Source organism: Spodoptera frugiperda, chromosome 23, assembly GCF_023101765.2.
Source record: "Spodoptera frugiperda isolate SF20-4 chromosome 23, AGI-APGP_CSIRO_Sfru_2.0, whole genome shotgun sequence".
NCBI lineage: Eukaryota > Metazoa > Arthropoda > Insecta > Lepidoptera > Noctuidae > Spodoptera > Spodoptera frugiperda.
The window spans coordinates 4,509,930-4,570,877 of record NC_064234.1 but is presented as its reverse complement, the minus strand read 5'-3'; the positions used below and the strand labels follow the sequence as shown (position 1 = coordinate 4,570,877).

At 38.6% G+C, this 60,948-nt stretch overlaps 1 protein-coding gene and 5 long non-coding RNA genes across 8 annotated transcripts in view; 2 read left to right on the top strand and 4 right to left on the bottom strand.

Annotated features, from left to right (window-relative positions):
• The first annotated feature begins 508 nt into the window (after positions 1-508).
• LOC118266633 (uncharacterized) lies at positions 509-18,512 on the top strand. The gene is given in 14 exon segments (XM_035580095.2): positions 509-585; positions 2,198-2,368; positions 8,708-8,804; positions 10,456-10,512; positions 10,739-10,848; positions 12,831-13,052; positions 13,300-13,482; positions 13,682-13,857; positions 14,076-14,279; positions 14,389-14,646; positions 14,894-15,100; positions 15,647-15,927; positions 15,930-17,094; positions 17,998-18,512. Coding segments are annotated over 14 exon segments (3,240 nt in total). The 5' UTR covers positions 509-537; the 3' UTR covers positions 18,059-18,512.
• Positions 18,513-18,903: 391 nt separating this feature from the next.
• On the bottom strand, positions 18,904-30,806 carry LOC118266630 (uncharacterized). Of its 2 annotated transcripts, XR_004782877.2 has the most exons (4): positions 30,619-30,806; positions 28,277-29,788; positions 19,207-20,181; positions 18,904-19,123 (listed from the first exon to the last, which is right to left on the bottom strand). It is a non-coding gene; the product is annotated as an uncharacterized LOC118266630 (long non-coding RNA). The 2 variants fall into 2 exon arrangements; XR_007706810.1 differs by lacking the exon at positions 28,277-29,788 and having other exon boundaries at positions 19,207-21,692; positions 30,619-30,796.
• A 4,168-nt stretch (positions 30,807-34,974) lies between these two features.
• LOC118266642 (uncharacterized) lies at positions 34,975-41,857 on the bottom strand. The gene is made up of 2 exons (XR_004782884.2): positions 40,407-41,857; positions 34,975-35,475 (listed from the first exon to the last, which is right to left on the bottom strand). It is a non-coding gene; the product is annotated as an uncharacterized LOC118266642 (long non-coding RNA).
• On the bottom strand, positions 36,150-37,107 carry LOC126912193 (uncharacterized). The gene is made up of 2 exons (XR_007706812.1): positions 36,924-37,107; positions 36,150-36,774 (listed from the first exon to the last, which is right to left on the bottom strand). It is a non-coding gene; the product is annotated as an uncharacterized LOC126912193 (long non-coding RNA).
• A 7,044-nt stretch (positions 41,858-48,901) lies between the features above and the next one.
• Positions 48,902-59,940, bottom strand: LOC118266645 (uncharacterized). 2 transcript variants are annotated; one of them, XR_007706811.1, is made up of 3 exons: positions 59,874-59,940; positions 55,459-59,034; positions 48,902-53,439 (listed from the first exon to the last, which is right to left on the bottom strand). It is a non-coding gene; the product is annotated as an uncharacterized LOC118266645 (long non-coding RNA). The 2 variants fall into 2 exon arrangements; XR_004782888.2 differs by lacking the exons at positions 55,459-59,034; positions 59,874-59,940 and adding an exon at positions 55,035-55,448.
• Positions 58,706-60,948, top strand: part of LOC126912192 (uncharacterized) — a 24,793-nt gene continuing 22,550 nt past the window's right edge. Inside the window, exon 1 of the long non-coding RNA XR_007706809.1 lies at positions 58,706-58,855. This is a non-coding gene — a long non-coding RNA (uncharacterized LOC126912192). The remainder of the gene's footprint in view (positions 58,856-60,948) is intronic.

Sequence of the window (60,948 nt, the reverse complement as noted above, 5' to 3'; positions counted from 1 at the left end):
GCGTTATCTGTTTTATCAGAAGATATTGTGAGTCAGTCGGCGTCTGTCGGTTGCTAAACAATAGCGAGTTGTCGAACGTTGCGAGTGGAGGCGCACTCAGTCGCCCGTCAGAGATCTATATTTATGTCAATCGTTTAACTCGAGCGTGTATAAACAGGCAGTGCGCATGTTTACAACATGGCCGAGGTGCCGCGGATTTGTGGCCACGTGTGTTTAGATCCGATCAATGAGCTCTATCACAGTGACGCACGATGCGCCATGTATTTATGATCTTGATTGTTGGATGAGGTTAGTGATATTTTTTGTATAGATAATTATAATTCTATGAAACTTACATTACGTTGTTTGTTAACCATTCAATCATTCGATTTCGAGGATTGAATTTTTTCATTCATTGCTGTTTTGAAGTGTCTACAACATTTTAAATTTATTTTAATCGGGGGTTAATGTTCCCATTATCTTTTAATTACAATTTTAAATCATCTGCAATATCTATAATAAACCGATGCCAATATAATTTTTCAGAGCCACATTCAGATGAGTTCGTTAGACGAGTTCGTGAATTCACCGGCATGGCTAGTCAAGGTATACTTACTAATTAGTTGATGTTAAACATTACGTCCGTCCATTAATACACCTGGATTTGATCCCTGTCCATTTGAGTGATAAGCCTTGTGAAAAATATTAATATTAAGTGGCAATTGATTTGAATTAGGTAATATTGCAGATCGATTAAACAAGTTAAATTTTTTTAGTCAATGTGTTGACAGTGACTAAAATAAATGTTAATTATTGACTGATCCGAATCAAATCCAAAATCTCTAGACCGATTTAGGTTTTTGACAGAAACATAAGTTGAATTGAGATCGAATATAGATTATAGCATATAGTAAAATATCTAAACAAACGAAACTCAATTTATTGATCAATAGGCATATTGAATATTTTAAAATCATCATATTTGTATTAGTAAAGAGGAAAACAAATGCTGCCGCAATCGCACAAAATAACAAGGAAACTTGTAGTTTCGCATTAAACAAGCTTACATCAGTCTGTCCGCCGTCGAATGCCTAAATAATAAGCGTTGACTCATTATTAGTTTTATATCTGGCCACTAATGAGGTTGCATACAATTAGAACGTTCAAAGCACGCAAACATTGCTGTGTTCATTAGCCAAGTTTAGCGAGTGTCGTAAACACGCACTTGACCATGGTTTATCATTTTTCCGCGTGTTTGTGCTAGGCACAAATCTAATTTGGTCACATACCGACATGCCCGCCATGTAGGTATATGCCCACTTTTAAATAAACACAGGTTTAATAATAGTAGTGAGGTATGAGCGGTGAAGGATGCAGAAAAACGTGAGCAGAGGAATACGTGGGACACATGTGATGTGAGGGCGACTTACCTGCAGGCACTTCTTTACCATTCAGGTATCAAGACGTGTGGAGCCTACTTTCTGTGTTTAAATAAAGCAGTTGAAAAATTGTTACTTATCTGATAATGTTGTCTGCTACTCATTACTTAGAAATAGTTGCAATAATCTTTAATATCTTAACCACTTTTATGTATATAGTTTGATAATCTTCTTTCTGTTTGGCGCTCGACAATGTTAGTTTATTCACACCAGCTTCACAACAAATGCACCGTAGCTAGTAACACGGATAGAGATAAAGTATACGCTGACATGTAGTAGGTACGAGTGTGACATACTTATTAATCAACCCGATGTAAAATTATGAACACCCTTTAGACTAGCTCTGCTACGTTTAATTCTAACTTGTGACAATAACATCGTAGTTGTAGATTACAGCCTGCCAAGAATATACAAACTACACTCAAGGTTCCAATTAATTGCTTGTAATGCCACTAGTATCATCGTGAATAATCGTGATTAGCATGACAGCGCTGTAGTCTCACAGTATAAGTTTGTAGCTGTGCTTAGTGCCTCGGCTAACGAGCGCACGCACGTAATTAAATGCAAGTGATCGATGCATTTATACATTTAACGGGCTGATCTCATCAAGCTGACGGACACCGGTCGAGCTTGGCGGGCGCGGTGCAGTGCTCGCGGCCGCACGGAGAAAGCTAGTTTCATTTGGCTATGAATGTACGAATTTAGTTGGTCCTGGTAAGAGATGTAGGTTGTCGATCGGTCCGAGTGTAACGAGTAGTGGTGGCCGTTGTGTTGGTCAGGTGTCGGGGGCGCAGCGCGGGCGCGAGCGGCATGCGGCCCCGACGGCAGACGCCCATGGAGGTCGGCTAGCGGCGCGCGCGCAGCCCCCGCGCCCGCTACCCCTGCCCCGCCCCGCCGAAGCCATGGAACTCGCTGACGTGCCTCGACACCGACCCCTCGCCTTCGATAAGGTCAGTATACCACTTTATTTATTTATGTATTGTTTAATTTATAGGAAACAGAATTTGTTTATCAATAACTCCATAATTATTATAAAGAAATTGATAGTAACATTTCTAAACATCTCGTGTTTACTAAAGAGAAACTTTTCATCGATTAGACTACCTACCGTTTCATCAATGATGTCCAAATGATGTCAAATGTCAGCGATTCGATCGTGTACGGATACATTGTGATGTTAAGACACCTGGGCGCACAAAACCGATAAAATTAAAAAATATATTATTTCAATTTGTGCGGCGCGTAAACGATTTAAGAAACCTCACGACCATTGTTGTGGTTCGCCTAAATGTAGTAATGTAACGCGAAACTTGAACAACTCATCCTCAATACAACTTATTAAATAATAACATGGAAAAGTTGATTAAAGGACAGTTAAATCTACATAACGATAGGGTTGCGACGTCCGAGTTAGATAAATTAATTGTCAATTATCAACTTGACATAGTACTTATTTAAGAACAATATCAAAAAGCCCGCTGACGGCACAGAATAGTGCAACTGAGCAGTAGGTGGCGAGCTGGAATTTATTTCACGAGATCACCTAATTTCAATTTACCATCTATATCTCATTTAATGTCACACTGTAGGTACCTTAGCCGAAATTATTCCGGGAAATTTAAAACTTTTCATTTTGAGCTGTTATGTACTTCAGTATTCTGACTCAGTTACTCCTCATATTCATCACCTCCGTCACGTCTTGCGCGTTCCAAAATTATCATCGGTGCCGATTAATGCGTCTTCATCCTTGTGGTATAGCTAATAGTTAGAGCCACTGACATGGAACGGCGTTGTGCTGTCTTTTTTAAGGGGGGAAATCTTCCAATCCCTTCTCCCGCCTTGAGCGAGGCCAGAGGGAGACTCTTACAGACTAAAAACCACTCCGTTTCTAATCCTGCTTTTCAAATAGGAGCTCCGGTAACCCGCTAGGCTCTCCGCAGCACGTTATAGAGCTTCAGAAAAAGCTAAGGGTCATCTGCTATGGAGGGTGGTGCAGAGGTTAACTAGCGAGGGTGCGTGGTCGCCTCTGTATCATGAGTTCAAAGTTGATCTGGCATCCGTACAGAAGAAAATCAAAATAAAATCATTTATATGTAAACATAGGCTGTCAACAGTTGTCTCATTGATTAACATACAGAATAAAAAATTGTTAGACCCCCCCCCCCCTTTTTTGTGATGAAAATCATCAAATTGTTTTCATTCTTATTCACCATGGTGCCAATGTTTAAAAGTGAAGTTGCAACACGAGCAGTATCATATACTTTGCGAGTGTGGTCTCTGGCAATATGTTAGATAATTTAATTGTTTCATTAGGTGAGCATGTTACACGGACCTTGTGAAATCTACAACAAACCTTGCGTTTAGGCATAATTATATTATTGAAAGCAAGTTTAATAGCTCACACATAGGACCCACTTAGTTTTAAGTCAAATTTCCGTTGAGCTTGGCGACTGAGCGTCTCTCAGTCGTGCTGTCTTTTTGTATCTTAAGGCTTAAGGCTGTTTCCTGCATTACATTCACCGTGGGAAGTGGCAATTATCGTTTATCTTCTCTAATAATATCTTCTTAGATTTATTTCGTTGCGGGATCCAAGACAGATTTACAGGAGTTGCAACGGGTTTGGGAGGTAGCTGGTCCCATTAAAAATAAAAAAATATAAGTATATATTTATTTTGCCGAACAACAACACGCTTCTGTCATTATTACAACAAGATGTTCGTCCATGAAACACACAAGCATTACAGTAATAACGGTTCTTACATATTACATATTATATTCGAGGCGAGTTACAACAGTCGCTACATTATGCAGCGTGAGGAGGTAGGCAGTGCTTTACCCCGTTTTATTTTTAACACAATCGTCGTCAGGCGCCGAGCGCCGGGCGCCGAGCCTACTGCTGCTGTCTGAAAATCGATAGGGTTTGCTTCCGACGGAGCTGCTCGCAGTGTACCACTCGCTACAGCGCTATATACTCGGTATATAAAACAAGATAACAGCGCACAGCTCCTGCTCTTCGTAATAACTACAGCTGCGTTAATAATAACTGAAGCATTGAATTATTAAGATTCATCAGAGAATCGGACAAAATGAATTCTTAGTAAGCTTAGTACGTATATATTTCACATTCTAAAATTGAAGAATGTATATTTCGTAGTACCTGCTTCGGGATCTAAAGTTAAAAATAGTACTTCGATTAAATCAACACTGCATAAGCATCAAAGTGTGATTGGGTAATATTTACAAATACTAATGGTTGGAGCACTTTCGGCAGTATACATTACTATACATACAGACGATCAGTTTATATGCTCTAGTGATGGAGAATATAGTATAGGTAAAATATTGAGGAAACTGTAACGTAAATACTGTGCAATTCTAGCATTGAGGACTGAAACTGTGTGATCGACTGTACAATCTATTTCTACGTAGAAAGTGTGAATATTGTTACACTTTGTCATCTATAACATATATAAATATTGTAATTTATATCAACAATAGTAATTACTCGTGCTAATGACTTTGATTTACAAGCTGACTCCATGTATAGGCGATTGTAATAGAACCCTATATACGCCATTAGTCTTTGTCACGACGCGCGGCGCGAGACGCTCTTAACAATAGAGGGTTAAAATACTAAACAACGACGCGACGGTTTGTTTCCAAGAATCTTATTATTCATCGCTTGTATGGATTCACCGAAGTAAAGTGTTAAAGGCTCAAACACTGTTTCACCCCCTAGTAGAAATAAGGGAGGAGTGTGTTAGCCATCTTTTCACTGTTAAATTATTACCTTTTTCTGCTTCTTTTGTTCAAATATTAGCTTCTGCTAGTGGCTTCGCCCGCGTTCTCGTAGGATAAAAAGTAGCCTATGTATTATTCCATACCATAATCTATATCAGTTTCAAATTTCATCCCGATTCATTCCAGTATTTTGACGTGATTGAGTAACAAATATACGAACAAACACATAAACTCGCAAATATTCGCATTTATAATATTAGTAACGTCTCTAGCGCACGCGTGGACCGCGAAAGGTTCAAGCTAATTTCGACCATCGACCCTACAGTTACAGCGTTAGTTCCACTGCGGGTAACCTAACATTTGACAAACATATTATTATTTACGATTGGTACAGTAATCGTGTGTAGGGATCGAACTGCACAATTAGGTTTGTTTTTTAATGTACCCCTATACTTTTCGGGATTACAATTATCCAGTGTGTGGTGCCCAGGACCACGATATTAAAGTATTAAATTATACCAAGTATCACCGTAATTGGACGGGCAGTAAGTAGTTCTTACGTGATAAAATATAATTATCATACTTTCAGGTTCGGTGTCTATCTAGTAACACCTACTATTTATTTTTTGGACACATCCAATGTACAATATTTACACTTCTACAGTTTGATTATACGTATAGATTTATACCAATAAAAAAATAAGAAATGTGTATTTATTGTATTGGAGTAGTTTAAAAACTTAAAAAGAAAACAATATTATGAACTTATCTAGGTATAACAAAAAGTACGAGTATTATGTATGACATCTGAGTTACTACAGCGCATGCGGTACCGCAACATTGATATGTACCTAACCTTTTTAATTCAATGTTTTGTGAAACCCTTCCACTTTTGAGCGCTTATTTTTTACGAATTTTACTTTCTCGGGTGAAAATATTTCATTAATTGAACAAGACTCAGCGAAAATGCAAAAGGCTCGGACTGCCCTCACCGGGTGCCGCCCGCCCTCGCACCGCGCGCCCTGCCGCCCTAACCCATAATGCATTAGAGTAAATATAGTATTTTATTTTTATGTTAATCGTTTCATTTAATCAATAATCAAGTGGATAAAGTCCAAGTATATATTTCAATTAATCCACATACGAACCTTTGAAACATCAATATAGAATTGTGCGTCAGTCAGTTCATCAGTGAAGCTCGGAGCTCATTCCAAAATGTACATTCGTACCGAGAGGAACGAGCAAGAAACTTCACCGTCAAAATTCCAAGACTATGTTTTGTCACAGGCCATGCTATAATTTGTATTTTATTTACAACCATTTAAGTTGCCGTGAGGAATAGTTGTTCAATTAGATTCTTAGGTTTGCATTTGACCTTCCTATTCTTTCTTCTATCCTACGTCTAAGCTGCCCCAATGTATGGTATAGAGAACAGTTTGTAGGTCGTACGTAAAATCGCGACGAAGGTGGCCGAGGTGGTGACGAAGACGTTCGGGTTCGCGAGATGTGACCCCGCCCCCCGCGCTCCGCCACACTCGCCGCACCTCTTCGGCGCCGGGGAATCGATCGCACCCGTGACATCACTCACTTAGCCTTACAGCTCCCATCTTCGAGGACGAACGGTCAAATCAGCGTCCACCCCCCATCGCACAGTGCTCTATAACAAATATTTTGCCAACTGATTGCCAATGTCCTTAGCTTGAGATGATCCAGATCAAACAAACATAATATTCATTACGGCAATCGGGAATCGCGACGGAAAATATCTCTGTTTAGTACGAGTTATGGGACCTACTTAATCATTTAACTATGATTCGGTTTCGCAATCTAGACACGTAATCCTATAGGTATAATATGCATATATTATACATACCTACATAGGTCGTATAATATACATATACAGGGTTACGGGTTAAGGCGACCTATATCTTTTAAGAGATGATAGTTTTCATCATCGATTTGATTTGACTAGAGAACCTCAGATCCTAAACCTAACCCTTACCTATTTTGAATTTCTTTGATAAAAATTACAGATTTTTTGTCAATACCATTACAATTGAATTACCTACAGCAAAAATAGTGCATAAGTCAATCATTGATATTTTGAATGATTCTTGAAACGACAAAAGAAAGTTTTTTCGAATATATAAGTATGCATGTAAATACATGAACACATTTATGCGTGTGGTCCGCTGTATTATTCGTCATATTACACTATTCCCACTTGGCCATATTATTTCTACGGTGGAAATGATACTGTGATAATTCAACACAATCAGAATTTACAGTCTTGTGTAATATGTGTATCCAGTTTTATACAGTGTCACTACCTATTTGTAAGAATATTGAGATGATTAGACCGATACGATAATTAAGTGTCATAAGAACTTTTATTTCTGCTCCACAGGACCTAATGTGTGACACTAGGAATCGAAATTATTTAGATAATTATAGAGATTCGTTTGTTCACGCAATTAGATAAAATTGCGTTGCTTAAAATGTAAAAACAATGTTATTTAAAATGTCAACTACAGAAAATAAAAGCGCACTCGATGTCTTAAATAGAATTTATTTGCTGCATTGGCTTTGTCCCCGTTGGGGGGCGGCCGCGCGGCCCCCAGCCACTTGAGGGCCACTCTCGGCTCCTCTCGGCCGGCATTCACCGCAGGGTCAGCCACTTGCGACGTAGACAGCCCTCAACAACCCTACAGGCCAACTCAAGTGCACGTTGACCTAAAAGGACGCAGATGACGTCATCAGCGATACTTTAAATCTTGTTAAGTTGATACAGATTTAATTTTCCTTGCATAAGCAATTTAAGAAACTCTTCCTACATTATATATATTTATTGTTATTTTTTGGAATCATTGATTTATTTTTTTAATAACAGGAAGTTTCAATCAATTGAAACCGACAGTATAGTCTATACAAAATTTTAAATAAGAAGGCGCTAAGTTCTAATGTGCTTGTTATCTAATAAAATTATTTCGCTTTTAAGTAATGAGGATACTCAGGATTCATACATCCAAATAATCTCAATGAATTGAGATTTCTTTTAAACATTTTCGCTACACCTAAAGTGTTTTCTGTATTATTTAATACTTAATTAACATACAAACATTTTTAATGATAAACGGTATAAATGGGCTTATAGAAAATGTCCCTAAAGTCGATGTCCATGTGGTTTCAACAGTTATCCGAAAAATGTTAATAAAATTCAAAGTCATATAAAAAGTAACTCACGTGTTATTCCAAACCACAATCTATCCCTGTTCTAAATTTCATCCCGATCCTTTCAGCCGTTTTAACGTGATTGATTAACAAACATACACACAAACTTTCGCATTTATAATATTAACCTTCATAAAACCTGAACATAACCTAAACCTAAATTATTATTTTTTCTTTTAAAAAGTTGGCGTAGGATTGATCCCAAAAGGAACAATTCTTTATGTGATTCCTAAATTATTGTTCCTGGTTTGGGTGTGATCTAAGTAAAATTGTTTGTTTATTCCTAGATGTACTAAGCTAAATTTAATATATTTCAGATGGAAAGCTTGATAAAAGAAATGCAAGACCCAGACTCAGGCGTTCCAGTAAGAAGTCAAAAACTGTTTCTCACTCTAATTCCGTCTGCCTTTATGGGTAAGTTATCATTCATATTTTGTATCTGATTTTTAATTCATCCTACTAACAGTGCACTGTATAGTGGAATAGTGACTTTGGCAGATATTTAAGTCTTTGACTGCCAATTGAAAACTGTTGAAGGCAAATCCTCCGCTAACGTCGGTCACCGGTGACCCCCGTGGCGTTTAAAGTGTTAAACGAAAATGTAATTAGGTATATCCTATGTCGCTCAGTAAAGATTTCTTTCTAATATTAAAAGAATTTTGTAGAAGAATAGTCTGGAATATCATAAGGGGTAATTTTTATACCGGAACGTTAACAGCAAGTCAAAATATAATAGGTAAATCGTTCGAATCTTGGCGTGCTTTACGAGGTACATGGAAGCACGCAGATACGCTGCTTCCGTAACTCTCCGGTTATGAGGGATAGCTATATAATCTATCTTATCTATCATCTCATTAAAATGTGCAAATAGAAAGTTTATCGCATTATTTCTACCTTCACCAATACTCATGGTTCAGCAGCAGTGCGCAGTTTTTATATTAATACTAGCGGACCCGACAGACGTTGTCCTGTCTACACGTCTTTAATTAGAAAATTTTAAACTTTTTTAAGCTAAAACATTTTGGACCATTTTGATGAAAATTATTATTCAAATGTTATGACAATATCTAACGTCATTAATATTTGACACTGCGATGGTAGCGCCGTCTGTCCGATCCAATGTAAAACATTCCAAAATCAACAACTACTAATAAATTAAAAATTATTTAAAAAAAACATTGTCCAGCGGACAAAATTGTGAATCTAAACCATTCTCAGATCCTCTTGAACACACACAAAAATTTCATCAAAATCGGTCCAGTCGTTTAAGAGGAGTTCAGTAACACACACACGTACAGAAGAATTATATATATAAAGATATAAATTGAGCTTCCTGCTCAAAAAAGTCTTCTAAACCTACTAGTTAGAGCCATCAAACCACTACAGTTGGAATCTAGTAGGGTAGTGCCCGATCCGGAGCTGCGGACGACCTAAGGAGTTACCAGGGCTCCAGCTCAAAGCAGTAGTAGAAATGGGTTGGTCTTTAGTCAGTAAGCGTCTGACTCCCTCTTGCTACACGGAATGCGAGAGAAGTTATTGAATGATCCCCAAAGAGATCCTGTAGTATAGCCAAGGAAATAAGGTTATGAGATACTGGATAGATTCCTATGTACGGGGAATCAGTGATACAATTGAAGATGGTTATTCCACCATGACTCATGAATGATCAATTTATCTCATTCAATCACGTATTAACATTTAATAGCTATAGACCGCCCATAGAAATATAATCCGTGGTCGTATCCTGATCGTACATTTATATAGAAAAATATATTTCCAGTGATAACTTAATGGGTTTTGAAAGTATTGGTTTAAAAAGCTAAATAGGAAAACTGCAATTTTTAATTGAAACGTATTTGTCCACTCTCACTTTTTTTCGAGAGCAATTAGAAATAAAAATATCTACCATATTTTTAACATGCCTGAAGTATCTCTTTTCCTAATCAATGCGCTCAACAATATTGATTTATTTAACATGAGTTAGTTTTATTTAAAATAAAAACATCCTCTAAGCAATACATTATTGCAAACAAAATAATTGAATTATTTATATTTTCCATTCCAGGTTATGATCTTGTCGAATGGCTGATGGATCGGTTTAATTTTGAAGAACCTACAAATGGTGAGTCCCTGACATACAATCTTCTGTCTACCTGAATCTCCTCTCTCTACCTGTTCAATAGCAATAAGGAACTCGCCGGGTGGTCTGCGGGTTTCATATTGGTGTTGGTGATACAAACCTGCCGCTTTTCTGTCACTTCTCTCTGTTTTCTTATTACTGTTTAGTTTTATTACTAATTGTAATTTTTCGGATATTTGAATGAATATGAATTATTTGCTTCTTTCAGTTGAAGCAATAAACTTAGCCAATCAACTGTGTCAATATGGGTACTTCTTTCCTGTCAACGATTTGAAAAACCTTGTATTGAAGGACGATTCTTCTCTTTATAGATTTCAAGTGAGTAAACATTTACAATTATTAATATTAGTCAGTCAACTTTGTTGGTTTCAAGTAAGAAAATAAATAAAACAAAACACAAATATAGTAACCTAACCAAATAAGGCCTATGCCCCAATAAAGCCTATTTTGAAAATTTCCCTCTTCCCGATGTCAAATGGTCGCCAAAGTTTGTAGAAGTGTGCATGCACATTACTTAACTAATTTGAGCACAGCAAGCAACCCGTGCCGCGATTATGTTAGAACCTACAGTCGAAAACAATCACGACGTGGAGCGCACTTTAGTTTTTATAAAATTCGAGTAGCGTAAACTGTTAGTATTTTTATATTTATCAGTATACGACGTGCCGTGTTTTGTCTATATGACAATTATACATTTAGCCATCTCCTCACATTAGTGAAATAGCTATAATATCGGTGTATTTCATATAATCGTTGTTTTGTTTACCTATGTGCCATGCCCTAATAAAGCCTACAAAAAAAAAACGTGTAGGCCTTATTACGGCATAGTTGTTTTTCAGTAATTTCATAGAAAACGGATCACCAGCTTCTGTCAAAAAGAAAGCCAATGGATTTTGCAAAAGATGGAAAACGCTGTTAAAATGGTAGAAAGGGGTAAACGGGGTGAATAGATACAGAAAAGGGGTGAATGGATATCGGGAAATTCTTCATAGTATCTATTCACCCTTCGAATTTTATGCACCCTGTTTTACCCGGTAGGCTGCTGCAGCCAGATATAACTTCCAAAGAAGTACGCATCATCTAAAGAGTGGTTTCCACTACACGAAAGCTAGGTCGGTCGCTAAATTGGCTACAGAACAAGAAGTTATTCTCATTCGTTTGACTGATGCTGGGGTACCGATGACTACAAAGATGTTACTTGGGTATTACATGATGAGAAACTCGTTTAGCCTGATGTATAATGACCAAAATTAATAAATAAGATCTCATTACATTTATTATAAGCATTGACAAAGTTTTGTTATAATTAAGAAGTTGAATACTTACTAGTTTTTATTGAGGCCTTATTAAGACATAGGGTTCCCAATAAGGCCAAAGTGACACTTTAGTTATTTGTGTTTACAAAATTGTAATTTTTGTTTCTAAAGCCATTTTGATTCCATTATTACAAAGTTTAATAAATAAATATTCTTTCCTGTCAAGATTTTGAAATTATCAGCCCATTGTCATTTTAAATCTACGAGCTAGACGGTAATAAAAATAAGGTAGGCCTTATTTGGTTAGCTTACCTTACATATTGCTCTCCTTAATATCGATTGAGAGGGTCTACAAAATTACTACAGGTTTATTCTAGGAGAAATCCGGTAGTAATTGCTTAATCAAACGCTACACGTACCAACTACGGCACACTACGAGATGCTCTGCGTAGCGTCTATGCTACTACACGCAATTCTTGTGTGAAAGCAATACACCTCTACTACGAAACTCTACTGATATGTGTGTAAAAGTAAGGGTCTACGCGCCTATTACAAGCTCTATGTGACTGCTACGACGATTACGAAACACTATGCGACGTGTAGACGACGGACGGGTCGTCTACACTACTACTACTACGTAGTCTACGCGACTACTATGAGATGTGTAGACGACCTACATGGGATCTACACTACTACTCTGCGATCTACGCGGCTACTACGCGATCTGTAGTAGACCTAATTGGGGTCTACGTGGTAGTAGCCAGTTTATATCAGTGCTGCGACTACTCATTAGCCATTGGTCTTTTAGAAACATGGTGTAACACCCAGTTTCCTTCTAGTAGTATGAATCGGAAATATCTGTTGATCAAGCAAATAATATTTATTTTGTCTGAGAATGGTAGCTTTGATTTATTTCGAAATATCTCCCACCCTCTACCAGCCATGTATAAGTCTAACATGTACCTATGTTTGGAATGGTGAAAAGTGTACAATAAAGATTATTTCTTATTATTATTATTCTAAACGGCGTTTTTTTATCGTCAGAGTCCGTATTACTGGCCATGGCAAGCGCCACGCGTGGCGGGCAGCTCGAGCGCTCCAACATTGGGCCCAGACAATGTGGAGTACGCTATTTACCTGGTGAAGCGGACGTTACGTAACAAGCAGAGACATGGCCTCGAAGAGTACGAACAAGAAGCCCTCGCCAACCTCAAGAAGAATCTTGCTGCGAAATGGGACTTTATTACTATGCAGGCGGAGGAACAGGTGACTTATACTTAATATTTTCGCCTTTGGAAAATACCCATACAAATATACTTATATTTGTATAAAAATCGGTCAGGAACTTTTTTTTAAAAAAATAGCAATAACAACAAAGTTTAACAGTAACTGTAGAAGTTAAATCTGAACATTTTTCACAAACAAATATGTAGTATTTCTAATTATGGTTCAGACTTTATGTACATAAAGTAATTATACGTTGGTATATTTTATAATGTACGGCGTGACATAGGTTCGTCTAGCAAAGGAGAGGAAGAAAGGTGACAAGATAGTGAGTGACAGCCAGGAGCGCGCATACTGGCGCGTGGCGCGGCCGCCGCCGGGCGTGGCCAGCGCGCTGGAGCCCTGTCCCGTGCCCGTGCGCGCGCGGCACCATCGCGTTAAGAAGCGCTCCGTGCATCAAGTCACTCGTGAAGTACGATATTTCAAATAGTCATGTATTTTAAACTGTATTTCCCTACACTTAAATCTGTAGCTCTACTAGAATTCCATATTTCTTTAGACTCCATTGTAGATAATGTAAGTACTCGTAGTGACACTTCTCTAGAACTTGGTATCCACGCTTTCGGTACTTAGATATAACTAAAAATCTTCTATTAACTTTCTACTTCTAGATTGAGCATCTAAAAGCGAGTCTGGACCGTACGAGAGTGAAGACTTCAATTGCCCTTGAGGCCCTCTTGGCCTACTCGGAGACCTTCACTCCCTACGATCCCTGGCTCACCCCGCCGCAGCCCTCCAACCCTTGGGTCAGCGACGACACCCTATTCTGGCAAATTAACAGCCCTCTGTGAGTTCAGTACCACGCCTGTACAAGTAGACACTACCTTACATGCCTGATCACTTGAAACGTTTCTTTATTTGTATAACTGAGATAATTACTCACACGAGTTTCCTCTTATAGCGTTTAGATCTTACCAGAAACATTTGGTCGTTCTTCCTAAACTATAATTCTCTTTCAAGTCCCTGGATGCAAAAGTACCATTAAGGCAACCTTTTTGCGTTTAGTGTGGAGGTGCCGAGTGAGAAGCGGGTCCAGCGCTGGGCGTTGTCTATCGACGAACTGGTGTCGGACCCGACGGGGCTGCAGGAGTTTACCAGTTTCTTGCGCAAGGAGTACTCGCACGAGAACATCAGGTTCTGGCTGGCAGTCATGGATCTGCGACGCAGCAGTACCAAGCAGATACCGAAGAAACTTGAAGAAATCTATGAGTATGCATTTTTTTTTGTAACGTGATTTTTGCAAATTACAAACATTTAAATGTTGAGCTACAACAGTTGCTATGATTTGATTGTAACGAGTTGTCGTTATATTCGGCAGAGAGTTTCTGAAGCCGGGCGCGCCGTGCGAGATCAACATAGACGGCGCCACGGCGGAGCGCGTGACGGAGGGGCTGCGCAGCGGGTCCCGGTACGCGCTGGACCACGCGGCCGAGCACGTCTACGGCCTGCTGCTGAAGAAGGACTGCTACCCGCGCTTCGTCAGATCCGACCACTTCCAGCGCCTGCTCACTGAGGGCAGGAACGTGCACCAGAAGAAGGCTAAGTTAGTTGGACTTGTTACAGACGAGGTTCAAAAGTGAGCAAAAACTTGTAGTTCAATTAATTATTGTAAAAGGATTGTGCCGTCCGTCCGTACTCGTTACCGCTTCGAGCAGATACGTAAATTTTCATATTCCTATTGTCTATTAGTATTTTTATCCTTATCCTTCATTATGGAATGTTTTAACTTTTAATTTGTCAATCTTTTTAAATAAAACTTTTACGTATGCGTTTTTCAATCGATCACATAATGTTGCAGTTACACGATATCATGTTTTGTGTAGGTTTTTCAACTTTGGTGGGCAAGTAAAGAAGAAGCCCGGGTCGACGAGCGGCGGCGGCGCGGCGCTGTCCCGGCGGCGCGGCTCGGACCGCTCGCTGTCGGGCTCGGCGCACGAGCTGGCCGTGTGCGCGGCGCAGGCCCCGCGCCCGCCCGACCAGCCCAGCCACAGCCACTCGCAGTCCAACCTCTGCGATATCACCACTTTCAGGTTATTTCCAACCACTCTCTCCTCCGACCACTAAATTCAGATAAGAAATGTAGTATTGCTGTTCTATTTTCAATTTTTTTATTACAGTAGGTACTTACTACACGTTTAAATGTAACTTAATTCATGATTTAAAAATTCCTATTACGTACTTGATCCAAACAAACAAATTACCTGAGCAAACCGTTTAAAAATAATTTTCCCTTAATTTTGCTTTATCTTCTTTTCTTAGGTACAACTGTTTTTGTTAACAACTTGGATATATTATGTACCGTATAGTACTGACTTGTAGTCCATTCACTTCTGCATTAGAAAAAAGAGATACAGAGAAGTAGGCGTGCACAGCATTTATTTTATTGTAATGAATTCAAAGTAATTTAATTTTCATAAATAATTAATTGCAATATAAAACATTATCTTTACTTAGGTTTTGATAATTATTAGGTAAGACCATAATAAGAAAGTAAGCATAGGACATTTTTATTCGACAGTTCCGCGGGCGTAGCCTCTGGCAGAAGCTAGTTACTAATGAATATTTTTTGTGTACAGAGATCCTCTCGATGACGATACGGCAGACGTACTGCCGTGGGAGTGTTCTTCGCGGGAGGTGGTGTACGGCAGTGCCAGTAGGCGGCGACAAGACTCTGCTGCAGATTCGGGCAGCTCGTCGTCGGACGTGAGCGCCGCCGTGGCCGTGAGCGAGCGCACGCGGCGCCTGCCGCAGCAGAGCACGCTGGACGGCGGGCTGCGCGGCGCGCCGCCGCCGCTGCGCCGCCTGTCGGCCGTGGAGCCGCGCCACCTGGCGCCGCTGGCGTCGCCGCCGCACTCGCCGCGCCCCCGCGCCCGCCGCCCGCGCCCGCGCCCCTCGCGCACGCGCCCCCGCACCCCACGCCCACCATCAGTGTCAGCTCTGCGCCCGACGACGACGAGGCTGGTTCCCCTCCTGGCACCGCTTCGCCCGATGAGCCGCGATCTATCGCGCACTCGGACGAACCTTCGTCGGTATTCGCATCGGCAGACGCGACTCCCACGGAACCGATGCGACCCGTGTTCAAGGTCGGTGAAGAGCGATCGGCGCCCGTCACCGAAGGGCCTACGGCTTCCACGGATCCAGGTTGTGATAGCTCAAAGGAAGAGGCGCCACACGAAACCGTGAGAATTCGGTCTGTGTTGGAGTCAGTGGTGTGCGCGCCCTCGATAGAATCCTATGACGACTCGTCCGCTTCGGGTGCCGTGTCAGACTCCAGGGATTCCGACCGAACGCGATCGTCCGAAGACGACGTAGTGTCGGTGCAACGTGTGCTGTCCCGCGAATCGTCAACGATAAAAGAAACCAGTCCGGCCTCAAGTAAAGATACAAGTAGCAAAATCGGCGATCTTCCAGAGAATACGTCCCAGAGTGACGATACTATGACGAGCTCTGTTCAAGTGGCGGAGTCGACAAGCGAAGTGACAAGTGTGTCGCCAAATGCGTCGACTAGTGTACCGTCGACCGCGCTGGTGCTTGTACCGTCGAGCGCGCCGGCGGTGGCGCCGAGCGTGGCGGGGCCCGCGGCGCCCAGTGTGGCACAGTCGGAGCTGGACAAGACGGCTGAGTGTGTAGCGCCGGAGCCTTGCAGCTCAGCGACGGTGGAGTCGACGAGTACGGCGCCCGTGGGTTCGGTGCCTGTAGGCTCGGTGCCTGTAGGCTCGGTGTCTGCAGGCTCGGTGTCTGCAGGCGCAGTGGCTACAGGCTCGGTGCCGCGCCCGCCCGTAGCGCCGCTCGCAGTCTGCGAGGATATCGGGGTCGACGACGACAACGTAGACAAAGTGCCTTCGGCGCCACTGCAAAGGGTCTCGGAAGATTCCAAGGCGGCGTCCGACGTGGACGCGACGAAAACTATTGCTCATAAAGACGAACTGACGTCGGTCTCTGATACCAATATTGTTAAGCGTGATAATAAAAGCGGCATCGGTGAGCGTAAGCAGCGGAACGACATATGTCCATGGGAGGACGAGTAAGTACTCGTGAGTTTAGTTTGTGCATCGACTGCCGCGGTAGTATGTGTATGGATGTAGATTCGATTATGGGATGAGTTCCAGCCAGAAGTCGTGTTTGTGCCTCCAATAGTAGAGGCATTGGGTAGACAAGTATTATATGTGTTGTGTTCTCCAAGTTTGGTGTAGGCGTAGTGTTACAAGTGTGTCATATTTGTATAGACATGCTTCAGCATGATGTAGAGTTGCTGCATGACAATTACCACCAAGTTACAAAAGTTATGTTCACGTACTTAGTGAAATGGTTTCCAAAATCACGCACAATTTATTAAAGTTATTATGTTACTGTATCTAACTATAATTTTATTCGCTTTATGTTTTTTTATTTATTTTAAACTTTATTTGTATATAATGACAAGTATGTAGATATCAAATAAAATTAAATATATTTTATGTCCACTATCATTTTAGTTTGTACTTTTTTCGTAGTGATTGGCACGCAGATTCACCATGTATCTCCATTTGTTCCACGTTATTGTAGTGCCTAGTGCATTTTTTATTTGATAGTAAAGCAGATAGCTGTCATACATTTAGTTCATACAACATTAACCAACCAGAACTCTTATTTGAGATCTCGAAGTCGATCATCAAACATAACATATTTATCTATTTTTGGTGAAACTTGTACTTGATCACAATAACATCTATGGAGCAAGATATAGATTACATAATGTTGGCGATTTGCAATGGAATTGTTCTATATAAAATATGTGCGTAAGTCGCTTTTTTAGATTTCTGTTAGTGTGTCCTGCTTCGATGGGGATCTAAACATTTGGCACGTCGCTTCGGACGCAATGGCTTGCGTCGTGCATGCGCCTGCTAGGTAGGTAAATGTGCTAACGTTATTCTTTTTTCTTTTTCAGAAATTCCTGCGAAAGTGATGCTCCATTTGTTAAAACTTACGCAACGCTCGGTTACTTATAATTTTTGTAGGCGAATATCAACAATATTTTACGATGTCAGGGTTATAGTATGATATGATATTTAATTTTTTAACTTAGACCCTATGTTTTTAATTATCACAGAAGGAGTTAGACATTATTATGTAATTATATGAATATTTTAAAGTAAATGATCGTTAATTATTAGTAAAACAAATGGGTTTTATTTAATATCGCAACATAATTGGTGCATAGTATTTGTTAGGGAGGTCATAAAGGTTTTATAGAGAGTAAGTAGGTTTCTGCTTAGACAGTATGACACAGTCGCTGCGAGCACAATATTGCCGGTCCACCGTGCCGCGGCCTACAAGCCAGCATCACGTTCAACTCTGGGCAGCTTACCCCCTTCCCCCGGACAACGACAGAATAACGCAAACAATATCACTCGCCTCTATCCAATTCGCGTTACTAAACAATAAATAATTGTAGGAAATAAATGTTGTTTTTAGAATAACACCATAAGCTAAAAATTTCCTCTGGGTGTTTAATTGTAGTTCAAACTCAGATCGGTTCAGACCTTAAATCCTTAGCATTACCCATCTGAAGATGGATATTATATAATTATGACATCACATCTGTTACGCATACTATTGCGGATAACGAGTTCGAAAAAATAGACATAAAAGTATAAACTGGTTAGTTTGATAATTCTTAAAAAATCTAGTATAATATACAGCTAATAGATACTTCTACCATTTTGAATATCTACCTACCTATATAATTGAATCCTATAGTCGCTACCTACGCCTTGGATCAGATGGATCTAAAGAAATTGGTATCTACAAAATAAGTGCTAGTAAAATGGCTCTCCAACTGGAAACACGTCTATTTATTTGAAACTCACTTTATTCAAATTAAAACCAAATAAAATTACATTAAATTTATTGGAGAGTTCTGTTCGAGACACCACAGCAGTGCCTGAATCTAGACTTCAAGACAGACGCCGTCGACTGGCAGTTTTGTTCCTTTGCGACAGTCGTCAACGATGTCGGGAAGACTGAAGAACAATTTTGTAACCTACTCGATGTGGTCAATGCTCAGCTGTATTCTAAAATATAAAATATTAGTAAAAAATTGCCGAACAATTTCTAATTATATGTGTAAATAAGTAGGTAAAGCCTACATACCTACCGATATTCAAAAAACCTTCTACATTGACTAAAACTAGACGCCTAGTGACCAGAGATCCATATTATCCACACTTCCATATCCAATCCATGGAACGTAGCTGCCGCTGCCGGTGTGTCAGCCGTACGGGGGCTAGATTATAGGTAAGTAATTTACAGAAATATAAAATCTTTTCGAATATGTTTTACATCAGTTCTATTCGTGGATGAGTAGCACATAAGAATCTTATAATTATTTTCAATTCAATGATAAAAATAACATTTTTTTTTGGTATTTTATTTACTTTTTTATTTATGAAGTCAGTAAAAAGAGGCCGTCAAAATTTCGAAAAAAGGTGCTACTACAGAAACTCTAAATGACATAAGAATTTCGTTGAAACAGGGCCAGCTCTTAGAATTGTCCCTATTGTCTATAAAAATACCGACAATCGTCTTCAGGCCAGCTCTGGTTAAATTATGGCTTTCATAAATCAGTTTACCTAAAAAACCGGTCAAGTGCGAGTCGGACTCCCTCATGAAGGGATTCGTAGCAGCAAGTAGATGACATAATATAAAGGTTATTGTAGTGCGTTGTAAACTTTGATCGATGGTTTATAAAAAAGAAACCTTGTTTTACATAGTGTTTGTATGAACGATTAAGTTTAAAAACTATTAAACTTAAAAACTAATAATGATATCTCGTTCAAACCATATTTCGTTGAAAGTTTCCATTGAAATCTACAGGCTAATTTTTTTTTAGTTTTTCACTCTCTTATTTTAAAGTTTTTCTAACATTTTGGACACTTATCTTTCAAAAACTTGATGTTAATGAAAAATGGTTTTAGAAACCTCAATGTATTTTTTAAAGCCCTATCTATAGCCACCCATCACGAATAGGTAAGCGGAAAAGATTTTTTAATCAATGTATGTAGCCACTTTAATTTTTGAATTTATTAATTTTTATTCAATATTCAAATAGCGGTTACCAGAATACATCAACCTACAAAGTGTCAACTATGTAGGCCTGACAGTTTCGGAAATAAATGGCTGTGACATAGGTATGGACGGACAGACAGACATGACAAATCTATAAGGCTTCCGTTTTTTGCCATTAGGCTAAGAAACCCTAAAGAACTAAAATTTCTTGGAAAAGTAACATGCAAATAGAAACTTATTATGAATAACGCCTGTCACGCCTTTGCACGGCAGGTCACTGGATAGGCGCTTAAAGTCCCCACTCTAGACGCCAGTGGTCCCAAAAGTCTGCCTGCAGATAATGAAGGCTAAATATCGGCGTATTAAGCTCTAAGGCACCTTGGCACCCTATACTAGCAGGATCGGCCATCTCTCGATCCCTTCAACATCCTCCTATTTCTGTCTCTAGTACTAGTCATACTACTATATATCTACTGTACTGTCATAGGTACTAGCACAGCCTCTTCACACCCGATGCTGGCAACCAGGATACGCTGCGCAGAGGCCTGCGCTAGGTGACCTGGGTACTGTAGTTGGCAGCATTTCGATGCACACAGTGGTAGACAGCTCCAGATCTTTTCCACGGACCGCCACCCAGTACGATAATTATAGTATTAAAAATAGATAAGAAGAATAATAATATTAATAGCCATTAATGGATCGGACTTGAAGCTATTCATTTGAATAGCTTAAGGAGCGCTTCTTTAGCCGCCTCAATAGGTTACTGAACACTTCCTTATCAGGCAGAGCCTTTAACGGTTGGGTCATGCCGGTCCTAATGTATTCTTTTGGCATACTCAAGTGGACTTAGATTAAACTTTAAACAGCCTGGATAGTCGACTCCTAACATTGCTGGCTACAAATCATATGCATCACCCTCGTTCGTCAGTCATGAGGTTGTACCTACCTGCATTCCACGGAAAGCTTATTAACTGCTAAGATAAGAAAATATTTCCTAAAAGTAAACGTGTGAATAGTTTAAGTATTTATTAAATGTCTCTTATTACGGCAGTTAGTATTTTAATAAAAAATATCATTATTTTCATTAACAACACAAACAGACAATATTAATATAACCACAAAACTTAAATATAAATAGAAAGTACATCTCCAATTCGATTTAAATTTAATAATACTCGTACAATACCATGCGCAATAATGTGAATGTGTTAAATTAAATAGTTTCATTTAATGTAACACATTCAGTTGCTGCGAATTTTGTTATAAAATACTGGCGTATTACATTATGCCTTTACATAAAAATATGCTCGACTCTCTTTAGCTGCTAACTTAGAATTACATGCAAACAGTTAAAACACTTCACGACAAACGCCGTCAGCTCCCATCTTATAGCCAGGTGGACAGTTGTCAGGAACTGTGATAGCATTCCTCATTATGATTCCTCCGGGGGCTGGTGTGTCCACGGTGTTGCTGTCTCCGCCTGACGTCTTGTCTTCAGCTTCTGCTGCAGCAATAGCGTCTGCCTTGGCCTCGGCGACCTCGTCAGGATACACAATGCGGTCAGAGTCAGCCATTCTGTAACGGATAATAAAGCACACGTTTATAACAATGGAAATATACCAATCGACGCACATGACGTTTGTTTAAGCAAGTTATTTGAGGTATGACACAATAATCTTATTTAGTACATACTCCTAAGTACAACATCGTCACTGTCCTCAATCATCGATTATACCTAGATATTTAAGTGTCGGTACTTATCATTTATCATTTTATAATTATGTAGCACTAAAAATATGTACCAATTTTCTACTTAACATTTTGATGTGAAAATAAATTCTGCAGCCTGTGTAGCATCTACTTAAAATTGCTAACATTACAAAATACTATAAGTCAGATCCAATAAAAGAATAGTAGTTTGTAAAAAAACGTGTCGTCACGACTGCTCACGAGCTCACGAAGGCCAGGCCAGCCTTGAAGCAGATCAAGAGCACTGAACTCACTGCTTGGGCCTCATACAAGTCTTATATTTGATGCATTACAGGATATTTGATTCATGGCGGGTATTTGCACTGAATTTTTGTGTAAGCCCTAAATAAGCTACAACTAAAGATTGTCTCTACTATGGTGTAAGCTCAATCATGAATAACTTTTTATTATAACTTATTGTTATAATGTATACCCACCCCTACACCTATATCAATGAACTAAACCACTGTGCAAAATATAATGTTAATCAATATCACAGCAGGAATTATAAATCTATTCAATTGTTGAAAATTATTATCATAATCTTTTCTGATTTTAATGTTTGAAGTTCAGTACATAACTAAACTAAACTAACTAAACAGGCTGATGATGAGGATGACAAACCGAAAGTAGAAATAATACTATTATATTTGGTACTTACATAAAAGATAAAAGGAAGGACGTCCGAGGGTAAGATAATCACACACACGCTCACGTCTGTGTACAAGACAGGACTGAGCGGGCGGTCGGCCGGCAAGCTGCTTTATACTAGTTTGGTACTCATTATCAGCAGACGACGCCGGGGGCACGCCGTGATTCACAGTATGCTCAGAGCTAACTTCGAGTTACACAGGTATGTCTATTCTCCCAGAAATTTGTTATCAGTATGTGACGCATAAACATCGATGAAGATACTTTCCGATCTATATTTATAATACTCTATTTCCGGACACTCCTATATCTATTATTTACATATCTGAATATGTTTCAGTGATCAATGTATCAAATGTAAAATGCTAGCCAGCTTGTTCTATGAATTGGGATTTTTTATAAGTAAGTAACCAAGTATGGTCCATAACGGGAACGGGAAATATGGTTTGGAGAGGGAGTTTCCCACTCTTACTGACTGAAACCCACCCCGTTTCTACTCCTGCTTTTCAACCGGGGCCCAGGTAACACGCTAGGCAGTTCGCAGCTCCGGGTCTCGGCATCAGCCTTACTGGGCCCTCATCTATGGTGGTCTGACTGCCTGACCTTATTAACTAGCATGACAGTAGGAGGAGACGGCATCCCAGTTCCCCTCACTCCGCACCATGGCCGGTACCAATGCCGGACGCGACCTCATCCCCGAGCACACGGCGGTGGTCAGCCCATGCAGAGCACACCGCCACGTTAAGCTCCACCGTGTCACATACCTGTTCGATTCACTACCCGTGTTGTCGGGAGTTTGGATCATGCTAGGACCGAATTTTACTGTTTCGTCTTCCCTTGTTTTTTTTTTTTTATGATTATTGCATACATCGGTGTCGTACTGCAACTGCAGCCTATAAACAAACAACATAATTATGTTTCTACCATTGCATATACGTCAGTCAGTTTGTTTAATTTATAGTATAAGGAAACTACGTTTAAATAAACCGAAATAAACCATAGCTAGTAGTGAGAAAATTTCAAAACACCGGATGCCCCGGTCGGCCGGTATTACGGACTTAGGCCGACCGGGGCATCGACCCTAAGGACCATCGGACCTTGTCCGGCAGTCGCACTTGCGACCACTCGACCAATTCGAATTATACGATTGCTTTTGTAAATGTTATTGGGTTAATCGATAGCTGGTGAAGTAATTCATAATACAGTATTGCCTGTGCCCTTTGCCCAGTGCCTACCCTTTCATGGTCTTTGGACGCAACTGGGCTTCAGATCATCTGGGCTTCAGATCAGACGGAGCCTCGAGGCTTACATCGGAGTCAGCCATTCTATAACAAACAATACACATACGTAAGTAACTTTGTTGAGACATATTTATTTTTATTTCTAATCTTTTTACTTCTTAGCAAGAAGTAAAAATATTAGTACTTCTTGGCAAGTTATAATAAATAATAATAAAGTTATACTAATCTTTTTACTTCTTGCCAAGAATAATTGATTAGAAATAAAAATAAATATGTTATTCCTACTACTAGACTTAAAAAAAACAAGCGATTCGTTAGATGTCAATGTTACGCTTTTACAATAAAATTCCCAGCCATATTCAAAGTTTAAACCTAAATAAATTTAAAATTGTTATTAAAGAAAAACTTTGCAGTAAAGCTTTTTATAAAATAAAGGCTACTTGGATGATAGTCAGGCTTGGGAATAAACTGCTATAATGTACACACAGGTCTTGTTGACATGTGTGTAATATATAGTTTTACATTTTTTATACAATTTGACATTAACATAACTCGAAATTTCTTTTATATATTTATTCCTTTTTAATTTTTATATTTCCTTTTAAAATTGTTAGTTTGAGGACCGTGTGAGACTTTGACTAATCATTTCAATTTAGTTAATTATATTCTGACGGTTTGAGCATTTGTGTGGCCTACCCAAATGTTGGTTTTGTTCGTCGGGTCATTCAGCAACAGCCATCAGCTGAGCTAATTGTATACTGACACATGCATGCTGCCCAGTGTTGCCAACTTAGTGGAATTTCCACTAAATCTGATGGTTTTGACTTGCCTTTTTGCGGACAATTTTTTTTAATTTTTTTTTTAAAACGTTGCCCCACACTAGGATTTTCTCCTGTGTCGTGGGTGCGTTTACAAACATACAATTTCACATGCACATGACACCCAGACCCGAAACAACAATTTGTGGATTACACAAAGAATTGTTCCGTGAAATATGAGTTTTAGTAGTGGATTTATCTAGTGGAATTTAAGTATTTTTTTAAATTATTGAAATATCGCCTATAAAATTCACTCGTATCGTTGTTGGAGTTCAATTTCTAGACTCATCAATCAATCATTTGCCAACCATCAATTTAGTAGTGAGTAAAACGCCCAAAAGGACCGGCATCCAGGTCAGAAACTGTTAAAAAACGCACTCCAACGCTGATGTGGAAAGACTATTTAGCAGTATGAATTTAATAAAAAACAAGCAGAGAAACAGGATGGGACTTAATCTGTTAACTGCCATATTAAGAGTACACTGTAGTATGAAGGTACTAGGGAAATGCTGCAACGACTATAAAATCTCAAACACCATTGTAAAATTAATTGGTACCAGAGAGTCATATCAATCGGAGATCAACGATGATGACACTAACTCATCACACGGCTCATCTGAAGATGACGTATTACTATAATTTTTTTTTTTTAATTTCATTGTCATCTATACTAATATTATAAAGAGGTAAAGTTTGTAAGTTGGTATGTAATGGGTAATCTCTGGAACTAAAGATCCGATCCTAAAAAATGTTTTCACTGGTAGAAAGCTACATTATTCCTGAGTGATATAGGCTATAGTTTATTTTTATAACATGTATATTAATCACAACTTTTGTCTAGCAAGTCGGACAGAAATAGCTCATAAAACAGAATAATATGCATAATATGCTGCCTAAACAGTTGCCTAAAATTGAAAACAATGTATAGTCCAGTTATTTGGTAAATAAAAAGGGGGTAACCTGGAAAGTTTTCCGGGAGTTTTGAAAATTGGTTAATTTATAGATTTAGGTATGCTCTTTTCGAATTTCACACCCGCCGCTCGCGCCACCATATTGAAAAAATGGCGCCTAAAAACGTTTTTTTGTGAATATCTCCGTTCCGACGCATTTTACGAAAAAATATTTATGTACATAATTAAACTAGAAATTTTTTCCTACAATTTATGTATGGATAACTTTTTCATAAAATCAATACTTTTTGGCGTACGAGCGCCGCCGTGTACAAACAATGTGTGTTGTGCAGCAACGACTGTCGCAACCGAGGGCTAGTATCGGTGTCATTGCAGCGGTAAGTCCCCTGTGTGAGGAGTGGCTAGAGAGGCGCCACGCGTCCTCACCTACCGCCTGACGCAGCTGCTTACCGGACACGGGAGTTTCGGTAGGTTCCGGGTGTCATCACTGCGAAGACCGCCCGGAGGACACATGTGGACGTAAAATATTACAATTTATCTCCCGTTTAGAATCCTACGAAAATTTACGGATCTTGTTATTCTCCGGTGACATATATACCTATACATATACTTATATATATTTTTTTTCATGCGAATTAAAATTAGGTAGATAGGCCTACCTATCTACTACTAGGCGATCAGATTTACAGAAGAAATGTTTCGTAATTAGCGAGTGACCCCTGCAGTGTTGTGACACGTTTGTATGATTTATAAAATCAAGGACCATGCGACACGAAGTATTTGACGCGCTTGGCGTGTTCGAAGCGTAGTTATACTAGAAATTCGCAAGAACACGCTTGGCGTGTCGGCGGCATTGAACGTGTTAAGCTGAAACTTGGTTTGTTTTTTAATGTATACCAGCTTTTGCTCGCCATTTCGTCCGCGTGGGACAGTAACAGTTTTATTATTATCTTAATTTGGCATAGGTTAATATATTCATTAATCCAACTTTCATAAATGGGGATGTTGTTGAGCACAAAATGCATGCAGAGAAAGGGTAGGCACTACTGGGCACAGGCAATACTGTATTGACTCTCATCTGCTGTTTGTGAAATAATAATTGTCTCGTGTACTTGATACCAACCAAATTCTGTAGGATAGTGAAAATATTTTGCTCTTTATTATAATTTAATATTAAGAGACAGTCGAACGATTAAAGATCCTCTCCGAAAATCCTACTTATAACAGTTCAAACATGACTAACACCTACGCATAACATATCTCGCACGGGGTCAATATTAATGTAAACCCATTATCCAGCCATTACCTAGTTAAATAGTTCTTTAGATGATTATGATGATTCACAAAATTGGTTCCGACGCGTAATCGTATCGTTATATTCGTATTAAAACACAAGTATAAGTACTCAAATAATTAACATTTATTTCTTTACAAAAACACATTTGATTAAATTAAGAAACACAATCAACCCAATAATACCTTTACAACGTCATGTGATTACGTTATCTGATTTAAAGGAGTGCAACATTTGTCAGTTGAAAATATGAATAGGTTCTTTAAGACTAAGGGTTCTTTTACAGGATACATTGAACTCAAAAGAATCCAAGGACGTGCAGTAAGACAGACGCCGTCGACTGGCAGTTTTGTTCCTTTGCGACAGTCGTCAACGATGTCGGGAAGACTGAAGAACAATTTTGTAACCTACTCGATGTGGTCAATGCTCAGCTGTATTCTAAAATATAAAATATTAGTAAAAAATTGCCGAACAATTTCTAATTATATGTGTAAATAAGTAGGTAAAGCCTACATACCTACCGATATTCAAAAAACCTTCTACATTGACTAAAACTAGACGCCTAGTGACCAGAGATCCATATTATCCACACTTCCATATCCAATCCATGGAACGTAGCTGCCGCTGCCGGTGTGTCAGCCGTACGGGGGCTAGATTATAGGTAAGTAATTTACAGAAATATAAAATCTTTTCGAATATGTTTTACATCAGTTCTATTCGTGGATGAGTAGCACATAAGAATCTTATAATTATTTTCAATTCAATGATAAAAATAACATTTTTTTTGGTATTTTATTTACTTTTTTATTTATGAAGTCAGTAAAAAGAGGCCTTCAAAATTTCGAAAAAAGGTGCTACTACAGAAACTCTAAATGACATAAGAATTTCGTTGAAACAGGGCCAGCTCTTAGAATTGTCCCTATTGTCTATAAAAATACCGACAATCGTCTTCAGGCCAGCTCTGGTTAAATTATGGCTTTCATAAATCAGTTTACCTAAAAAACCGGTCAAGTGCGAGTCGGACTCCCTCATGAAGGGATTCGTAGCAGCAAGTAGATGACATAATATAAAGGTTATTGTAGTGCGTTGTAAACTTTGATCGATGGTTTATAAAAAAGAAACCTTGTTTTACATAGTGTTTGTATGAACGATTAAGTTTAAAAACTATTAAACTTAAAAACTAATAATGATATCTCGTTCAAACCATATTTCGTTGAAAGTTTCCATTGAAATCTACAGGCTAATTTTTTTTTAGTTTTTCACTCTCTTATTTTAAAGTTTTTCTAACATTTTGGACACTTATCTTTCAAAAACTTGATGTTAATGAAAAATGGTTTTAGAAACCTCAATGTATTTTTTAAAGCCCTATCTATAGACACCCATCACGAATAGGTAAGCGGAAAAGATTTTTTAATCAATGTATGTAGCCACTTTAATTTTTGAATTTATTAATGTTTATTCAAAATTCATATTGCGGTTACCAGAATACATCAACCTACAAAGTGTCAACTATGTAGGCCTGACAGTTTCGGAAATAAATGGCTGTGACATAGGTATGGACGGACAGACAGACGCACATGACAAATCTATAAGGCTTCCGTTTTTTGCCATTAGGCTAAGAAACCCTAAAGAACTAAAATTTCTTGGAAAAGTAACATGCAAATAGAAACTTATTATGAATAACGCCTGTCACGCCTTTGCACGGCAGGTCACTGGATAGGCGCTTAAAGTCCCCACTCTAGACGCCAGTGGTCCCAAAAGTCTGCCTGCAGATAATGAAGGCTAAATATCGGCGTATTAAGCTCTAAGGCACCTTGGCACCCTATACTAGCAGGATCGGCCATCTCTCGATCTCTTCAACATCCTCCTATTTCTGTCTCTAGTACTAGTCATACTATATATCTACTGTACTGTCATAGGTACTAGCACAGCCTCTTCACACCCGATGCTGGCAACCAGGATACGCTGCGCAGAGGCCTGCGCTAGGTGACCTGGGTACTGTAGTTGGCAGCATTTCGATGCACACAGTGGTAGACAGCTCCAGATCTTTTCCACGGACCGCCACCCAGTACGATAATTATAGTATTAAAAATAGATAAGAAGAATAATAATATTAATAGCCATTAATGGATCGGACTTGAAGCTATTCATTTGAATAGCTTAAGGAGCGCTTCTTTAGCCGCCTCAATAGGTTACTGAACACTTCCTTATCAGGCAGAGCCTTTAACGGTTGGGTCATGCCGGTCCTAATGTATTCTTTTGGCATACTCAAGTGGACTTAGATTAAACTTTAAACAGCCTGGATAGTCGACTCCTAACATTGCTGGCTACAAATCATATGCATCACCCTCGTTCGTCAGTCATGAGGTTGTACCTACCTGCATTCCACGGAAAGCTTATTAACTGCTAAGATAAGAAAATATTTCCTAAAAGTAAACGTGTGAATAGTTTAAGTATTTATTAAATGTCTCTTATTACGGCAGTTAGTATTTTAATAAAAAATATCATTATTTTCATTAACAACACAAACAGACAATATTAATATAACCACAAAACTTAAATATAAATAGAAAGTACATCTCCAATTCGATTTAAATTTAATAATACTCGTACAATACCATGCGCAATAATGTGAATGTGTTAAATTAAATAGTTTCATTTAATGTAACACATTCAGTTGCTGCGAATTTTGTTATAAAATACTGGCGTATTACATTATGCCTTTACATAAAAATATGCTCGACTCTCTTTAGCTGCTAACTTAGAATTACATGCAAACAGTTAAAACACTTCACGACAAACGCCGTCAGCTCCCATCTTATAGCCAGGTGGACAGTTGTCAGGAACTGTGATAGCATTCCTCATTATGATTCCTCCGGGGGCTGGTGTGTCCACGGTGTTGCTGTCTCCGCCTGACGTCTTGTCTTCAGCTTCTGCTGCAGCAATAGCGTCTGCCTTGGCCTCGGCGACCTCGTCAGGGTACACAATGCGGTCAGAGTCAGCCATTCTGTAACGGATAATAAAGCACACGTTTATAACAATGGAAATATACCAATCGACGCACATGACGTTTGTTTAAGCAAGTTATTTGAGGTATGACACAATAATCTTATTTAGTACATACTCCTAAGTACAACATCGTCATTGTCCTCAATCATCGATTATACCTAGATATTTAAGTGTCGGTACTTATCATTTATCATTTTATAATTATGTAGCACTAAAAATATGTACCAATTTTCTACTTAACATTTTGATGTGAAAATAAATTCTGCAGCCTGTGTAGCATCTACTTAAAATTGCTAACATTACAAAATACTATAAGTCAGATCCAATAAAAGAATAGTAGTTTGTAAAAAAACGTGTCGTCACGACTGCTCACGAGCTCACGAAGGCCAGGCCAGCCTTGAAGCAGATCAAGAGCACTGAACTCACTGCTTGGGCCTCATACAAGTCTTATATTTGATGCATTACAGGATATTTGATTCATGGCGGGTATTTGCACTGAATTTTTGTGTAAGCCCTAAATAAGCTACAACTAAAGATTGTCTCTACTATGGTGTAAGCTCAATCATGAATAACTTTTTATTATAACTTATTGTTATAATGTATACCCACCCCTACACCTATATCAATGAACTAAACCACTGTGCAAAATATAATGTTAATCAATATCACAGCAGGAATTATAAATCTATTCAATTGTTGAAAATTATTATCATAATCTTTTCTGATTTTAATGTTTGAAGTTCAGTACATAACTAAACTAACTAAACAGGCTGATGATGAGGATGACAAACCGAAAGTAGAAATAATACTATTATATTTGGTACTTACATAAAAGATAAAAGGAAGGACGTCCAAGGGTAAGATAATCACACACACGCTCACGTCTGTGTACAAGACAGGACTGAGCGGGCGGTCGGCCGGCAAGCTGCTTTATACTAGTTTGGTACTCATTATCAGCAGACGACGCCGGGGGCACGCCGTGATTCACAGTATGCTCAGAGCTAACTTCGAGTTACACAGGTATGTCTATTCTCCCAGAAATTTGTTATCAGTATGTGACGCATAAACATCGATGAAGATACTTTCCGATCTATATTTATAATACTCTATTTCCGGACACTCCTATATCTATTATTTACATATCTGAATATGTTTCAGTGATCAATGTATCAAATGTAAAATGCTAGCCAGCTTGTTCTATGAATTGGGATTTTTTATAAGTAAGTAACCAAGTATGGTCCATAACGGGAACGGGAAATATGGTTTGGAGAGGGAGTTTCCCACTCTTACTGACTGAAACCCACCCCGTTTCTACTCCTGCTTTTCAACCGGGGCCCAGGTAACACGCTAGGCAGTTCGCAGCTCCGGGTCTCGGCATCAGCCTTACTGGGCCCTCATCTATGGTGGTCTGACTGCCTGACCTTATTAACTAGCATGACAGTAGGAGGAGACGGCATCCCAGTTCCCCTCACTCCGCACCATGGCCGGTACCAATGCCGGACGCGACCTCATCCCCGAGCACACGGCGGTGGTCAGCCCATGCAGAGCACACCGCCACGTTAAGCTCCACCGTGTCACATACCTGTTCGATTCACTACCCGTGTTGTCGGGAGTTTGGATCATGCTAGGACCGAATTTTACTGTTTCGTCTTCCCTTGAATTTTTTTTTTATGATTATTGCATACATCGGTGTCGTACTGCAACTGCAGCCTATAAACAAACAACATAATTATGTTTCTACCATTGCATATACGTCAGTCAGTTTGTTTAATTTATAGTATAAGGAAACTACGTTTAAATAAACCGAAATAAACCATAGCTAGTAGTGAGAAAATTTCAAAACACCGGATGCCCCGGTCGGCCGGTATTACGGACTTAGGCCGACCGGGGCATCGACCCTAAGGACCATCGGACCTTGTCCGGCAGTCGCACTTGCGACCACTCGACCAATTCGAATTATACGATTGCTTTTGTAAATGTTATTGGGTTAATCGATAGCTGGTGAAGTAATTCATAATACAGTATTGCCTGTGCCCTTTGCCCAGTGCCTACCCTTTCATGGTCTTTGGACGCAACTGGGCTTCAGATCATCTGGGCTTCAGATCAGACGGAGCCTCGAGGCTTACATCGGAGTCAGCCATTCTATAACAAACAATACACATACGTAAGTAACTTTGTTGAGACATATTTATTTTTATTTCTAATCTTTTTACTTCTTAGCAAGAAGTAAAAATATTAGTACTTCTTGGCAAGTTATAATAAATAATAATAAAGTTATACTAATCTTTTTACTTCTTGCCAAGAATAATTGATTAGAAATAAAAATAAATATGTTATTCCTACTACTAGACTTAAAAAAAACAAGCGATTCGTTAGATGTCAATGTTACGCTTTTACAATAAAATTCCCAGCCATATTCAAAGTTTAAACCTAAATAAATTTAAAATTGTTATTAAAGAAAAACTTTGCAGTAAAGCTTTTTATAAAATAAAGGCTACTTGGATGATAGTCAGGCTTGGGAATAAACTGCTATAATGTACACACAGGTCTTGTTGACATGTGTGTAATATATAGTTTTACATTTTTTATACAATTTGACATTAACATAACTCGAAATTTCTTTTATATATTTATTCCTTTTTAATTTTTATATTTCCTTTTAAAATTGTTAGTTTGAGGACCGTGTGAGACTTTGACTAATCATTTCAATTTAGTTAATTATATTCTGACGGTTTGAGCATTTGTGTGGCCTACCCAAATGTTGGTTTTGTTCGTCGGGTCATTCAGCAACAGCCATCAGCTGAGCTAATTGTATACTGACACATGCATGCTGCCCAGTGTTGCCAACTTAGTGGAATTTCCACTAAATCTGATGGTTTTGACTTGCCTTTTTGCGGACAATTTTTTTTAATTTTTTTTTTAAAACGTTGCCCCACACTAGGATTTTCTCCTGTGTCGTGGGTGCGTTTACAAACATACAATTTCACATGCACATGACACCCAGACCCGAAACAACAATTTGTGGATTACACAAAGAATTGTTCCGTGAAATATGAGTTTTAGTAGTGGATTTATCTAGTGGAATTTAAGTATTTTTTTAAATTATTGAAATATCGCCTATAAAATTCACTCGTATCGTTGTTGGAGTTCAATTTCTAGACTCATCAATCAATCATTTGCCAACCATCAATTTAGTAGTGAGTAAAACGCCCAAAAGGACCGGCATCCAGGTCAGAAACTGTTAAAAAACGCACTCCAACGCTGATGTGGAAAGACTATTTAGCAGTATGAATTTAATAAAAAACAAGCAGAGAAACAGGATGGGACTTAATCTGTTAACTGCCATATTAAGAGTACACTGTAGTATGAAGGTACTAGGGAAATGCTGCAACGACTATAAAATCTCAAACACCATTGTAAAATTAATTGGTACCAGAGAGTCATATCAATCGGAGATCAACGATGATGACACTAACTCATCACACGGCTCATCTGAAGATGACGTATTACTATAATTTTTTTTTTTTAATTTCATTGTCATCTATACTAATATTATAAAGAGGTAAAGTTTGTAAGTTGGTATGTAATGGGTAATCTCTGGAACTAAAGATCCGATCCTAAAAAATGTTTTCACTGGTAGAAAGCTACATTATTCCTGAGTGATATAGGCTATAGTTTATTTTTATAACATGTATATTAATCACAACTTTTGTCTAGCAAGTCGGACAGAAATAGCTCATAAAACAGAATAATATGCATAATATGCTGCCTAAACAGTTGCCTAAAATTGAAAACAATGTATAGTCCAGTTATTTGGTAAATAAAAAGGGGTAACCTGGAAAGTTTTCCGGGAGTTTTGAAAATTGGTTAATTTATAGATTTAGGTATGCTCTTTTCGAATTTCACACCCGCCGCTCGCGCCACCATATTGAAAAAATGGCGCCTAAAAACGTTTTTTTGTGAATATCTCCGTTCCGACGCATTTTACGAAAAAATATTTATGTACATAATTAAACTAGAAATTTTTTCCTACAATTTATGTATGGATAACTTTTTCATAAAATCAATACTTTTTGGCGTACGAGCGCCGCCGTGTACAAACAATGTGTGTTGTGCAGCAACGACTGTCGCAACCGAGGGCTAGTATCGGTGTCATTGCAGCGGTAAGTCCCCTGTGTGAGGAGTGGCTAGAGAGGCGCCACGCGTCCTCACCTACCGCCTGACGCAGCTGCTTACCGGACACGGGAGTTTCGGTAGGTTCCGGGTGTCATCACTGCGAAGACCGCCCGGAGGACACATGTGGACGTAAAATATTACAATTTATCTCCCGTTTAGAATCCTACGAAAATTTACGGATCTTGTTATTCTCCGGTGACATATATACCTATACATATACTTATATATATTTTTTTTCATGCGAATTAAAATTAGGTAGATAGGCCTACCTATCTACTACTAGGCGATCAGATTTACAGAAGAAATGTTTCGTAATTAGCGAGTGACCCCTGCAGTGTTGTGACACGTTTGTATGATTTATAAAATCAAGGACCATGCGACACGAAGTATTTGACGCGCTTGGCGTGTTCGAAGCGTAGTTATACTAGAAATTCGCAAGAACACGCTTGGCGTGTCGGCGGCATTGAACGTGTTAAGCTGAAACTTGGTTTGTTTTTTAATGTATACCAGCTTTTGCTCGCCATTTCGTCCGCGTGGGACAGTAACAGTTTTATTATTATCTTAATTTGGCATAGGTTAATATATTCATTAATCCAACTTTCATAAATGGGGATGTTGTTGAGCACAAAATGCATGCAGAGAAAGGGTAGGCACTACTGGGCACAGGCAATACTGTATTGACTCTCATCTGCTGTTTGTGAAATAATAATTGTCTCGTGTACTTGATACCAACCAAATTCTGTAGGATAGTGAAAATATTTTGCTCTTTATTATAATTTAATATTAAGAGACAGTCGAACGATTAAAGATCCTCTCCGAAAATCCTACTTATAACAGTTCAAACATGACTAACACCTACGCATAACATATCTCGCACGGGGTCAATATTAATGTAAACCCATTATCCAGCCATTACCTAGTTAAATAGTTCTTTAGATGATTATGATGATTCACAAAATTGGTTCCGACGCGTAATCGTATCGTTATATTCGTATTAAAACACAAGTATAAGTACTCAAATAATTAACATTTATTTCTTTACAAAAACACATTTGATTAAATTAAGAAACACAATCAACCCAATAATACCTTTACAACGTCATGTGATTACGTTATCTGATTTAAAGGAGTGCAACATTTGTCAGTTGAAAATATGAATAGGTTCTTTAAGACTAAGGGTTCTTTTACAGGATACATTGAACTCAAAAGAATCCAAGGACGTGCAGTAGTAATATACTAATATACATAATATAATTACACGTACGCACGTATAAGTACAGTATGTACTAAATACTGCCTTACATTACTTCGCGGCAGACACCGTCACTTGCCATCTTCTTATCTTTAGGACAGTTATAGGGAACTTGGACCGTAGAAGAAGTAACTGCCGCTTTTTTTACTAATACTTGTTCCTCTATACTGTTGTTATCTCTGCCTGAGATCTTGCCTTCAGCTTTTACTGCCTCTCCTAACTCCTTGGGGTTCACAACACAATCGGAGTCAGCCATTCTATAACAAACAATATACATACGTAAGTAACTTTGTTGGGTGTATAGTTAAAAGGATAAAGGCTGATAAAGTTACACTAATCTTTTTACTTCTTGCTAGATCTTTACTATAGATATGTGTATCACAACATGATTTTATTTAGCACTAGCTGTGCCCGCGACTTCGTACTGTTATACGCCTGGCTATGGCTAAACCTAAATAAAACATTAGAAGACGTATCCGCTCCTCCCAGTATTATTCACGGTATCAAGTATCGTGTGTAGGGATCGAACTGCACAATTAGGTTTGTTTTTAATGTATATACTTTTTCGGGATAAAAATATACCCAGTGTTAAAATATGTATATTATAACAAATTTCATCGTAATCGGACCGGTAGTTTTTGCGTGTTGCATGGACATACAGACAGATAGACAAAAAGAAATTAATCGCCTTTTTGATTTCAGTATCTACATAGTTACACTCCCACTACTTATTTTTGTAATATTTTCAATGTACAGAATGAACACTTCTACAGTTTTATTATCTACTAGCTTTTGCCCGCGACTTCGTTCGCGTGGAATAGTGACTTCCGGCAAATTTTTGGTTTTAACCACATAGTTCCCGATCTCGCGGGATCTCTTCAAAAATGAGATGTGGAAGATATTCCAGGGAACTCTTCAAAAATCAACATAATGAGCTCTGCGTTTGAATTTAATATATGTATACTCACTTAGGGCATTGAAAAAATAGTTTAAAAACGGACTTAAACTAACTTAAAACTAAAGAAAGCTACGAATTACGAATTTATAACAATTAAAAAAGAAACTATATTACAACCTATCCTCTATGCTATAATAACCAAGCTTAAACTAAATAATTTAAAAGAAACGACTTAAATCTAATCTAATTAATTTATAAATTAGACTTACAATTTTATTAAAAAAACTAACTACAGTAACTACTAATAATCGATATCAAACTAAACCTACGTTAAATAGTTTAACCAAAAAACCAGGAAAACCCAACAAATAAACTTATTAATTGACAAATACAACGAAACCAATTTAGAATATACGAAACAGCAGGACCACTACAGACAAATAATTTCATACGACTGATAATACACTTTTTCTACGATAGTACCGAAGCGCTCGGCCGATACCCAACCAAATGAATGTAACGAAACCATAGCGCGATCTATTTCGATCCCAAAGCCATCTATCGAGGATAAAGACAACTTGGATTATTTATTTATACTCCGTTCGGGCATTTTCTTTGTACTAAAAGTTTAATTATATTGATATTATTTTTTTCATACCTTTTTACTATTTATTTACTTTTTTTGATGAATTAAAACAATAACATGAACCGAAGTCGTGTAACGATCGACATAGAATTATCTATACTCCGTTAGAGCATTTTCTTTGTACTAAATGTTTTATTATATTGATATTATTTTTTTCATACCTTTTTACTATTTATTTACTTTTTTTCGATGAATTAAAACAATAACATGAACCGAAGTCGTGTAACGATCGACATAGAATTATTTATAAATAATTTATTTCTTATTTTTATTTTTTGATTTTTGAAATAAAAATATATCTATGTCCTTTCTAAGGTTCTAAACTATATCTGTACCAAATTTCAACCAAATCCGTCAAATAGTTGCAGATTAATGGTATAAGCATAGAATGTTCGACGTGATTCTTTAATTTGACATAACTTTTTTATTTATGAACCGATTACATGAAACAAACACTAAATGCAGCGATAGATAAAATTAATGCAATAAACAAATTACACAGCACATTAAATTTGTCCTGCCCATTTCATATCTCTTTGAAGGAAATAATTAATTTTTGTTAAATGGTAGGTAAGTATTTACTGCAAATCTGATTGTGCAGATAATCTCTGTAAATGGAACAATAAAATAATGTATAATGGAAAGAATAATCCCACAAAAACATTTCATGTTAAATGTTGCCAAGACGAGACCATATAGCTCGCACTGTCAAAAAGTAATCAGATCCCGTGTAGAGGCAAGTTTTGTAACCCTACATGCCCAGACCTAAATCGATAAGCCCTAATTTCACACTCAAGTTACGGGGAAATTCTACAGCCATAGCTCGTACTGCGTAGTTCGTAGCGCGTAGCAGAGTTTTTACGCTATAATCTCGTAGGCGTGCAAACCTTGGACGTAACTGGCGAGTTTAGAAGATTGAATAGATTTTTAAGCTCAAGCCCATATGACGAATAGCAAAAAGTCCGTGCGGCCGACTCGCCAGTTACGTCCAAGGTTTGCACGCCTACGAGATTATAGCGTAAAAACTCTGCTACGCGCTACGAACTACGCAGTACGAGCTATGGCTGTAGAATTTCCCCGTAACTTGAGTGTGAAATTAGGGCTTATCGATTTAGGTCTGGGCATGTAGGGTTAGAAACTTGGCTCTACACGGGATCTGATTACTTTTTGACAGTGCGAGCTATATGGTCTCGTCTTGGCAACATTTAACATGAAATGTTTTTGTGGGATTTCATTTCTTTTTGTAGGTTGCTTATGATAGAAAGATAAAATGAGCGACAAATCCAAGTATTTTTTGTCGCTCATTTTTTCTTTCTTTTTTTGGGGTATACTTTTTATCAATGAAAATTAAAACACTAGTACCTAACTAAACCTTCACCTACTAAACTACTAAATTTATAAGAAAATTGCAAACGTAATCCTAATACTTTTTATCAATGAAAATTAAAACACTAGTATCTAAACCTTTACCTACTAAACTACTAACAATTAAATATAAGGCAAATGGTTTTTTCTCCGCGATAGCAAACTTTTAAATCACCGAAATATTCCGAAAATTTTTCATTCAACGAGACAACCGTCAACGACGTCTGCCCTCGCGCGTCTGCCCGCGTTCGGGTGCCGCGCTCGCTGACGGGCCGATTATTTTTAGCTACTGCGCGAGGACGAGGGGGCAGGCGGCGGGCGTTGGCGCATACTATACTTACGATGCTTATGTTCAAAAGTATAGGTTGATTAATAAACACTTACCGAAGTGAAGTGTAGTAATATTATTCATAATTATCTAAGTACTTATGGGTAGGATAATGTTTTGATTTGATGAAAAGTTTGTGTTCTATGTACTTGTGTATAATTTTCAGATCTCAAGCAGGGAATTAAGTTTCCCTATTTCAGATTTTTACCCCTCCGCGGCCGCATTCAGACCTCTAGCGTCAAAAGTTGCGGAAGTCTCGAACAAACTTTCACCCCCTAGTTTAAGGGGTTGGGGGGTAAAAGTTCCAAGTTTTAGGATTTTTTTGTTGTTTGGGTACTAATACTAGCTTACATACCAAATTTCAGTTTTCTAGGACTTCAGGAAGTACCTTAAGAATTTTGTTGATCATCAGTGAGTGAGTGAGTGAGTGAGTGACGAAATCGGGGTATTTTAGATATCAATAAAATCTAAAGTATAAGAGCTATGCAATTGAAACTTTAGAGGTTTATTAAGTCTACCACTGACATTATATCCTGAAAATTTTGTTTATCTGGTATAACCCAAACTCAAGTTATGAAGGTTCAAAAATACGACGAAGCGCTTCGAGAAAAGGTAGGTAGTGCCCTTGCGCTTGCGCTTCGCTTGGCTCGTCTTGGCGGGGGCACTACCGTGCCCCCAGATGGAAAGAATATTTTGATAAGAAGTCGCAATAAAAAGGTATATGGTACAGAATCGTGCAATGTAAACCTCCCCGTATTCCCAATATGAAAATGAGTCGTAAAATATTATAATAGCAATAGGTTAGAACAGGACACATGCCACTCAACAAGTTTGGCTATTTAATGAAAAAGTGAGAAGTCCAAATAGTGACCACTGCGGAACTCTAGAGGAAGTAGGTATATCACCTGTTGGTGGAATATGTCCGTCATAAGAGAGAAAGAGATACCTTGTTGGCTGAACTAAAACTTAATAAGTTAGATTTGGGATCATTTCAAAGTATCTTACCCAATCCATGCAGTGACGGGGCTAGCAAAATTTACAAGTTTGTGTGCAGCTCTCTTAGCTTACAAGGCGTCTCAGTAGGTATGGTTATGGTATCTCTATGTACGAGCTACGATGGGGCTGACATTGTAATTTCATAATCATAAGCCTCTAAATAAATTAAGATATAAAAAGAGATAATCTCTGTTTACATGGGAGAGCCAGTAAGCTTAACTAGAGTAATAAATACCACAGGCTCTAAGAAAACTGACGTTAAACTACGCTGGAATTGTATTTTACTGTGTATATGAACTTACTAGAGTATTGTATGTATTATATATGTATTGTATATTGTATTGTATTCTTATATTATTATGTATTGTACATTGTATTTTTATATGTATTCTTTTGTGCCTGTGTTTTGGCTTCGCATCGATCCGCTTCATTTCTCTGCACTACCCTATGGTTGACTGTAAGAGAATGCCTTAAGGCATTAAGTCCGCCATTCACTGGATTTGTGATGAAGAAATAAATAAATAAATAAATAAATAGAGGCCTAACCATCCAACATGGCCAATTCCCGAATCGCTAAAAGGATGGTAACGCACTTGTAACTACTGTACGGGTAGATATGGGCGGCACCAATTGCTATCCAACAGGAGATCCATCAGGTCGTTTCCCACATTATGCCATAATAAAACCAAAACTAAAAAGTTCCTCACAAACTTATATTCCAAAAAAACAGAATTTTCTGTTATAAGAATAACAGAAAATTGAAGACAGTGTAAATAATATTTGTAGTTATTTGCAGTCAAAGTGAACATTTAGATATTATTGAATAGCATAAACATGAGAGGACATCTCCGCGTTTAAGTTTTATTTCTTGTAATTCTTTAAAGAACCGTAAGGAATAAAATCCCTGAGCTTATAGGGTCATAAGTATTTTTAAAAGCCAGTCGTCAATACTCACATTAATACTCGTATCAATATAGAAATCGGAGGATAAGTTAGTCGCACACTCGTTCACACCCAAGTACAAGACAGAACTGTACGTGCAGTCAGAGGGAAAGCAGTTTTAAACGCTTCTGGTATACATTAGGCATTATCAGTAAACACCGCCGTGATTCACCGATAAACCGAAGAGTTTTATTCCACTTATTGGTGTTCTTATTTCACCTGAGCATTATTTCATCCAAAGTCACATCAGTCAGGTGAAATGATTCGACCACATGTTCGTAGACGTACAGCATTTAGCCACCTAAGTAAACATTCTGTTTGACTGATTTGACTGCACGGTTGGTGCGGTGGCTGGGCAACTGGCTGCCGCGCAACGGGTAGCGGGTTCGATTCCCGCACGGAGCAACTCTTTGTGTGATCTACAAATTGTTGTTTCGGGTCTGGGTGTCATGTGTATGTGAACTTGTATGTTTGTAAACGCACCCACGACACAGGAGAAAATCCTAGAGTGGGACAACGTTTTTAAAAAAAAAAATTCGTCTTGATATACCTTTTTTTTTGAGGCGAGACAATCATCCAATGACTTCTCCCGCCTTGGGTGAGGCGGGAGGGTGTGTCAGACTCTTACTGACTAAAAAACACCCCGTTCCTTCTCCTGCTTTGAGCCGGAGCCCCGGTAACCTTTTACGTTGTCCGCAGCTCCGGATCAGGCATCAGTCCTACTGGGCCCCATCTGTGGTGGTCTGGCTCTTTGAGGCGCGCGAGGAACGCGACGCGCCGTACACACGGGTCTGGTTCTGGTCGGACGGCGAGCTACCCTTGCTCGCCGTCCGCAGACCCGCACTTACGGTGGCCGGAGATCGTCACGCGATCTCCGACGCCCGGAGTGTCTTCTGCGGCGGCTGGAGCGTGAGGAGGATCGTTCCCTCACACGCTCCGCCTCCTCCTTAGTTAACATAACTGCTTCGCAGAAGGAGGAGACGGCGTCCCATTCCCCCTCGCTCCGCACCATGGCCTGAACCAAAGCCGGACGCGAGAGGTCACCGTCGCCGATCACATCCCTAAGGACACGGCGATGCCCATGCAGGGCACACCGCTACTGTATGCTCCACCGTGTCCTCCGGGTGGTCCACGCAATGCCGACACCCGGGCGTTTCCTCTGGGTGAATTAATTCCGAGGTGAAGAAAAGACATCGCTTGAATAAAATTATTTCACCTGGTGAAATCATTTAGTGCACCCGTGGTGAGTTACCACAGGTAGGTAAGGCTTGTAGTTTTGTCACGAATCCTTATTTTACATCATTGTTGCTAAAAGTGGCGGTAGTAATCAAAGTAGTAGATCAAGAGTTGTTATGGTATCAGCAATACGGTCCTGCTAGGAGTGCTAGGTTGCTACTGTGTTTAAAATAGTCCTGTATAGTAGTGAGTACGATAACTACTCGATATCTATAATCAGTCACTCAAGAACAGATTTTTTTCTTCTTTTCTTAAAACGAGACTTTCTCACGAGGACTTTCACACTAGGACTTTCGTCGTGGGTTTACAAACATACAAGTTCACATACACATCACACCCAGACCCGAAACAACAATTTGTGGATCACACAAAGAGTTGCTTCGTGCTGGAATCGAAGCCGCTACACGTTGTGCGACAGCCAGTTGCCTGGCCATTGCGCCTACCGTGCAGTCTTTATATATTATTACGTATTTGGAGATATACATTAATCTATAAGTATATATATAAAGCTGAAGGGTAGCTGTTTGAACGCGCTAGTCTCAGGGAGTAGTCTTAGTCAGAGACTAGCGCGTCTGAATTAAACTATTATTTTTGTGTTGGATGGTGCATTTATCGAGAAAGGGTTAGGCTTAGGCTATAAAACATCACTGTACGATTAATACCTACCTACCTACCTAACCTAGCAGAGCGGGTGACACCGCGCGGGTCTAGCTAGTTATATGATAAAATACAAAAAGCACTGTTATTATAAAAATATATTGCGTTTTTATTTTTACCATATTTATTTTTTAAATACATTGGAATTACAATAAACTAGAGTTGTGTGTGCTTTTTTCGTGACGAAATTACTTATGATTATGCATGGTTAATGAACCCAAATAACTTCCAAATGGAACGCAGACAACAAAAAGACTCCTTTGTTCACCTGGCTGGGTGATACCATCCAATGACACTAAGGACTGATTTATCAATCAACGGATAATTCTTATCAGTAGAATAAACTTAACAGTACCAGGTTGACCGAGCTTCGCTCCGTAGCGATTTTTGTAAAATAGATGGCGTTAGTCGTCGGTTATGAAGAAAATTTATTATTAACTTATTGCCTGTATCTCGGAACCGAGCTTTTCTTGGACCTGGAACCTAAGTAAATAATTTTTTGACTCCAAAAACCCCTAATCTGTAACTTTCAAGAAAATCGTTGGAGCCGTTTCCGAGATCTTGATTCTATATATATATATATATATACAACGTGTAACAAAATACCCATATACATCAAGAAGCGCTGATGAATACAGGTTGAATAGAATCTCTACACAAAGTTTCAGCTCAAAATACGGTTTAAAAAATATTGGTACCAAATACTTGGTATCGCATGGTTCTTGATTTTAAATCACACAAACATGTCACAACACTACAGGGATCACTCGCTAATATTACGAAACATTTATTCTGTCAATCTGATCGCCTAGTACCTGTCTACCTAATTTTGAATCACGCAGCGGCACGATTTGAAAAATTCATAACTTGGTACCATGAAAAAATTGGTTTAAAAAACCCTTCCCGTATCGTTTGTTATGTTATCTAGAAGGCGTGTACTTGATATGTATACCCCCTTTTTGTTACACGTTGTATATATATATATATACAAGAATTGCTCGTTTAAAGGTATTAGATAGATTCGGCAGTGCTTAGTATAGAAGAATCGTCAAGTATTCAAAATTATTCCGCCGATAAAACATATCCGGTGTTGAATAAATCAGCCCCAAGAGGAATAAACTCTGGAAAACCCCACAAACGTCTGGTAACTATCGACACTGTTCAGGTAACTGCGAATGATCTTATTTATTTATATTAATCTAAGTTTATACAACTATTAGCACTGTTCAACAAAACAAAACAAATTTGGAGATTTTTCAATTTGTAAAAACCGACGATGTTTGAAATTCGATATTCCCGCGGAGATTCATCCACTGCCCGGTTCCTGTTGATGCATATGCGTATAGCGTGATGTTTTACAGCCGATAGCTTTCCTCGATAAATGCACTATCTAAAACAAAAAGACATATTCAAATCGAACCACTAGTTCCAGTGCACATTCAGACAAACAAACGAATCTTCAGTTTTATACTTACCCGTTTTCATAAATGAAATATTTTCTCGTAGCCGCGTAGCACTGAGTGAACAAAGTAATTCACAAACATGTTACATCATGTGGAATTCCCCTGTAGGCATTGTTTGAATTGGTACTATATATAATTATAATATATCTGGGGGCACGGTAGTGCCCCCGCCAAGACGAGCCAAGCGAAGCGCAAGCGCAAGGGCACTACCTACCTTTTCTCGAAGCGCTTCGTCGTATTTTTGAACCTTCATAACTTGAGTTTGGGTTATACCAGATAAACAAAATTTTCAGGATATAATGTCAGTGGTAGACTTAATAAACCTCTAAAGTTTCAATTGCATAGCTCTTATACTTTAGATTTTATTGATATCTAAAATACCCCGATTTCGTCACTCACTCACTGATGATCAACAAAATTCTTAAGGTACTTCCTGAAGTCCTAGAAAACTAAAATTTGGTATGTAAGCTAGTATTAGTACCCAAACAACAAAAAAATCCTAAAACTTGGAACTTTTACCCCCAACCCCTTAAACTAGGGGGTGAAAGTTTGTTCGAGACTTCCGCAACTTTTGACGCTAGAGGTCTGAATGCGGCCGCGGAGGGGTAAAAATCTGAAATAGGGAAACTTAATTCCCTATTTCCTGCTTGAGATCTGAAAATTATACACAAGTACATAGAACACAAACTTTTCATCAAATCAAAACATTATCCTACCCATAAGTACTTAGATATGAATAATATTACTACACTTCACTTCGGTAAGTGTTAATTAATCAACCTATACTTTTGAACATAAGCATCGTAAGTATAGTATGCGCCAACGCCCGCCGCCTGCCCCCTCGTCCCCGCGCAGTAGCTAAAAATAATCGGCCCGTCAGCGAGCGCGGCACCCGAACGCGGGCAGACGCGCGAGGGCAGACGTCGTTGACGGTTGTCTCGTTGAATGAAAAATTTTCGGAATATTATTCGGAATAGAGAATGGGCTATAAAAAAAGGCATCTCAGATGCACAAGAAATATACCCCAAAAAAAGAAAAAAAAAATGAGCGACAAAAAAATACTTGTATTTGTCGCTCATTTTATCTTTCTATCATAAGCAACCTACAAAAAGAAATGAAATCCCACAAAAACATTTCATGTTAAATGTTGCCAAGACGAGACCATATAGCTCGCACTGTCAAAAAGTAATCAGATCCCGTGTAGAGCCAAGTTTCTAACCCTACATGCCCAGACCTAAATCGATAAGCCCTAATTTCACACTCAAGTTACGGGGAAATTCTACAGCCATAGCTCGTACTGCGTAGTTCGTAGCGCGTAGCAGAGTTTTTACGCTATAATCTCGCAGGCGTGCAAACCTTGGACGTAACTGGCGAGTCGGCCGCACGGACTTTTTGCTATTCGTCATATGGGCTTGAGCTTAAAAATCTATTCAATCTTCTAAACTCTTTCCGTGCGGCCAAATCGCCAGTTACGTCCAAGGTTTGCACGCCTGCGAGATTATAGCGTAAAAACTCTGCTACGCGCTACGAACTACGCAGTACGAGCTATGGCTGTAGAATTTCCCCGTAACTTGAGTGTGAAATTAGGGCTTATCGATTTAGGTCTGGGCATGTAGGGTTAGAAACTTGGCTCTACACGGGATCTGATTACTTTTTGACAGTGCGAGCTATATGGTCTCGTCTTGGCAACATTTAACATGAAATGTTTTTGTGGGTATAATTATAAATTAAATTATAATATATATATTAATACTAGTCCACGCTTCCAAAGTGTCCATATTCGATATTACATTTTGTAAATCTTACTTAATAAAATTATAGTATAGTTTATAGTTATAAAAACCGGCCAAGTACGAGTTGGACTCGCCCATGTAGGGTTCCGTAACAGAAAGTAGATGACATAATATAAAAGTTGTAAAATAACTTGGTCTTACATAGTGTTTGTATGAACGACAAAGTTATTTTGCGGTTTTTGAAAATGTTTTATTTCTCAAAAACTAATAATGATATCTCGTTCAAACCAATTTTCGTTGTTAGTTTTCATTGAAATCTACAGCATACATTTTTTTCAGTTTTCTCACTCTCTTATTTCAAAAGTTGGAGGCCCCCCTCCAACTTTCCTCATTCTTCCACTTTGGAAGCGTCTAACTTTCAAACGATTGATTTTGACGAAAAGTGGTTTAAGGAACCTTAATGTATTTTTTAAAGACCTATCCATAGACACCCATCACGGATAAGTTAGGTGAAAATTTTTTTTTTTAATCATTTCCAAGTATGGAGTGCCCCCCCTATTTTTAAATTTATTGATTTTTATTCAAAATTCGAATAGCGGTTACCGAATTACATCATCCTACAAAGTTTCAACTATATAGGCCCCACAGTTTCGGAAATAAATGGCTGTGACATACGGACCGACAGACAGACAGACATAACGAATCTATAAGGGTTCCGTTTTTTGCCATTTGGCTACGGAACCCTAAAAATGCGGAAGTTTGTTACTCCTTCATGCAAAAACGACTAAAAGGACTAGGATGCCAAAATAAGGGTTACTGTCCACGACACGAATGCATGTTACTTACAAATAATGATAAATGTACTTGAATGAGTAGTGAGTGACGCGTAATCATGACGCGAATCAATACTGATTGTACGATATCTGCGTAAAATGCAAACATTTGTCTAGTAATCGTCATTGGACGAAGCCGTGCGCATGAAGAGTCTTAACGCCGTCTCTCTCTGTCTGTCTGTCTTTTCTTCACGCACAGAGGTAATTTGGAACCCAAGAAAGCACATCGGAAATAGGACACGACCTATTTTATCCTCGAAATACTGGAATCTGTGAAAGGGAACTATGCACTATGCAGATTGCAGGTATAATCCTGAAAGAGTATCTTCGATTTTTCAAACAATTCGATAGATTTGATTGTTTGGAGACCTGAGAATGGACAAGATAGTAATCATCCCGAAAATCCCACAAGTACAGGTTTTAATATCTTTTAAAATGGAAATACATATAAAGGAATGTGTGTAGCAAAGAATCGATTAAATTAATTTATATGTTTGTATGTGGCATGGTATACATAGTGGATTCCAAATTCATTAATTGTTTGCAATAAAACCATCACTAAGAAATAAAATTATCTACTCGTACTTTATAATTATAGAAATACGTAAAAAGTTCTCCCTTAACTCTCTTTATAATATTTTTTTTTGAAACGAGCAGACGTATTACCTGATAGTAAGCAATCCGACACTTGAAACACCAGAGGCTTTACAAGTGCGTGACCGGCTTTTTGGGAGTTAGGAATTTAAGGGTTGTTGTTCGGGAATGAGGATGATAATTACAATCAATAGGAACATAGCATAAGTTGCTTTCTTCTATATATGATAACAGTGTCATAAACTCATGTAAGTTGTAGAAGCAACTGTTTTTCAGATTTTTTTTAAATTTAATTTAAACGTATTGTATGTATAGTACCCTAACCAAATAAAGCCTATGCCCCAATAAAGCCTATTTTGAAAATTTCCCTCTTCCCGATGTCAAATGGTCGCCAAAGTTTGTAGAAGTGTGCATGCACATTACTTAACTAATTTGAGCACAGCAAGCAACCCGTGCCGCGATTATGTTGGAACCTACAGACGAAAACAATCACGACGTGGAGCGCACTTTAGTTTTTATAAAATTCGAGTAGCGTAAACTGTTAGTATTTTTATATTTATCAGTATACGACGTGCCGTGTTTTGTCTGTATGACAATTATACATTTAGCCATCTCCTCACATTAGTGAAATAGCTATAATATCGGTGTATTTCATATAATCATTGTTTTGTTTACCTATGTGCCATGCCCTAATAAAGCCTACAAAAAAAACGTGTAGGCCTTATTACGGCATAGTTGTTTTTCAGTAATTTCAAAGAAAACGGATCACCAGCTTCTGTCAAAAAGAAAGCCAATGGATTTTGCAAAAGATGGAAAACGCTGTTAAAATGGTAGAAAGGGGTAAACGGGGTGAATAGATACAGAAAAGGGGTGAATGGATATCGGGAAATTCTTCATAGTATCTATTCACCCTTCGAATTTTATACACCCTGTTTTACCCGGTAGGCTGCTGCAGCCAGATATAACATCCAAAGAAGTACGCATCATCTAAAGAGTGGTTTCCACTACACGAAAGCTAGGTCGGTCGCTAAATTGGCTACAGAACAAGAAGTTATTCTCATTCGTTTGACTGATGCTGGGGTGCCGATGACTTCAAAGATGTTACTTGGGTATTACATGATGAGAAACTCGTTTAGCCTGATGTATAATGACAAAAAATAATTAATAAGGTCTCATTACATTTATTATAAGCATTGACAAAGTTTTGTTATAATTAAGAAGTTGAATACTTACTAGTTTTTATTGAGGCCTTATTAAGACATAGGGTTCCCAATAAGGCCAAAGTGACACTTTAGTTATTTGTGTTTATAAAATTGTAAATTTTGTTTCTAAAGCCATTTTGATTCCATTATTACAAAGTTTAATAAATAAATATAAGATTTTGAAATTATCAGCCCATTGTCATTTTAAACCTACGAGCTAGGCGGTAATAAAAATAAAGTAGGCCTTATTTGGTTAGGTTACCTTACATATTGTATTGAAACGTATTGTATATGTATACATAGGTATTTTGTTAAATATATTGATTGAATTGAAACTAATATACTCGTAACACACGATATATGAGTTTTTTGACATAGTGTGCTTCTACATCTTATAAGAGCAAGTCGCGTTGGATTTCTTTTCCTTATGGTCTGTTACCTTATTATCTATATTTTAGTATATATGGATGCTATACTATTGCGGGTTAACAGGAACGCCCTCTGTTAGTTAACATACTGTATTTTGAACTACGGAATCTTTTACAATTCCACAATTATGGAAAAATAAATTGTACTGATTCAGTACTTATTTAATGAAATATGATACTCTCATACATAGAATATGGCATTGAAAAAGGTAACAAGTCAAAAAATCTAAATTCTGTCTGATGTTATTAATACGCGGACTTAGTCGCGAGCAAAAGCTATTATGGTATAAGTAATGATAATAAATTTATTTATATTTTCGTATTTTCGACAGACGAGTAGATCAGCAAATAAATAATCAAAGTCAAAGTCAAAAGCTTTTATTTCAATTAAACCATAAATATTAATTTTGAAACGTCAACACTTTAACTATACAAATTTTTATATTGTAATATACATACATACATACAAATCCGCAATAACAATTAACTTATCTACTAATAATATAAAAATAGACGTTGTCGACGACTTCACGCTTCTCGGACTTACAATAGACACTCATATCAACTGGAAGACACACATCCTAAACATTAAATCCAAGATTTTCAAATTCACTTACGCTTTTCGAGAATTAAAAATAACCACAGACCTACCAACTGCATTGAGTGCTTATTATGCTTACGGCCACTCCCGACTTAGCTACGGCATCATCATGTGGGGTAACAGCACTGACGCACCATCACTCTTCATTCAACAAAAAAAACTAATCCGAATACTTACAAACATTGAACAAACAGACAGTTGTAAACCCTATTTCCAAAAACATAAAATACTTACGTTACCATGCATTTATATTCTAGAAATATGTAAATTCGTTAGGAGATACCTTCTTTACAAAGCGCGGAGACAGACACACAAATAGATCACTGAGACACAAAAACATGCTTATGCTACCTACATCCAACATGACACTACACTCAAATAGCCCATATTTAATGTGCATCAAAATATATAATAAATTACCCAACAAAATAAAAGATGAGCCTAGGGACACGAAGTTCCTAAACACCCTAAAGCAAATATTAATTAATAAAGCCCTACACGATCAGTGAATATCTTACGGATAAACAAATAACATGAAAATATTGATTATAAAGAAATATAATCATATTAACAAACACCTTTTCCTGCTAAAACCCATACATATAATACATATAACATATAATACAAATATAATGAATAATATATAAATACGTAATACATATAAAGGTCAACTTAAATATAAAAAAAAATTAACAACAAAATATTCAGTTGTAATAAAAAATTATAAAATATTCAATACAATCACAAATATAAATAATACAATAAAATTAATATAATTTTAGAACGTATAAACTAATAAAATAATGTACAAAATATACTTATACGTAAACACCTACTAAAAATACAAACATAATAACAATAGTACCTATACATACATTGAAAAGGAATATGGATGATAATAGATGGAATATAATATATATACTTGAGCATAAACAAATAATTCTATACATACTTATATACAACGCCTTCCTCTCTTCTAATTTTCTAATTTACTATTTGCTGTGCCCATCAGGGTCCACGATTGCTACCATGTTATTTATATTACCATCTTATCTTTACATTGTGGATTTGCAATAAAGAATTATGAATTACATACATACATACATACGGTCTTACTAATAAAAATATATGAAACAACTGTTTAACGTCTAATTACTTATTCAATGTTTAAGGCGTGAATAGCTAGATATACAGTATTTTACTAATAAACAGTGTAATAAGCCTTGAGTAACTATTTAATTGTTATAACACTAACCGCTGGTAACATTTTGAGAAGTGTTCCGAAACCTTAAAACGTTAAAAACTCCACACATTTCTTTTTCTATTTTTCTTTCATATTTACATGATTTTATTTACCAGTGACTAGAAAATAAGAAATGAACAATTTCTGTTTATTACAAAATATTTTCAGTATACATGTAGATATTTAAATTATTTTATTTAACATTTTCCAATGGGTAAAACACATTATTTACAACTTACAAATACCAAAAAAAAGGAATAAAAACTAATTTCGCTGTCACTGGGGAACGTTCCCAGAAGACTGGCCGCATTGCCACGTTGAATGGCAATGCTTATCTTCTGACCGAAGAAATAGCCAGCCTTCTGGTCACGCGTAGAGTCGAATAGCTTATGTGCAATCTCTTTAAATAGAGAATGTGCACCATGACCTCATGGCCCAAGTGTTTCGACCCCAAACGGCTCAAAACAATAGTTGCCAACTAAGTTAGAATATTTGCGCCGCTTGAGGTCCTCTGCCGCGGAAGCAGCCGCACCAGCGCATGCAGCGGTACTTAGAAGATGAGATGGCGCAAGGGTGTCTACACACGTAGCATCCCACACCAAAGGCCTACCCATCTTCCAAGGCAGCAACGACATACCATCTGGTCTCTTGCCATCATCACGTACCAAACCATTAGGTTCTAATACGGCTGGTACGCCGGCTGAGGCGAGAGCACGACGAATAATGTCGTTGATGCTGGCATGACGACTTATGCGGCCTGCACTTCTACGGCATGAAAGACCATGGTGTCCCGAGCCAACGACTCTTTCTCCACAGTGACAACAATGCGGAGAGACACAGGGAGCACCCAACCGTAAGCACACAGCTAGCCGGAACGTAATGTCATCCAACATTTCACAATTCGATGTAGGGTGACGGGAGCGCCTGAAGCTACAAACCTGATTCCCACTCCCCCACAGTCAATAAGCGAGCTCGCTCTGCAGCATTAGAAGAAGAGTTGATTAATGACTCACGAATAATACTGCACAGCGGCACGTCCCATTGTCTCTGAGAAGAAGGGTGAACAGGTAAATCCACAGGGTAAATCAGTAAGTGGACAAGCCATTTTCCAAGCTTCCACTGCATCAGTCAAACACGGCACCTCAAAACTAGCCAGTGACGGAGAAAGAATTTTCCTGACTAATTCAGAGGTACTGTGGACCGATGAGAGAAATGCTGGTAAGCTAATACTTAAAATTTTGCGGACGCCGAGCCCTCCCATGCGAATGGGAAGGGTAGCTTGTTGCCAAGCTCGGTCATCCAAAGCCACATTAAGTATGGATGATAATGTGTGTCTGATAATTTTGTCTACATTTTCCAAAATATGTGAATTTTTCCATATATGAGATGCGCGGAGAATATAAGTAAATTTTGGTCCAAAACAACAATACCGAAATTCTGCTCCAGTTAATTCTCAAAACTATATATTTTTTAAATTACTACCTATTTATAATACAAAAGTTGTAGATCTTCTTGTTACTTACAACTTTGCCATTTAACTTTTTTTCATAGGACTTGTAGTTTCGCCGAAAATTACAATAAACTGATTTTCACACCCCCCCCCCCTACTTTTTTCCATTTTTAGCATATTCTCTTCCATTTCCAATAGAGTTCATTCTACTATAATTCTTTTTGTTTCAAAACCTATATGCACTTGCCTATACAGTGTGTATAAATGTTTATTAGTAAGACCGTTACATAGTGTAAAAATACATGATATTTTCTTAAACTTATGTCATTGTCAGAGTTACCAGTTATCAAAATGAAGAAATAAAACATCCACGCGAAGACCGACACCCGCGCGGACAGAGTCACGGGCGGTAGCTAGTTATTAATAATAATAAACTGATTACACATGGACTGAAGCAGTCTTAGAAGGGAGGTGCTTAATTTATTTGAACAGGGATTATTTTATTTAGTTTTTAAAATGAATAATTTGTTATTACCATATTGCATAGACAACATAAATTAGAAAAAAACTGGCCAAGTGCGAGTCGGACTCGCCCAAGAAGGGTTTCGTAACAGCAAGTAGATGACATAATATAAAAGTTATAATATAACATGGTTTTTCATAGTGTTTGTATGAACGACAAAGTTTAATTTGCGGTTTTTGAAAATATTTTATTTCTTAAAAACTAATAATGATATCCGGTTCAAACCAATTTTCGTTGTTAGTTTCTATTGAAATCTACAGCATATATTTTTTTTTAATTTTCTCGCTCTCTTATTTTAAAAGTTAGAGGGGGGGACACTCATTTTTCCACTTTGGAAGCGTCTAACTTTCAAACGGTTAATTCTGACGAAAAATGGTTTTAGAAACCTTAATGTCTTTTTTAAAGACCTATCCATAGACATCCATCACGGATATGATAGCTGAAAAAATTTTTTTTTTGAATCAGTTCCATGTATGGAGTGCCCCCCTCTAATTTTTAAATTTGTTAATTTTTATTCAAAATTCGAATAGCGGTTACCAAAATACATTAACCTACAAAGTTTCAACTATGTAGGCCCAACAGTTTCGGAAATAAATGGCTGTGACATACGGACGGACGGACGGACAGACAGACATGACGAATCTATAAGGGTTCCGTTTTTTGCCATTTGGCTACGGAACCCTAAAAAACTACATATTTAGTCCAATTTGTATAACTACTGAATTGCCTTACATACATACGTCCTAAATATTTCCTTACACTACTTTGAGGCTTTTTGCCATCAGCTGCGATGCTTTTTTTACTAGTACTGGTTCCTCTATGTTGTTGTAATTAGAGGCTGGGCGGACACATAAATAATTGAGGGCAACATTTATCAATTAAAAATATAATAAATAAGGTTACTTTTGCGTTTACTTCGGTTTTGAGTTATTGGGAACTATGACCATTCCATCCCCGACACGAGATGTTTCTTTTACTAATACTGGTTCTGTACTGTTGTTGTCTCCGCCTGATGTCTTGTCTTCACCTTCTACTGCCTCTCCTAATTCCTCGGAGTTCACAACACGATCGGAGTCAGCCATTCTATAACAAACAATATAAATACGTAAGTAACTTTGTTGGGTGTATAATTAAAAGGATAAAGGCTGATAAAGTTATACTAATTTTTTTACTTCTTGCTAGATCTTTACTAGATATGTGTATCACAAATCGTATCGTAAATCTGAAGATTTACGCGGAATCCCGTGGGAACTCCGGTATAAAAAAATATTTTGAGTTCCACAACATCCCCTTTTATGAAAGTGGGATTAATGAATTGGTATATGGTACCTATGCCAAATTAAAATGAAAAAGATCAATAAAAGAGATAATAAAACCTGCCTAAATAAAAATATTTATCACGAAACCGAATGATAATATATGGCTACTTTACAATTTTTGCAGCGGCCATATTGAAAACAACATCCATGAAAAAAAGTTGAAAATTTCGAGCAATGACCAACTTTTTTTTTATGGTGGAAAATCATCCAATGACTTCTCCCGCCTTGGGCGAGGCGAGAGGGAGTGTCAGACTCTTACTGACTAAAAACCACCCCGTTCCTTCTCCTGCTTTTCGAGCCGGAGTCCCTGTAAACCCGCTAGGTAGTCCGCAGCTCCGGATCAGGCATCAGCCCTACTGGGCCCCATCTGTGGTGGTTTGATGGCTCTTTGAGTACGCACGGGTCTGGTTCTGTTCGGGCGGTGAGCTACCCTTGCTTGCCGTCCGCAGGCCCGCACTTACGGTGGCCGGAGATCGTCTCGGGATCCCCTACGCCCGAAGTGTCTCTCGCGACGGCTGGGGCGTGTGGAAGTTTGTTCTCTCACGCGCCCCGCCTCCTCCTTAGCTAGCATGACTGATTCGCAGAAGTAGGAGACGGCATCCCAGTCCCTCTCGCTCCGCACCATGGCCTGAACCAGTGCCGGGCGCGAGAGGTCGCCATCGCCGACCACATCCCTGAGGACTTGGCGGTGCTCAGCCCACGCAGGGCACACCGCCACCGTATGTTCTACCGTGTCCTCCGGGCGGTCCTCACAGTGATGACACCTGGGCGTTTCCTCCCGCCCAATAAGGAACAGGAACCTACCGAAACTCCCATGTCCGGTAAGTACCTGCGTCAGGCGGTAGGTGAGGACGCCGTGGCGCCTCTCTACCCACTCCTCAAAGAGGGGACTTACCGCTGCGATGACAGCGAGCCCAAGCAATGACCGTCTTGGATTTACATTATGACAGCACCATCTGTTTTACCACCCTCGAAAATCATTTTTATGATAGGTCCAAATCTGATTGTGCAGATATTCTCTGTTTACGTGGGAAAGCCAGTGGGCTTGACTACAGTACAACCCTTGAATTATATTTTACTGTGTGTGAGAGCTTACCAGATGCCTAACCCTCCCACCATACCCAATTCCCCGGCGCTGCGGACTACTTAGCGGGTTTACCGGGGCTCCGGCTCGAAAAGCAGGAGCAGGAACGGGGTGGTTTTTAGTCAGTAAAAGTCTGACACTCCGTCCCGCCTCGCCCAAAGCGGGAGAAGCCATGATATGACTTTCCCCCCTCAAAAAAAAAAACATACCCAATTCCGAAATCCCTGAAAGGTTGCCAACGCACTTGTACCAATTATAAAAGCGTCAATACTCACATTAATACTCGTATCAATTAATACAGAAATCCGAGGATAAGTTAGTGGCACACTCGTTCACACCCAAGTACAAGACAGAACTGTACGTGCAGTCAGAGGGAAAGCAGTTTTATATGCATCTGGTATACATTAGGCATCACACTAAGAATAGATCTGTAGCCTTAGACTAATAAAATACCGCCTTAGACCACCGATACACCGGAGAGATTTATTCCACTTATTTCACCTGAGCATTATTTCATCCAAGTCACATCAGTCGACTTCAGTCGAAAAGATTCGACCACATGTTCGTAGATGTACAGCATTTAGCCACCTAAGTAAACATTCGTCTTGATGTACCTGGGTGAATTAATTCCGAGGTGAAGAAAGGACCTCGCTTGAATCAAATTATTTCACCTGGTGAAAACATTTAGTGCAAACTCACCACAGGTAGGTAAGGCTTGTAGTTTTGTCACGAATCCTTATTTTACATCATTGTTATGGTATCAGCAATACGGTCCATTTTTGCGTTGACCCGGGAATCGGACCCAACACTTACGCGGCCGCCGCAAAGTGCGCGTGAATATGAGCCTCCAGCATGACTTGAAAATAGTTGAGTTCTTGACTTGAAAATAGTTGGAAAGAGGGGTAATTCGCTATTAGGATAAAATTAAGATTTGATAATGTTTTATATGGAAGAATTATCAATAATTCAAAATTATTCTGCCGATAGAACTTATTCGGCGTTGAATAAATCAGCCCCAAGTGGAATAAACTCTGGAAAACCCCACAAACGTCTGGTATCTATCGACACTGTTCAGGTAACTGCGAATGATATTTTTTTTGTTTATATTAATCTAAGTTTGTACTACTCTTAGCACTGTTTAAAAAAAACAAAATATAAAGTTTTGTAAAAACCGACGATGTTTGATATTCGATATTCCCGCGGAGATTCATCCACTGCCCGGTTCCTGTTGATGCATATGCGTATAGCGTGATATTTTACAGCCGATAGCTTTCCTCGATAAATGCACTATCTAAAACAAAAAGACATATTCAAATCGAACCACTAGTTCCAGTGCACATTCAGACAAACAAACGAATCTTCAGTTTTATACTTACCCGTTTTCATAAATGAAATATTTTCTCGTAGCCGCGTAGCACTGAGTGAACAAAGTAATTCACAAACATGTTACATCATGTGGAATTCCCCTGTAGGCATTGTTTGAATTGGTACTATATATAATTATCTTATACAACGTGTAACAAAATGCCCATATACATCAAGAAGCCCTGATGAATACAGGTTGAATAGAATCTCTAGACAAAGTTTCGGCTTAAAATTCGTTTAAAAAAAAATTAGTACCAAATACTTGGTATCACATGGTTCTTGACTTCAAATCATACAAACGTGTCACAAAACTACAGGGGCCACCCGCTAGTATTACGAAACATTTCTTCTGTCAATCTGATCGCCTAGTACCTGTCTACTTAATTTTGATTCGCGCGGCGGCGCGATTTGAAAAATTCATAACTTGGTATCATGAAAACATGACTTTAAAAAACCCTTCCCGTATCGTTTGTTATGTTATCTAGAAACCGTGCACTTGATATGTATACCCCCTTTTTGTTACACGTTGTATATAAAAATGAATCGCTAAAAGTGTTGGTAAGTTGGTACGGGGCACCAGTATGGGCTGATAGGGCCACAATAGGCACGGTACGGCGAAAGCTTCTCCAAGGTCAGCGTCTAGCCTTGATCTTTCTGTGTAAGGCTTATAGGACGGTTAGCACAGAGGCTCTCTGTGCTTGTTGTTTCGGGTCTGGGTGTCATGTGTATGAACTTGTATGTTTGTAAACGCACCCACGACACAGGAGAAAATACTAGTGTGGGACAACGTTCATCATCCAATGACTTCTCCCGCCTTGGGTGAGGCGGGAGGGAGTGTCAGACTCTTACTGAGTAAAAACCACCCGTTCCTTATCCTGCTTTGAGCCGGAGCCCCGGTAACCTTTTACGTTGTCCGCAGCTCCGGATATACTGGGCCCCATCTGTGGTGGTCTGGCTCTTTGAGGCGCGCGCGGAACGCGACGCGCCGTACGCACGGGTCTGGTTCTTGCAGACCCGCACTTACGGTGGCCGGAGATCATTACACAATCCCCGACGCCCGGAGTGTCTTCTGCGGCGGCTGGGGCGTGAGGAGGATCGGTCCCTCACGCGCTCCGCCTCCCCTTTAGCTAGCATGACTGCTTCGCAGAAGGAGGAGAAACCAATGCCGGACGCGAGAGGTCGCCGTCGCCGACCACATCCCTGAGAACACGGCGGTGCGCAGCCATGCCCATACAGGGCACACCGCCACCGTATGTTCCACCGTGTCCTCCGGGCGGTCCTCGCAGTGATGACACCCGGGCGTTTCCTCATGCGGCGGACGACATGAGATGAATCTACCAGCGCATTCATAAAAGTAGTATAACTTTGCCTCCTGGTCCTTTAAAAGAATCTTAGTAAGGACGAAGCAGCATTACATCAGTAGAAGTGAAGTCAGATTTTTTTTTACAGTGACTGCTTTGACTACCTGTCTGTAAATGCTGGCGTCTCAAGGCTGCTACTATCGCCTATTTACTACTGGCTCTAGTCGGTATGAAAAATTCTGATCAAATCCCTTACTGGGTACGCCACGAGCTTGGAAGCTGGTGCGGAATCCAGGTCACCTCTGCAATTTTATTTTTATTTATTTATTCATTTATTTCATGCTTCATAGGCCCATATAAAATACTATAGAGTAATACATTAAAATTTATAAATACTATACATTACAAACAATATTACAATAATTAGTTGTGCTTAATAACTAGGTCACACGAAAAGACGGCGTCGTGTGTCGCGCAGTGTCCGGTAGCCGATCTCGGAAACGTCGGTAGACTACAGCCCGCGGCCAAAAGTCCTCCTCCATTAAGGTACAAAGCGCTACTAGTAGGGCGAATCCACAACACTGCGTTGCGACGACGCATCGCAAAAATCTATGACGCCGCGTATCGTGGAAAATTCCGATGCGACGACGTTCAGTGGGTATCGTGGGTGGGTCGTATCCGATGACATTTTTTGGTTGCGGTTTGTTGGTACATCGCATCGCATTGCGGTTCGACGTCATTTTGCGATGCGACGCCGCAACGCAGTGTTGTAGATTCGCCCGTACACATGATATTAGCAAGTTCACAAGTATAACTTGTGACAAATAGTCCGCAACTGATACTGATTTCGAGAATCTCTCCGATCAAATTATGTTCGCCTAGGGCCTAGGGCAACCCTTACCAGCCAGCCTCACCATTCATATTCCTTTTCTTAATATTCTTATAGCTCGAATCCAGAGGAAAGTAGAGAAGAAAAGATATACAAAATGTCATTTACCGCCGTTAACAAAGTAATTTAATGGTTACCCAAACCAGTCCTTAACTTTTTTTTTCGTTTAAGTCGGTAATCATTAAATGTCTCTTATTACGGCAGTTAATATTTTATAAAACATAACATTATTTTCATTAACAACACAATCAGACAATATTAATATAACCACAAAACTTAAATATAAATAGAAAGTACATCTCCAATTCGATTTAAATTCAATAATACTGGTACAATACCATGCGCAATAATGTGCATGTGTGAATGGTTTCATTTAATGTAACACATCAGTTGCTGCGAAATTTGTTCTAAAATACTGGCGTATTACATTATGCCTTTACATAAAAATATGCTCGACTCTCTTTAGCTGCTAACTTAGAATTACATACAAACAGTTAAAACACTTCACGACAAACGCCGTCAGCTCCCATCTTATGCCCAGGTGGACAGTTGTCAGGAACTGTGATAGCATTCCTCATTATGATTCCTCCGGGGGCTGGTGTGTCCACGGTGTTGCTGTCTCCGCCTGACGTCTTGTCTTCAGCTTCTGCTGCAGCAATAGCGTCTGCCTTGGCCTCGGCGACCTCGTCAGGATACACAATGCGGTCAGAGTCAGCCATTCTGTAACGGATAATAAAAGCACACGTTTATAACAATGGAAATATACCAATCGACGCACATGACGTTTGTTTAAGCAAGTTATTTGAGGTATGACACAATAATCTTATTTAGTACATACTCCTAAGTACAACATCGTCATTGTCCTCAACATCGATTATACCTAGATATTTAAGTGTCGGTACTTATCATTTATCATTTTATAATTATGTAGCACTAAAAATTATGTACTAATTTTCTAGTTAACATTTTGATGTGAAAATAAATTCTGCAGCCTGTGTAGCATCTACTTAAAATTGCTAACATTACAAAATACTATAAGCCAGATCCAATAAAAGAATAGCAGTTTGTAAAAAAACGTGTCGTCACGACTGCTAAGCTCACGAAGGCCAGGCCAGCCTTGAAGCAGATCAAGAGCACTGAACTCACTGCTTGGGCCTCATACAAGTCTTATATTTGATGCATTACAGGATATTTGATTCATGGCGGATATTTGCACTGAATTTTTGTGTAAGCCCAAAATAAGCTACAACTAAAGATACCTGTCCCTACTATGGTGTAAGCTCAATCATGAATAACTTTTTATTATAACTTATTGTTATAATGTATACCCACCCCTACACCTATATCAATGAACTAAACCACTGTGCAAAATATAATGTTAATCAATATCACAGCAGGAATTATAAATCTATTCAATTGTTGAAAATTATTATCATAATCTACAGTTTTTTTCTGATTTTAATGTTTGAAGTTCAGTACATAACTAAACTAACTAAACAGGCTGATGATGAGGATGACAAACCGAAAGTAGAAATGATACTATTATATTTGGTACTTACATAAAAGATAACAGGAAGGAAGTCCGAGGGTAAGATAATCCACACGCTCACGTCTGTGTACAAGACAGGACTGAGCGGGCGGTCGGCCGGCAAGCTGCTTTATACTAGTTTGGTACTCATTATCAGCAGACGACGCCGGGGGCACGCCGTGATTCACAGTATGCTCAGAGCTAACTTCGAGTTACACAGGTATGTCTATTCTCCCAGAAATTTGTTATCAGTATGTGACGCATAAACATCGATGAAGATACTTTCCGATCTATATTTATAATACTCTATTTCCGGACACTCCTAAAACTGTTATTTACATATCTGAATATGTTTCAGTGATCAATGTATTAAATGTAAAATGCTAGCCAGCGTGTTCTATGAATTGGGATTCTTTACAAGTAACAGTAATAATACAGTTTGCAGTGCTATTTAATTATTATGTACGAGTATACAAAGTCTGAAATATGAAAGGTTATTTAATTTCAGATTGGTTGGTTGAGAATTGGAGTATTTTGGTTTTGAAGATATTAGAAGTAAAATTATTGAGTGAGCCAAGTCATTATAGAAGTTATTGTATGGTTAAGGGATAACACATAATTATTGAATTGACTGCACGGCTAGTGCGGTGGCTGGGCAACTGGCTGCCGCGCTAAGGTTTAGCGGGTACGATTCCCGCCCGGAGTAATTCTTTGTGTGACCCACAAATTGTGGTTTCGGGGCTAGGTGTCATGTGTATCTTACGTCATAGGTCTTTATTTAACAGATTTGGTGTCACTAAGGGCAGTGTGCTGGGTCCTCTTTTGTTCTTGCTGTATGAAATGATATTCCTTAAGTCAAAACGCAACATTGCAATTTATTTGCAGACGATATAACATCAATAACTGGAGAGGTAAGTGCGATTTTTTTTTAAACATTGCCTCACTCTAGTATTTTCTTCTGTGCCGTGGATGCGTTTACAAACATACAAGTTTACATACACATCACATCCAGACCCGAAACAACGAATTGTGGATCACACTAAGAGTTGTTATGTGTGGGATTCGAACCCGCTATACGTTGCGCGGAAGCCGGTTACCCAGCCACC